This window comes from Thamnophis sirtalis, unplaced genomic scaffold (assembly GCF_051295495.1).
Source record: "Thamnophis sirtalis isolate CommonGarterSnake01/CBP01778 unplaced genomic scaffold, rThaSir2_p1.2 scaffold_4, whole genome shotgun sequence".
NCBI classification, from domain to species: domain Eukaryota; kingdom Metazoa; phylum Chordata; class Lepidosauria; order Squamata; family Natricidae; genus Thamnophis; species Thamnophis sirtalis.
In genome coordinates, this window is record NW_028261384.1 from 95,266,513 (window position 1) to 95,338,601 (window position 72,089).

The window sequence follows — 72,089 nt, forward strand, 5'->3', positions numbered from 1 at the left end:
AACTGGAGGATAGAATCAAGATCACATTAAGTGTTAACACTGCTTTATAATGCTTTAGTAAGAATACTGCATCCAATTTTTGGTCACAATATAAAATACATATTCAGGCTCTAGAAATAGTGCCTGAAGAGTGTCTAGAAGAAGAACAAGGACAATTAGGAGACTGGAGACTAAAACCTATGAAGAATGGTATACAGATGTCTAGTCCAGGAGTCAGCAACCCACGGTTTTAGAGCCACAGGTGCCTTTTTCATGTCTCTGCTGCGGCTCCCTAACACTAGTAAACTGGGTGGCAGATCATTAAATAGAGATCCCACATAGAACTAAGGAGAAATTTTCTGATAGGGAGAACAATTAATTATTGGAACGGTTTGCCTCCAGAAGGTATGGATGTTCCATTACTATAAGTTTTTAAAGAGAAGATTGGCAATCATTTGTATGAAATGGTGTCACCTACTTGAGCAGAGGGTTGGACTAGAAGACCTCCAAGATCCGTTTCAACTCTGTTATTCTGATATTGTGCTGAATCAAATTCTACTGAAATAGATAGATGCATGCTAACACCTACCAGTTCAGACCGTTTTGGCCGAACTAGTAGTGGTTTGGTGGCCGTGGTCGTTGGAACCAGCAGCGACCTAGGCCTGCCACACACACCCAAACTCATTCTCTGGGCAGTGCCTATGGCATTGTCATCTTATTTTTCACTTCTGCTTATGAGCAGAACAATTTTTATTGCACTGCAAATGCGCGCATGCATGCAGTGCCCCCATGAGCAAACTGACAGTAGTGCCTGCAGGAACCCAGCCCGGCCTATTTCCTTTTAGGATAAGCAGTTTTACAGTATGCTTCACATGCTGTAGGAAAGAAATAGAGAATAAAAATAGTAAACAAAAAAATTATAAATAACAATTCAGCTAAAGCCTCCTTGTTTAACCTTCTTTACCCACTTCTCAAAATTGATTTCCATAAAAAATATTCTGCATTCTCTCTGCTTACTTGAAACGTATATTTGCTTCCGTTAACTACATTTTTTCAACAGTCTTTTTTTCCTTACAATATATACATTTTATGCTACGTAATCATTCTATCTTAGCCCTAATTAGTGGCAGGCTCAGTGACTAGTTGACTAAGAAAAACCATTATTGCATCATATTTTGAGATCTTTGCTGTGTGAATTAAAGTTAATATCAACAGCATTTACACTTATATACCACTTCACAGGGCTTTACAGTCCTGTGATTTACAGAGTCAGAATATTGCCCCCAACAATCTCGGTTCTTATTTTACCGACCTCAGAAGGATAGAAGTATGAGTCAACCTTGAGCTGATGAGATTCAAACTGCCAAATTTTGGCAGCCGGCAGTCAGCAGAAATAGCCTGCAGTATTGCATTCTAACCACTGTGCCACCACAGCTCTCTAATTCAGTAAAAAAAGTGGACTCCTCTAAAAAATTCCCAATGCTAAAAACATCCTCATTTTTTATTATCTTTTTTTTCAGCAAACATTTTTTAATAGAGATTTTTCTAATTCATAAACTCTATTTCTGTATTTTCTTTTTACTGGAACTCCACAGAATTCTGTGGCAATCCAAAACAATTCACACTATTCCAAACAGCTCCTACATTCTCTTATCTCCACTCTACATTAATTCTGAAAGAAGATCAATCTATAGATCCGTTTTTTTCTTAGAACCCCTTTCGACTCTAACAATAACATGACCTGTTGCTTGCACACTCAGAATCTCTCATCAGCCTTGTATCTTTTTCATGAAGCAATCAATCATGCTTTTAGATTTGTATTGATTTCTTTGTTACGTATACTCTTACTTAAATAACATACTATATTTGAAACGAGTTATTTTTTTCACTCATTCTTGGTCTCTAAAATGACGGAATCTTGTTTCCCACCTTCCTAACAGAATTTTTTTTTTTCGTCTAGATTGCAGTGTTTTAGAAGGCTGTAGTTTATCAGAAAATTTATTCCTGGTTCTTCTAATCCCAACATTAATTGGAATATAGCACATAACTGTCACCAGCCAAGGATTCTTACATTCATCCATTTCTACAACTATCAAGAATCGTATACATAGTATATATTCTTTTTGATCATTTGTTAATTCATGCTAGTTATTTCTATTTTAAGATGCAGTCTCCTACATGCCTGCCTGTTACCAGAGGTGACTATCATTCTTGATCTCCCCTGCCAGCCTAGCTTTGGGCAACTGAGATTAGAACTACCTATTAGAAATGACAGATTATCATAATGAAACCTTTCAAAGTGGTCCTTCATGGAGAGCCCTGCGAAAGAGGTTGGTTCACTTGTGAAGTTACTATTGTACTCTTTCACCTTTTCCAATCCGGGACCTTTCCAAATATGGAAGTTCACAGCTGGAGAGCACAGATCCGGGAAGGTTGTGATGTTTCCTTGGAACTTTGAACCATCGAATTATGGACGTCGCTCAGAGCAGAGTCTCAAGGATAGTAAAGGATCAGTGAAAACATTGACTAGTGGAGCCCCAGCTGTTGAGCTGTGCCAATTGAAATTCGAAGTGCACTAACGTAAACGAAAAATACTTTTTTCCCGCATTCTCAAGGTGATCTCTCTGATTTTGGAGATAGGTATTTAATGGATATCTCATGCGTTATAGGAGGCTCTGTATCTGCATTATGCATATAATACATTATAATAAATTAGCATGGGCTAACAGAGGCGGGGGGCTCCTCAACCCAGCTCCCGCCGCTCTTGCGTTACTCCTCCCCGCCTTTATCTTCCCCTCCCCACCTAGTCAAAGTGTTGCCCCTCCCCCTCCAGGGTGCTTCTCTTCCCTTCCCTCAATGGCGGTTGGCGCATGCGTGGTGCCGGGAGGCGGCCCGGGCCATGGCGGCCGTTTAAAGGTAACCGATTCAACAGAACGGGAGCCCAGGATTTTGCCATCGAATTTCTCCCCTTCCCAACTCCGCCGTGTTGTCAGAGTGTGACAAATTTTCGGCTTAGCTCTTAGAAAAAAAGAAAAGGGAGAAGCGCATGAAAATTGTCGCGCCTTCCTTGGACACTTCAGGCCACCCATCTCCCACCTAGCCCCCTCAAAACAAGTATTTGAGGAGGGAAGATTTTCTTACGCCCCTTGCAAAAGACACCCACCTGTATTCCGCCCCCACCCCACCCTCGCTAAGACAGAGGGGTTCTCCGCTTGTAAAAGTAGCCCCTTAAGTTTGTCCGCCCTACTCATTTTATAAATAAACAGTAGGTGGAAGTAACTCCCTTAATTTCCACAGCGCCCTCTTTCTGAATTTGTGGCCACTTTATAAAGACTCTTTATAAAGGCTCGGGGAAAAGCTGGTAGGCGAGTGAGATATTATGCAGGGAGTCAGTTAGCTTCCCATTTCCAGTGGTACAAGGCACAACGCCGTGCGTTGTGTATACGATTCCTCTCGTAGACTCTGGCACTCCGGTAACCTTTCCCACGTTCTCGGGGGAAGGTTGCTTCCCAATGAGGAGGATCCGCTAGAAAGGGAGGATTTGGGAGCTGGGTTTGTCAGCCCACAAGCTCCTTCTCTTTTTATTAGTTTTGCTCGATGAGGGAAGACGTAATCCCCTTCCCCGGTCTGTACCCTTCCCAATACCCACTGGGCACCGCTGTGTCCGTTAGAAGGAAAGAAACTCAAAGCCACCCCCTTTCTCGTTCCTCCTTCCTTGGGGGGGGGAGGGAAGGGTGAAGCAAACGCACCCCTCCCCTCCCCCCCATTCCTTGCAGGAGAAACTAAGACTGATCTAAGCGGATCAGCAGCATTTATTAGGAAGCGGTCCCTCCATTCCGGAGAGCCAGTTAGCAGGGGGGGCTGCTTCGCTTTTCCCTTAACATCAGCAGGTCTGGCACTCCCGTAGTCTGGGGAAAGGACGAGAGTAATAAGGAAAGCAGAGAGATGGTTCTTGCACTAGCGGCAGGGAGCTGTGAAGGTTGGTGACTCGGGAGAAACGGCCGGGGGAAGGTGGTGTAGGAAGAAAGGGAGGCGATGGGTCTTGGTGGGGTGGGTGGCGACGACCGCGGTGCCCCAGGAGGGGTCCAGGTGGGGAATTTGGACCGGCAGCGGAGAGGAGAAGGGGGAGGCGGAGGAGACGTCGCAGCAGAATCTGGAGACTGAAGGTGTTGCATCGCCATGAGATCGACCGTCTACAAAGCCACCGCGACAACGACAACGACGGGGCCGGGCTTGCTGGAGCCTGGCCCGAAGGAAGAGGAGGAGCCGCCGCCGCCGCATCTCCGCCAGCCTCCGCCTCCCCCGCAGAACCAAATCCCCGTGCCGGCCCCCGTGGCGGCAGCGGGCCCCAAGGGCCGGGTAATCGTTCCGGCGGCTGCGGCTCCTGGACAACAGCAACAGGAAGGCAGCGGCGGCGGCGGCTGTTGGGGCGGCCTAGTGCCCTCGCCGTGCCCGGCAGGCAGTACTCGGCAAGCGGGCGTGGGCGATGCCGCCGGCAGCTCCCGCCCCTCCAAGTACCAGGCGGTGCTGCCCGGACACACCGCTGCTGCTACCGCCACCAAAGACGGCAAGCGCGGCGGTTCCCACGCCGGGCCTGGAGGACCTCCAGTGTCTCTCTCGCCGCCGCCTCCGTCGTTACTGTCGTCGGCTTCCGCTACGGCCGAACCTGGGCAGCCTCCTCCACCCCCAGCAGTGGCATCCGGGGGTTCTCCGGTTTCATCGGAACCAAGCGGCAAGTGGAAAAGTGCTAGTAGTAGCAGCAGCACCGGGAGCGGCGGCGGGAACAGCCTTCGGAAAAGCCCCATGGGGGCCGGCGGGGGCAACTCCAGCCAGGCGGCCTGCCTCAAGCAGATCCTGCTGCTCCAGTTGGACCTTATCGAGCAGCAGCAGCAACAGTTGCAGGCCAAGGAAAAGGAGATCGAAGAACTCAAAGCCGAGAGGGACACAGTGAGTTGTGTGTTGGGTAATGTGGGGTGGAGAGGGCTAATCTTCAAGTTGGAGTGAATTACTGTTCACTAATGTTCAGGTGTTCAGGAAAAATGTGGTAACTCAAGGGTTAATAAATGTTGGGTGTGCACTGATTTTTGAAGGGTTAGTTTGGGGGATCCTGGTGTTAAACAGTAGGAGGGGCTAATGTAAAGCATGGCGTCTAATGTAGGGGGTGCACATGCTTAGAGTGAATGTGTAGAAAGATGGGGTAGGCGAACTGGCACTGATAATAGGTAAAGGGATGAGAGAAAAATATATGATTTTGGCACATAGTTCTGGGAATGAGTTGCTGTAGATTCAGATTTAAGCAAGAAGAATGAAGAATGCTGCAGAGATATACCTTAACAATCGCACTTGATGCATTAGTACAAGAGTTGGTAAAGAGTTCAACGTAATTAGGGATTGATTCCTGAAATGGAAATGAAATATAGGAATAGTATGAAAGATTAACTATGGCTAGAGAATAAGTTTCTTAAAATTCAAAAATTTGGAGTTTCTTTTCTGCATAATCAGAACAACAAGCAGCAATAAAATGTGTAACTAGAGTGTAGCTTGGTAATTAATTGGATGTAATATTGATAAATGTCAGATTAAGCAACCTAGAAGGTTAATAACCTAGAAGTTAAGTCAAGACTGTTGGATGATTTGGCTACCTGATAGTGGGGTTAAGGACATTAGTACAGTCCAGATATGTAATATTTGGATATGGATTTTGGAAAGAGTTGCAGCTATTTAGAAGGAGGAAGGGTATATGGCCGGGGCAGGAAGTCTTAGGCAACACCAGGGTTAACTTAAAGCAACAGGCATGTTCTTTGGGGAAGTGTGTGGCAGAAAATGAGTTAATTTAAAGGGGGCAGCAAAAACAACCAGATGCAGCTTATGTCATGTGGACACCAAATGTGGAGAGGGAGGGCCTTTTAACTGGTACATTTAAAGGATTATTACAGATGTAGATTTGGTGCTATCTTCTACCTCAGTTCTTCTCTCTGGGATTTCCTTCCTCTCATTTTCCAGAAGCACAATCCACTTTTTAATTATGAATATTGCAGAAAAAGCAGTATGTGCCACTTTGATAAGGTATTCCTTTTTATCTTTGTCTAGACCTTATATACCCTATCTACATGTGTTCCCAGATGTAAAATGATATAAATAATTTAAAATTCTGTTGTTCAGAACCTATGAAGTTGCAGTATGAAGGCTGATGTTACTGGAGAATTATGCTTCTCCATACAAAAGAGATGTCTACTGCAAACATGGAGATACATAAGAAAGTGACCATTGCTTTCTTATCCTATTACTAATAGAGTAAATGGGTATTACTTGAAGCCTAGAGAGAGAATGTGGATCAGCTGCAAATGAAGATTGGTTTATTTTGTTGTTAAGAGAGTGCTATCTGAAGCAAGAAGTGCATAACGTACATTTATTAGCTATAGTCCTAGAATAGTTGTTTGATGGTTTATTATTCTAAATGTTCCCCCTCCAGCTCCTGTCCCTAAATTGCCAGAAAGGATTTTAATCCTGGCCTGTATGCATGACAAGTCTGCAGCCTAAAAATAGCCCCCTCTTCCCCGTTCCTGCAGCTGCTCCTCCTATTATTGCTAAGGAAAGAAATATTTTCCTCTGCTTTAATCATAATCTTCAGGGTCTGTGTTCAAAGTGCATGTGGGATAGGATAGTAGCATTAGCATCTGGTTTCAGGAAGTAGTAGCATAAATATTCAGTATTTTACTGTTTGTATCAGAAAACTGTATTATCAACATTACAGTGTAAAAAATCTTAGGCCTGTGCAAAGTTAACCAATATGAAGGAGTCAGCTGCCATTTTGCTGTCAAGGATGTTATGATAGGAGGCTGAGGAGTTAACATGCTCCTGCCCAGGCTTGCAAAAAAAAAAAAAAAAAAAGAGCAAGTGATAAATATTCACACCAGGAGGAGCTAGAATATGCACAGAAGAGTTAAAAGAAAGTTTGTGAATTAGGTGGATACTGGAACTGCTGGTTTGGTTGTTGTGTTAATTGTAGATTTATAAGGTATCTAGTGATTCTCTCTTTTTGTTTTTTTCCCCCCACCCTTTCTTCCTGTGAGGTGTCTCATTTCAGTTATACAAATCCTTTTTCATATCATCAGTCTCTTACATATTATTTACAATACTAATTTTTAAAATAGAAACTTTTTTGAAATTGGGTTTAAATTGTACGTTCTAAGAATTACCATCTGAATAATTTCATAAATAAGTAAAGGTCTGGGACCTTGACTGCACCTGCATGATTACCATCTGCAATTTTTTGATCTTCCTCCTCCAATCACTTTTCCTTTACCTCCACTCCCCATTGAAAAGAACTGTTGGTGCTCCTTACACCCCCTTAGCAATATTTCTTATACATATTGTTTGCATTGTCTGGTCATGGGTGGGGGGAATGAGTTTTTATAAGTTGTGCGAAGCTGTCAAACTATTACTCCACCTGAAAGCCATCAGAAACTTCAAATCAGTCTTATGTCCTACAGTCCTGTGGCTGAAATGGGAGACAGGATAAATAATTTGGAACAAAATGTATATTCTTTAAGTGACACCTATGGGTTAGGGCAGATTTTTTGTTCATCTGATTTTATTTTTACATTCTTTTAATTAAAAAAGCAAGCCAATATGGTAAAAATACTTTAAAAAATTACTTGTTTTTTGTAAACCTGAGGGGCTATAGACACAGCATAATTTCATGTTTATTCCTTTTTAGTTATTGGTATTCGGATGACAATTTTTTAAAAATTCTGTTCCAATATTCTAAATGCTTTGAGCCATCTCCTGTTTTTCCCCTCCACAGCTCTGTCAAGTGGGTTGGGCTGAGGGAAAGTAAGTGTCTGGGACAGTCACCTAGCCAGCTTTTGAGTTGGAAAGCATTTTAAAAATGTTATTTAGTTGCTTCACAAAGTTATTGAGGTAATGTGATTCTTGAAGAATCTATAATTTAATATTCTGGGAGTAAAAATATCCTACATTGAAATATTAAATGTACACTATTATGTGCATATAATTCAAAACAGAACATACAGATAGTCCTCAAGTTAAGATCATAAGGGAGCCTGCTCATCATGGTTATAGTTTGTGATGGTCATAAATTGGGGGTCACCCATTTTGTTAAGTAAAGTAATGGTTTTGCTGTGGCCTGGTTTTGCTGAAAATGAAAATAAATGTCAGTTTTGTCAAACCATCATAAACTGGACATATGACCATGGAACATTGCAAATAACCATAAATACTAGCCAATTGCTGAGTGCCTAGAATGCCGTCACATGACCATGGGATGGTGCAATAGAACTTCAAGTACTCCCCAGGGAAGACAATGGTAACTTTGGCTTCTAAGCAACCAATTGTAAGTCAAGGATTATCTATACATAGATCCGGTTCAACAAAAGAAGCAACCAAAGATAACAGTTGCTTCCCTAAATTCTTAATTATAGAAGTTTCACTTTTCTCTCATACAAACAATAGAATCCACTGATTTCGAAATTGAATCCCTACATTATTAGAGTTGTTTCAAATACAGCTTTGTAAAATGGGTCAAAACTTACTTAACTTCCTTGCTTAGCAAAGGAGATTTGGGGCTAAATTTTGGTCATAAATTGAGGATTTACCTGTGTACAATATACTGGTAAGCATTGCAGACTGCAATATTAAAATAGTGCAATTTTGCAGAACTTGCACTTCATTTCTATATAATGTGAAAGTTGAATGAATATTAGTAACTACAAAAATTGTATTTTGTTAATGGAATACTCTTTAATACCAAATTGCAATGTTGTGTTCTTAGCTTCTTGCTCGAATTGAGCGTATGGAAAGGAGGATGCAGTTGGTGAAGAAGGACAATGAGCGTGACAAACACAAGATATTTCAAGAGTATGAAACGGAAGAAAAAGTTGACTCTGATATACCAGAGAAGTTGCCTATAGAATGCCCACCACCAGAACTCCTGGAGACTTCCCAGCCGCTGCCTTTGAAACATTTCCCATGTGGAAGAAATGGGAAGGGTCACAAACGGTAAAACTAGAAAGCTGCAGTTATATGTATTTAAACCTATTCTGTTAAGGTTTTAATCAATGACCATGAAATTTTTTACTAACAAACAAATCCTAATATCCCGCAAAATCATTTTTTTAAAGAAAACATAAACAGGTAAATCTAATGTCAAAAATATTGACTAGGGATATACTGTGAATGAATCAAATTCAATTTATTGAGTATTGATGTGAAACTACATACCCAGACCACAAAGTAATTCAAATTGAACTGAATTTGATTAAAATATAAAGAAACCTAGCATCAAAACCTGGACACTTGCTTTTTAAAAAAAATTAGACAAGTTGCGCTAAAATGAATATAATGTCTGCATTTTGATTGAAAGTTGTTCACAAAAAAAGAGAGGCAATTAATTTGTATTTTTTTTAAACATTCCATATTTAAGTGGGGAAAGCCACCATTTGTACGTTAGATTGTTTTTACTTTGCCTGTAATTTTATTGTATATTGTTAATATATATTTTTAAAAGTTCTACCTATTTGTGCTTTTCCTTGACAGTGATTGGAGAACATGAATCTTTCTTCAGAGCCAAATCGTGCCAAATGGGACACTCTCCCATTTAGTTATCTTTTATGTAATATTACTTGCAGGAAATATTACTTTTAGTGATAATCTGCGTAACTATCATGATAGTTAAGTTGATACGTTAATATTTTCATATGTCTTTGTTCCTCCCTTTTGCCAAGGGAAAAAAGAGGACATAATGTGTCTTATACATCCATTCTGCTATGCTCTTTTAGGACTTTTTTAACTTTATGCAGAGCAAAGAAAGAAAATACTAAGTAGAAGACCAAAGAAATTAAAAATATAATGGGAAAAAGAAAAGGAAACATTTATTGTATTTTTATTTACCTTTCTAGTCTTACAGGCCATCTTTTTTACCACCAGGTCCATAACTATTTCTTACATTGCCTTTTTTTAAAAAATAGATCATATTTTAATGGTAAAAAAAATCTTCCATAGAAGAATTTTGAAGATAGGTCTGTGATTAAAACGTTAATTACTGCTCTGCCTTTTAGTAATGAAAGTGTTTTATGCACACGTTTACAATTTTACTTTGTGCACATCCCACAACTTTATTTAAAGAAATATTAATGCTGTTGCATCTCTCCCACATTTACAGATGGAGTGATAATGAGATTAAATTTCAGACAGAGAGCTCATGACTTGCAGTTATTAACGATAATCTACTGATTGCTGGTTTTGAGATAAGCACTTTATTCAAACTAGGGTTTTTACTAAATACTGTGATAAAAGTCTATCTCTAGATGATCAGAAGCTATATAAGAGTATTTTTGTTGATTTGGCATGGTTCTGAGTTCTGAGATCCTAATAGTTGTGCTCAACTAAATCTTATGACTTCTTCAAAAAAGCTTTTCTTAAATCCATATGTGACTTTCCTTTAAATCTTAATATTAAAATATTGTTGGACTTTTTCTAATTTTAATTATTTTGATAAGAGCTAAGGTCCTTTATAGCCTTTTTATTTGCTACTATTAGCCTTTCCCTGTACTTTTGCAGAAAATCTGCATTTGGAAGTGCCGAGAGGAAAACTCCAGTGAAGAAGCTGGTAACTGAATTCTCAAGAGTCAAATGTAAAGCTCCAAAGGTTTCTCCATTAAAGGAGGAACCCAGTAGTTCTTTAACTGAGTCAATAAGCAAACGTGAACTGCGAAGTCAGGAGACTCCAGAGAAAACACGATTATTGGTGGACACACAGTTGAAGTCTTCGACTCCATCGAAAGGACCTGGATGCCATTCAAAGGACAAAGGCTCCTGCAGTGAAATTGAAGATTTGCCGTACCTTTCCACCACTGAAATGTATTTGTGCCGGTGGCATCAACCACCTCCTTCTCCGTTGCGAGAACCTTCTCCCAAGAAGGAGGAGACTGTAGCAAGTAAGAGGCTTGCTTATCCCTTTTTGATGATTAGCCTGGTGTTGGGTTGGAGGGGGCATTGAACTCATTAATTGGGGGTCTCTTTAAGAGTCTTTTGAACACTTGAAGACAGCTAGAGAGCAACATTCCATTTCTGAGTGATATTGATGCAGGTGAGTAACTGGGTCTGAAATATCAAAGCCTTTGAAATCCTCCCTGTTCTAGGCTACGTGTGAGCAGTGTATGAAATCAACCAACCTATTTAATGACCTGTGGTGATATTTATGAATAACAATGACATTTATGTCTCGGTGTGCTCACAATATATGCAATAAACATCTCTTTCTGTTCCTGTCTGTTCCCTTTCATGATACTTCATGGGGGAGGGATTGGTTTGTGCACATGAAAAAAGTGTATCAGCTAACTAATTCTTGAAAATTAGCTTAACTGATCCAAGAGAAGTGGACTTGTTTGTATGATTTGAGAAATATTTCTGGAGTCTCTCTGCTTTCATTTCCTTCCTAAACAGCTCCTTAGTTATAACTTACTTTGACTGTACAATACTGCAAAGTTGCTCTTCACACGTTTTTAATTATTACTAAGGTTAAGCTTGTGTGGCAATTGTTTATCTTAAATATATGAGGGTGCTGCTATAACAATTGTCACCCTGTGTGACAAGATGAAATTAAGTTTTGAAAGCTATCTGTCTGAATCAATATCCAAACTGCAGTAGTAATGCATTCTGAACTGAGGAATACATTCTGTCAGCAGCTATTTTATTTAAATGAAGAAAGTGGAAGAAAGGAAGAAAAATAGAAATGGAGAGCAAAGCAAAAAATACTTAACTTCATGTTATAGATTAGCTATGAATGTTGGCTCTGCTTGGGATTAAGAGAGGGATTAGCATACAGAACCCTGTTTAAGTAGGTCTGATCAGACTATTTAAAAAAAAATATAAAGATAATGAATTGCCAAAGCTCTAATGTAATAAAATGCTAAGATGATGTAAAGTCAAGTATTTTCAAAATCTTGATTATACCTATTGCATAGCATTGTTAAGGAAAGCCACAGCAAAATTCCAGTTGTGCTTCATATTGAAATAAAGAATGTAAGATCAGGAAGGGTTCATACATCACAATGAGTCAAATATTCTAGAATTTTGTCTTATTGTCAATAATGTGCTGCCACACACTGTTTTATTGCTTCTATAAGTCAATGGATAAATGATAAAATTATTTAATCAGATTGTTCTGTAACCAAGATCCTTGTATTGCTTCTTACAAATAATTCAAGGATCTGAAATATGAACAAAGTATGACTTTTAGTACTAATTTGATGACAGCAACTATAGGTATGGTGCCATGGAAAGAGATTTGACATTATTTCTGTTCTTGAGAGTATATTGAACAGTGGTTATGTTTATATAGTCTGATTGACAGTAGTCAATATTTGAAGAAATTCAGGCCTACTGTGATCTGCAAACAAGATTAGGCTTACTTATGTAAGTTAATATGTATGTTATTTTTAATTCTGATTTCATAAGTTAAAAATAACTAAAATATTTCAAAAACATGGGGGGGGCATTTAAATGTGTGTATAAAAGCTGATAGTAATAGAAGACAACCTGATAAGCATTGAAATACAGTATATTTGTATTATTAATGAGACAGTGATAGATCATAAATAATATGTTTTGGCCTATCCAGAATCTATCTGTTCTGTTGCCTAGATTCTTGTAGGAATCAGCATTCCGAGCTGCTAACAGTTTTTCCTGATATACTGTACTCTTCAGTATTAAAACAGGTCTTCATCTAGCATTCCAAATTTGACATTCAAAATTGATAAAAATTAATGTTTACATAATTTATTGAATTGAGCCAAGATTATATAGCAAGGAAGGGATTGTAGCTGATAAGATAATGAGCTGAAATTTTGGGAAGATAAAGAATCAAAAGAAAAGGGTATTGTTCCTTGATCTTAGATTCCAATCTTCTCAAAATATAAAATCATTTTAAATCACTGCATTTTTATTGAATTGGTTTTCAGGTTTTTTAAAGAGAAGTATGCTAGTTTAATTTTTTTATCTTTATAGTGTAGACAATTGAAAGCATCTTCCAATATAACATTTGAGTCTTTAAACCATTGCAGGCATACAGCATACCTTTGTATCTTTTTCCATGAGAGCTGTATTTGAGATATGGAATGAAGCATTTACAGAAGAGCATCTTAATGTACACATCTTTATTTCATAGGAGCAGCATCATACAGTTTCAGTCAGCTAGAGGATAACCACTACATGAATTTATGTAGAAATGGCTTTTTTTAAAATTCTATCTTCACAGGCTTTTCAGGAAGTAATTCTTTCCATGAATAATAACTATATCTTGAGATTAAGAATTACTGAAATATGACCAACTGCAGGCTTTCTTCAATCAATTTTTAAGCATATAAGAGAAGCTATAATATAGTTAGTATATACCGTATTTTTCAGAGTATAAGACACACCAAGGTTTTGAAGAGGCAAATTGAAAAAAAGTAGGAAGGTAAAGGGATAGAGAGGGAGAAAAATAGAGAGAAATATAGTAGGTAGGTAGGAAGAGAGAGTAGGTAGGTAGGTAGGTAGGTAGATAGGTAGGTAAAAGGATATAGAGAATAGAGAGAGAGAAATACAGTAGGTAGGTAGGGAGAGAGGGTGTAGGTAGGTAGAGGGATAGAGCGAGAGAAATAGAAAGAGATAGAGAAATACAGTAGATAGGTAGGGGGAGAGAGAGAGAGTAGGTAGGTTAGTAGATAGAGGGATAGAGAGAAATAGAGAGAAAGAAATACAGTAGATAGGTAGGAAGAGAGAAAGAGAATAGGTGTAGGTAGGTAGATGTTTCCAGGTGTATTTGTCCATGTGCTGGAGAAGGAAATCGCTGACAATCTGCAGCACCTTTGTTTCTGCTGGCACAGCACTTGATCAATGTAATTCTCATCAATCAGTTAAAGAGCTTTCCAAAAGGAGAAAAAATGTTTTTGCACTCTGCAAACCTCCCAAAAATGTTTTAATTTTTCCAAAAAAAGGCATGAATAATCTTGAGGGGGCTTGCAGAGTGTTTTTTTTGGGGGGGGGAAATCAAGCAAAAAATGGCCCATTTTTCACGAAAATGGGCCCATTTTTTCTCAAAAAAATTGCACGCATAGCCTTATGGAGGCTTATAGAGTGCTGCTGGAGGGGGCAAAAAACGGGCCATTTTTTTGCTCATTTCTGCCCTCCCCACCCCCCAAGAGCACTCTGAAAGCTTCCATAGGGGTATGCATGGCCATTTTGGAGAAGGGGCGGGGCTTCGGGAGGCAAAAAAATGCTGTATTTGGTGTATAAGATGCACCTAGATTTTCAGCCTCTTTTTTGAGGAAAAGTGCATCTTATACAGGTGAAACTCAAAAAATCAGAATATCGTGCAAAAGTTCATTTATTTCAGTAATGCAACTTAAAAGATGAAACTAATATATGAGATAAGACTCATTACATGCATTATATTATCATAATTGTGATGATTATGGTGTACAACTCATGGAAACCCCAAAAGCATCATCTCAGAAAATTAGAATATTACATGCAATCAATAAAACAAGGATTGTACATAGAACAATATCGGACCTCTGAAAAGTATAAGCATGCATATGTACTCAGTACTTGGTTTGGGCCCCTTTGCAGCAATTACTGCCTCAATGCGGCATGGCATGGAAGCTATCAGCCTGGTACTGCTGAGGTGTTATGGAAGACCAGGATGCTTCAATCGCGGCTTTCAGCTCTTCTGCATTGTTTGGTCTCATGTCTCTCATCTTTCTCTTGGCAATGCCCCCATAGATTCTCTATGGGGTTCAGGTCAGGCGAGTTTGCTGGCCAATCAAGCACAGTAATCCCACAGTCATTGAACCAGATTTTGGTACTTTTGGCAGTGTGGGCAGCTGGAAAATGAAGTCAGCATCCCCATAAAGCTCGTCTATGGAAGGAAGCATGAAGTGCTCCAAAATCTCCTGGTAGACGGCTGCATTGACCCTGGTCTTAATGAAGCACAGAGGTCCAAAGTCCTGTTGCTCCTTGGTCCAAAGTCCTCTTTTCTGAAGAAAGCAAACTGTTTGGTTTTTTATAAGCTAACTTGTCTTTCATAGTATTCTTTTCTCTTTGGGTATTACTGTTAAAGCAATATTCTTCCAGTTAGTAGAAATAAATACCGTCCCACTGAATATCATTGTTCCTATTTTGAACAAGTTCCTTTCTATGTCTTTCCCAATTTCAATTGTAAAATTCGATCTTCCCCAATAAAATTGATTACTTAGAAGGTGTTGATGTTGTTCTATATTTTACAGTTTGAACCTAAACAGAATTGAGCTATTTGCTATTCTTTTTACAATGTCTCACAAAGTGACAACAAATACATTTGTTGGAGAAGCTGTGAAGTAATTTCCTTTTGAAGGTTGGGGAAGATTTTTTTCCCCCTTCTCACATCCGATTGTGGACACCGTTTTCTCTTTTAAGTTAGTTTTTTTTAAATGTTGGGTTGTAATTGTATAGTAGAATGACAACAACAAATTCAGAGCCTAATCTCTCTTTGTGTCTTTGGCTTTGCTCTTGTCTATTTGGCTCTTTTTGCTAACATAATAAGTACTTGTGTCTTAATAATTGCCTTGCTGTATTTGTTTAAAGATTCATTAAGCCCACCAATTTACTTCCATCTGCAGCCAGTTTGTTACTTTGGGATAGTTCAGATGTTATGAAATGAAAATAGCTACCTAGTCATATGTCTCAAACACACTGAAAATTTTCATTTGTAATTCATTTGCAAAAAAGATAATAAGTATTAATGAATTCTTCTCTTGGCATGGAGCCAATATCTCATGCAGGATCCTGTGTACTTGATCTGTTCCAGACCTGTAACTTTACAAATGTTGTGATAGAAAACATAGTGCTGTTTTAACAGCCAGCAGATTATTGTAAAGTAGGCAATTGGCTTATGAAAAATAAAGACCAATTCATAGTCTGAAAGTCATTTTACCTTGTAATTTTAGGACAGTGATTGATAACATGATTGATACAAGTATGTGTAGATAAATGAACTTTTATGGATTTCATTTATAAAGTTTGGCTAAAATTAAGCTTTCTTAGGTACTTTTAACCAGAATATCTACTTTAAACTATTTAAGATATATGTAATAAACATTAGTTGTAGTAACACATAATTATAAGCCATATGGTGATTTGATTAATTATTGGCTCATCTGATTCCCAGAATACATTATCACAAACTATGCTTTATAAACCACAATGGCAAGATTATATAATTTGTTAAGACAAAATCAGATAACCATATTATGGCTTAGTATTATGAATCGTCTCTTATTCTGTAGGAGAATTTTTGATTTATATCAAATTGTACAACTTAATAAAAGAGGAGATCCTTTCAGCTCCATTCTGAATTATTGACTCTAGAAGATAATAAATACATGATTGATTTTGCAAGGTTAAATACCAAAAATCATCCAACAAATTTTATAAAAAGTTGTTTCTTACCATTGAACAATTATGATTCCACAGCATTCATTTTGAATTGTAATATTTGAACATTGCTGAAATTAAAGTTTTGCTGAACTCCAAAAATGACTGAGAAACCTGAAGCAAATCTGCCTTTGTCAGTGAGTGTTGGGAATAAAATCAAAAGGCATTATGTGAACTTGGGTAGGGAGAAGTTTTTAAAAATAAGTTTAACAAGTTAATATTGAAATTTTTCATAATATTGAAAAATTGTTATGTTCTCTAAAAACAAAATACAAATATACTTGTAGAATGGTGAATAGAAAAATAAAGGATAGGAAGGTGTTAAGTAATTAATACTAGTGAAATGTCTAACCTAAATGAACCCTGAATGTTTGAATGGTTACTTTGTTAGCTTCCTTCACTGAAATATTTCTTTAAAATTAGTATTGTAACACTGTTTTCCCTTTCTTAGTTCCATCATGGAGGGACCACACAGTAGAGCCCCTGAAAGATATGAATCCTTCTGAACTTCTGGAGGTATGTAAGCAAATAGCTTTGTAGTAAGAATTGAGCAACATGACTAGGTATAATTGCTGATGTATGGAAGAACTATAGTTTCTATATTCTATAACTATGTAGATAGCCACTCTAATATATTTCAGTTTTTAAACCATACTGTCCAATCAGATTTTTTTGAAATTATTATGGAAACATACATTGAAATATCAGATAAAATGGGAAATCTCTGCTTTTATGCTCTGGTAAATTTTGTAATGCTTATTTCCTGAACTGCATTAGTGACTTAGCAGTTAAAGACACTGAGCTTGTCAGCTCAAAATATACTAATAATACAATCAGAGCATTTCAAACTGGAAAGCTAAATACCAAAGAAGAACCAATTTCAAAATCCATGTAATAATACAAGCATTTCAGTTTTGATGAAATGAATCCAATCCTGACACTCAGCTAATATTCATACATGAGGAACGTGATATGAGAGGCTTAACTATTGTCATTTAAATAAAATACAGACCGTTAAATAAAAGAGTTGATTTGCAGAATTGTTCATTTATATTTGTATTTAAAACTCTTACTATAATTAACTTATCCAATTTCACCACAACTAACCTAACTTTTGCTTAACTTTTTCAAATTTTGTTTTTTGAATGAACATCTTTAGACAGGTCATATTTTTGTAGTATTGTTTTTATAAACAGTGATGGGAAAAGTAATAAGTAATAATATCTTAATAAATAGATTTTTCCACTGGTATTGCAAAGATACAAAAAGCACATTTGGTCTCCCAGAAGGAAAGTTGGCAATCAGTTTTGAACATCTTCAGTCCTATTTCCTTTTATCCTTGGATGGTACTTTATCATAAAGAAAAATTTAAATCTGCTTCTTATGAACACACGGGCAAGGCAGATCTAAATACTTCCCATCAGAAAATGGAAACAGAGGAACTCTGATACTGTGAAAAGTACAGAATGTAATATTATCTGTGCTTTTTTTCTCCTTAAACTTTTCACAGAATTTAGATGACAATGTCTTTTCCAAACGACATGCAAAGTTGGAATTGGATGAGAAAAGGAGGAAAAGGTCAGTGATGAATTAAAGCTGTTTATATTCCAAAAAATTCAGTACCTGTTTTCACTTAAACATGTAACAATAAAGTTTGCATAGGTTGCAAGCAGTTAAGCATGTAATATGAAAGGTTTTATGCAGTTAGTATATCTTAAATCTGTTTTTTACCATTATGCCTTATACTATGTGCTGAATGACTCTGGATTGGGGATTTGTATTTAGTTGAAGAAAGCAGGGTAGCACTTTCATCTGGCAAGGAATTATTATGGTTAGGCTGTAATACAGGAACTTGGGATAACCTAGAGAAATTGAAAAGCATTTAATATAGAGATGCACTACTCTTGACATGCTGATTTTTTTATAGAACCTATAATACTCAAATTTGCCATAAATGAAAATTGGAAACTTTAATGTTGTTGTTTTGCTCACTCCATTCACAGGTGGGATATTCAGCGTATCCGGGAGCAAAGAATTTTGCAGCGACTGCAACTTAGAATGTATAAAAAGAAAGGAATTCAGGAATCGGAGCCTGAAGTTACCTCATTTTTCCCAGAGTCAGACGATGGTGAGTGGTTTTCAAAATTCTCATATCCCTATCTTATGTACAAAGAATCTTGGATTGGAATTAATCTACTGTAAAAGCAGATATTTTCAAATAAGTATGATAAAGTGAATAAACATTGTAGCTAAATATGTGAAATTACACTCTCTTTCATTTCCACTTCTAGTTGAAAGTTTGCTGATCACCCCATATTTGCCTGTTGTAGCATTCGGCCGACCATTACCAAAATTAACCCCACAGTAAGTATACCAAAGTAGTATATATCTGCATTAAGGAAGAATGTACTTTATAAAACTTGTAGCAGAGTACCTTTTTTCTGCTTATGCAGTGTTTTGTTTGCTTGATTATTTTGTGGACCGACTTGGGTTTCACTGTGATGAGAAATTGCCAAATCAAAAACTTATCAAATAGCATGTAGCCAATATTGTTACCTTTAAATCTTATGTGCATTTTAGTATTTTAAGCTACTGGAAAAATTAGGTACAATGCTGTGTCATAGGGAATTGACCCTCTTAGACTTTACAATGGTGAAATTAATTGAGAAATCATAGAGACTTAGTAAGAAATCCCTTGACTGGTCTACGAATAATAACAGCTACTTTTTTTAAAAGAATAGGAAATATGGAAAAGTTGGTTCAGTTGTAACTCTTGACTCATTTGTTCATGGATTAAGGAAAGAAATACTTGTCACTATCAATCCTGTATCACCTGTTGCTTATAAAATATATTTTATAAGGGACAAATAGAAATGTTCCCTTTTAAAAACTCACTTTGTAATTTTTTGATGGGATTATTACATCCTAATGGTGAATATCATACAAATCCCATTCCTTTAGCCTTTATTACTTGTGTTTTTGCAGTCCTGGTTTCCTTCCTTTCATATTGCAAAGGTAAAGAGATGAAAATGTATTGATAAAATACATGGGCAAAAATACTTGGTTTTTAGTTTTCGCTCCCATGAATTAAAACTCACATTTTTAATATATTTTCCTTTTTTTCTACAATTAATAGTAACTGGCTTTACACATTGGGTGAAGCCACAATGTGGTTGCTTAAGTTTCATCATAGCATGTTATGTGGATGGATTTGTTACAGTTTGCAATCTAATGCTTAAGGGAAAGCAGATGTTATAAACTAAGCCAACTATGGTTTATTCAGCAAACATTCTTATAGGCACCCAATATTGTAAAACAATGCTCCTGGTAAAACACTATTCAAGAGCTACAGTTCAATATCATCTGTATTCAAATGTTACATAAATCTAGAAATTGTGCTTAGGTGTTAGAAATTGTGTTTAATGTCTTTGCTACCAGAATGTAGGCTTGTAGCCAAGTTATGCAAATGTAGACAGAACTATTAGCCATTCTCCTCTTTTCAACATCACAAATAATCTATGGGGCATTTTCTGTCTGGTAGGAACTTTGAACTGCCATGGCTGGATGAACGAAGCCGTTGCCGGCTAGAAATGCAAAAGAAACAGACTCCTCATCGGACATGCAGGAAATAAAAGTATCAGACTAGGAGAAATCTGTCTTTGGCGATTGGCCTGTGTCATTTGCTGCAAATGGCAGAGAACAGGACATGTTTTGTTATGTCTTTTTCTTCTACCATCCTCCATGATGTATATTCTTGTTCATTATAAATATTTTTTATGCTTACACTTTTCCCCCTTGGGTTTTATGTTCACTTTTTTCATTTTTTTTCCTTTGCTTGGTAGAAAATATTGGAGGTTTGTGTTGAGAGAATAAGGTTAACAATTTATGGTATGCCACCTCTGCTGAGCTGTATTGGATAACTGCAACCAGTACAATCCACTTTGGGGGAAGGGGTTGTCCATCATAGAGCAACACAAGACACTTCATTTGACCTATTGCTTCTAACTGCTGTTCTATAAAGCATCCACATATTGTTTCATGTATTTTCTCCTGCCCCAGCTTTTTAATGAGTTCTTTTCATGCCTTCTGATTCAAATTACAATTACTAATCAGGTCTTGAATTTGTAATACTGAATGCAGGCAGTTCTAGTAGTGAAGAGCTGCATGTCTTCACATCTTTGTCACAGTTCTGATATGTAATTTGGCAAAATCCAGAAATAACCATGAAATGCGAGTTTGTCTCTAGATGTTTTTCTGTTTTGTTTAACCAAATATCTTGTCAAAACTGTGAAACAATTGTTACTGTTTTTTTTAAAAATTGACAGTTTGGGTTTCCCAGTGGAAATATTGAGAAGTAGCTTAAACTTCAATTTGTGATTGTTTTAAAGTTTGGCACTTTTTAAAGCCAATCATAGTCCTGTAACTTTTACAGTAAGTGGAAATCAATACTTTCATCTTTCCTGAGTGTAGGGAATTCGTTTGTAAAATCGCATGTCCTTCTGCCTGATCTACATCATTTTTGGAAGCTGCCTTTGTTTGTGTATTGCCTGCTTAATGGGAATACTGAAACTTTTTTTTCCAATGGCTAAAATTTCTAGATAAATGGAGGTTTCAGTTTCTTGAATTGTAAAAATAAACCCTAAATATAATTTTCTGCATCATTTATGGAGGACACAAAAATTGTTTCATTGTCCATTTTAATTTCCAGGTGTTTCAGGACAGTTGTAGTCACACTTCTGGGCAGTTTTCCCTGGGAATTTAAAGTACTATTTTTTCCACCAAAGGTAGCACACTTAGTATGAACATTGTTAAAAGTTATATTCTATGACTTGAAATTAAAATCACAAGAACAGATCCTCTTTTCTGCCATGTAGTCTATTGTAGTTGAAGTAGTGCAAAATGTTTGCCTGATTTTGTTTTAAATAAGGCTGTATTTGGATCTTTTGCTTTTTAGCATGCCAGCATGCATCCATAAGTGGTTATTTTTTGTCCCCTGCCAAGTACAAGCGTGGATGTTTCAAAGAAGCAGGTTTTTGGTAGAAGCTTCTTGAAGACAATGTTGATTTTAAAACTTGATCTTGCTTTTTCTAAAGTAATTAGAAATGTGTCACATGATCAATTCTTGAATCAATATTCCATTTTCAGAACACAGTGTTTTTGTTTAACCCACAATAAGACAGTTATCAGAAATAATTCAATTTGTATTCTGAATAAAACAGCATATTATCTCTTCCCTTCCCTCAATGAACAGAATGTTGACTCAGAAAGACTTACAATCAGTTATAATACATGCATCATAAAAAAGATGACTAGGCATATGGAAATAGGTAGGGTTTGTAGAAACAGTTTGCAGTGGATGTTAGCTGGGAATGGGCTGGAGAAAATAGTTTCCCACCCTGTAGAGAGTTCAACATTTGAAACTCTGTTAATGAAAAAAGCCAATGCAAATTATATCTGGTTTTTTAAAAACAAGCAAACATTTTAAAACCAACTTTATAGTAGTTCTAAAAACTGTCTATAATTCGCCTTCCCTTGTTTTTCCGCCCTTTCAAATGTGGTTGTCTGCAAATGCATTCTTTTTATACCATTTTCAATATGTAAAATCAGTTGTCTTGTAAATAACTTATAAAGAAAAAGTTTGTAAATACCAAATTTGTGGCTGTTAATGTTCTTTTTTTGTTTCTAAATTGTTTTGCTTTGTTCATTTAGTTTAAACAGTGTTAACAAGGAGTATTAAAAGAGAAATTCTGCTTGTATGTTTAAACAAAATTGAAATAATTTTTTTACAATAAAATGTAAAGAATATTAATGCTTTTGTCATGAATTGCCTCATTTGACATTGCCTTATCATTACAATCGGTACTCACTGTTAAAAGGTAAACCTGTTTGTTACCAGCAAAGTTAAACCTCAAAATCCTTCGATAACAATCTATTATTGTATTTAACTCATAGAAAGTCTACAACCACAAATTACCACAGCCCTTATCTCTGATCTGTCCAGAATCCAATATCTTCATTTTATTCTTAATAATAAAACTTTTCCTTAAGATTTCTATAGGGATCTTTCCTAACAATTACATCTCATTCCCCAGAGTCACAAGTCTCTTGTAAGTATCTCCACAGCATGTGTTGTTCAGAAAATCTCTGTAAATAAAAAACAGCATCTCTTGTCAATTGCTTTCTGATTAAACATAATAAATGCACTCTAAATTCCATCCATCTTAAGAAAATCCAGTCCATCACTCATCAGTTCTATCATCTGAATCTTTTATATTCGTGCCTCTTTTAATCTTATTCACCAAACCTGTAATTCTCAAGCCAGACTCCTTTTCCTTCATATCTGCCAGCAAGATTAGATTCCAATCAATTTGACTGTAAGTCTAGTCCAGCTGTTATTGTATCTGGCTATTATCTTGGGGTTGCTTTAACATTGTCGCTAATTTATCAAACTTTTTATCCAAGTTTTCAATTAGGGTTTGTAAGTTGAAAAGCATTTTAAAGACATCCCAAAGGGCTTTATCTCTTTTTGTAGACAATGTAAAGAATATATATTGTATTCAAATCCTTTACTGTTATTTATATTCATATTTACATTTTAATATAGTTCAAAACTCTTGTAGTTAGCATTCACGACAAAAGTGCAAGCAGTTTTAATCTCAGGGATTAGAGAAGTAAAGGTACGATAACTGAACAACCACAGAGAAAAATGAAGATAAAATTCCCCACAATAAAAAGTAGTTAGAAAAAAAATGAAATTTTCCATCAAAAGTTAAAATAAGACCAAAGCTTTCAAAAACTGGTAAAATATAGAATCCTTGTAGTAAAAATTGGCTGCTTTTTACTGCAAGGGATAAATGCTCTTGCCATGGACTTCTTTACAGCAAAAGTGAAAGTGATTTAAAACTCTCAAACAAACCGTAAAAAAAAGTGCCAAAAATTGGTTAAAATCCAACAAGGAATTGTAGGATAAGTCAGCATTCAACCAGTCGATTAACAGTTAAAAATATAAATCAGAAAGTAAAGAAAACTTTAAACTGCAGTTAAACCAAAGGATACTTAAAGATAAACAGCTGGAAGGAAAATAATGGAAAACCTAACCCTCTGATAGCTTCTACTGAAAATTGTGTTTGTCAAGATCCCTCTTCCCAGCAGGTACATAACCATCTGAGGGTCATTCCTTGTTTCTCCTGTTCAAATCTGGGGAAAGGACCACCAAATGGCCAGCTTTGATGGCATAATCAGCTGTCTGTACCAGGAGAGAAAAAAAAACACCCTGTCACTCAGCCCATCATGTTGTGGGAAGTCCTCAGTGGCCATATTCCCATGGACTGCCTGCCGGGTTTGGGGAGATGGTACTGCTCTGCTCTTTCTTCAGGCAGTTCTAGGCAGTATTAGGTCAAAATAGGCATTAGCCCAATGTCTATTTCTTTGTGGCAATCTTCCTTAAAGATTTAACAGTCAATAATTGTAATGAATATTGCTCAAATAAATATGAGAATCCCTAACCCACTCTCAACACAAATCTGGGGCAGATAATAGATGTTCTGAATATTTTTTTATAGTCAAAGAATGACAATTATTAGTTATTAATTATTAATGACTACTGTAATAAAGTTATTTGCCAATTACAAAAAAGCCAATGAAAATAAAAAAACAAGAAATTTCCTTTAAAAAGAAAGGCTGTATATTGGTGTTTTTAACAAGAAAAAGGGGAAATGATAAAGATGTATGAAAATGCAGTATGCAGAAAATGGATAGGAATATTTTGCTTCCATCTCCTCATATAAAATGGAGTCAACCCAATTAAGTTAATCAGTGGAATATTCAGGGCAAAGAAAAGGAAGTACTCCACATTATAAATTTCCTTAACATAAAATGAGGTAGCCTTTGAATTAAGATGGCTTCAAGAAATTAGAAAGATTCCTGAAGAGATCGCAGAGTGGAATGGAAGCAAGGAACAACACCTCAGAAACCTGTTTAGTCAGGGCTCCTCCCATCCTCAGGGGCTTTGCCATCAAATATAGCATGGGAAAGATCTGGCCAGAATATAGAGATGAGCCCACTCCTCGTGGCATTAGGTGGTGTAATAGGAGTTGCCAGAATGATGCACAAAGACAGCACTGTTGATATCCGCATTGCCTAATGTCTGGATCGCATTTTGCATTTGTCTCCCTAATAATCAAGTGGCTACTATCCTAGCCTTACATAAGCCGCTATTCTTTTAAACATTAATGGCTATCTTGTTTTCTCCAGAGAAAGCTGCTGCGCCTCAACTATTTTAGCACTGCAGGAAAACTGGGAATGATGTAATCCCTGCAATGGGAAAACGTCATGCTATCTTTGACTAGCTGCACTAGCAGGACACCTTCCGTCCCCACCTCTCATGCAGCAGTTTAGAAAATATAAAGCACGTGACACTGTCGCCAGGAGTCCCCCCCCTTTCCTCGCCTATTGAACCGCTTTCTCGTGATGTCATCGCCCTTGATTGGGCGCGAATTTTCTACTCCGCGCAACCTTCTCCCTCCTCGGGCCTCCAAGCACAGAATTCTGGGTGATCGGATAGAAGTTTTGAAATAAACCCGCGTTGATTGATGGGAATCGTAGTCTTTTCATGATGGGACGTCACCTTCGTTACCCGTCATCCTCTTTGGGCCTTGCTTCCTCTTCCTCCTCCTGCTAACCGTTTCGTTTTTCTGGTTTCCTTTTTTTGGTCCCGTCAAAATGGCGGATCGTAGGAGACAGCGCGCTTCGCAGGATAGCAGCGAAGACGATGAATCCGATTCCCCGCCTGGAAGCGCAGGTTGTTCCCCGCGCAGCAGCAGTCACCGCTTTGGCTTAGCCGCGGCGGCAAGCACCGCCGGTGCCACTGCTGGAACTGAAAATGTGGAGCCGCCAGTGACGGTTGGAGGTAGCCCGGCCGACTCGGAGTGTGTGAGTGGAAAGATCCGGAAGGGAAAGGGGGAACGGGAAAGCCCTTAACGATCGGCTCCCTGCCTTTCTTTACATATTATAGCGGGGAGGCTTTGACTGCGATCCTCTCCTCGGGTGGCTCCTGCAAAGTTGAGAAGAGCCGGGGAGGGGAAAGTGGTTCTGAGCATGTGCAGAGTTCTCCTTTAATTCGTCGCTAACTAATAGCCCACAGATTCCGCTTGGATGGGGGGAAAACAAGCTAGTATTTTCAATGTTTTCTCCATAGCCGTTCAATCGTCTCGGAAGTAGATAGCCACCACTTCCGTTTGCGTGCTGCATTAAATAAAATTGTATCTCTGAGTGTAATACAGTATGCAGAAGGTGCGTACCTGGTATTCTAAGACACAAGGATGGTGGTGGTAAAGCACATTTCAATAATGGTATCTATTATTGTGCGGGTGTTTAAATTGAACTTGGTTTGTTAAGTCTCTCTGGAATTACACATATTCTTTTGGTTTCTAGTAGGTAAATAATAATATGTTTGAATGCATATCACATGTTAATTTCTTACACTTTTTAAATAAGCATTGTGAGTTTTGTGTAATAAGTTATGAAAATGTGGTCCTGAATATTTTGTTGTGTTATTTTGAAACTGGAAATTTGTTAGGTTAACCATCCAAGTTGATACTGTAATTCTACTTTGAAAATAATTCTAGGTGAATTATAACAGACATTTTATTAAAAGTTCAAAGTCAGAAAAGAGGCTATTGTACAAATAAAGGATTTTGTTTGGTAGATAGAGGAATTAGTTATTATTTTACAATGTATCTGTTACACTTACATTTAGCAAACCTACATTTAGTTTAACAAGTAGCAGTGTTTTCTGTATGATGATATTTTTCCATTTTGAACCTGTTTTCCATAGTATTAAAAACTGTATAAGTACTTAGGAGTTAACATTCAGATCTTGCAGCTTTAATTTAGGCTTGGTATACCTTTTTTGTATTTATATTATATAGTAATATTATATTACCATTGTGAATACTTCTGTAAGAAAGTAACATCTGTAAAATAATACCTTGACACATTCTTGTTATCGGTTCTCTTGTGTTTTTATAGAAACATAGATAACATCTATGTTTTTTAGGCACATAGAGGCTTAGATGTCTCAGGAACATCTAAGTTGCTAACGTAGACAACTGAATATAGACCCAGTTTTCATTTATAAAAATACACCTGGACAATGCATGTATTGGGTCCTAGCATTTTCCAAGAATTACTAATTATATCCAAGGGACATTTTTTCCCTAAAGAAAATTATTCATGTTCTTGCTCTTATGAAGAAGATAAAATTATTCTAATGTTTCATTAGGCAGGATTTCCTGTAAGTGGAAGGAAAAGATGCCTTCTTTCTTTTGGAATATTCTGATGCTTTACTTACAATGTAGCAAAATAATTACTCCTAGCAACAATCAGACTTAGTTTTAAATAACAGTAAAAAAAACACACATAAACAAGTTTAAGAATAAGAAAAATGACCAGATATCAAGAAAGAATGGAAAAATCTATGCCCTGAAATTTTGGGGGAGGTGGGGTTGTGGTGATGGATTATTCTTTGAAATATTCAAGATGTGGCGATTTAAAGTAGTATTCCCCTATCATGTATCTATGAAAGATGCTATCTGGAAATCTATGTATTTAATGCTTTTAAAATAACTGAAAATGATAAAAGAACAATATACAAAGATAATTATGATGAAAATACATATGTACAGAAAAAAGCTCATAAGTATTTGAAAAGTTGAAAAAATACATAAAATGCAGCATTTCACAACAAGAAACTATTTCAATTTTTTATATACTTATACTAATATTCAACTACGTATCTCTTTATTTCTTATATACTTAAATGAGTCCATATCTTATTATATTAGGAATAAAATATTTTTAGCCTGTTCTCTGATAGATCGCAGTGTAATCAGGTTTTCAATCCATTTAGTGACTATAGCCATACCTTTATCTTAACCAATGCTGCAATATCAGTTTTTCAGCCGTAGTAAGAACTTGAACACTTACATTGTTAAATTGCTTGCCTAGATAGTCAAGTGATTATTATCTTCTGAACATTTTACCTTTTGTTGCACAATCATATCTACTTTCCTCCCAAAACCTAGTGAGTATAGGACATTATAAAAGCATGTGTTTTAAAGAAGCATTATCCTTTAACAAAAAGTTGTCAGTCCTTTTCTATAAAAATAATCCTGAATTCCATTAAATTTCAAATGATTTTTTGTTTTATAAATTATAGTCTAAGGTTCATTGACATTCTTGCTATAGAAGTCAAGACACTCTCCTATTGTGTAAGCAATATAGGACCCTCTAATTCTATTCCATTCAAACTTTGAATGGAAACTTTGATACAATTCCATCTCTTCCTAATATTTATATTAAGAACCTGATAATGCATCTCTGTTATAGTGGTATGATTATTTGTTGCATTGACATGTTAATCATTCTATAAGAAGTTCAATACTGTATACATAATAATTCCTTCAATGTTTTCCTCATAGTAGTTTGGCAGGTAGGCTACTAAGAAGTAACAACTGATACAAAATCATCTAATGAAGCACAAAGCCAAAAGAATTCATAATTTGGATCTCCTCAGACTTTGCCCAATCTTAAAGTAACTATTATACTCAGTTGTTTAGAAAATAACCATGCTAAATTCATTTGTCTATTTTTTCATAATAAAATACATTCCTAGAGCAGTGTAATGTGCCATATTTCCATCTGCCTATTTTCTTTCTTTGATAAATGTTTTCTTTCTCAAAACAGGAAAGTGAAGATGGCATAGAAGGACATGGTAAGTGATAGTAACTTTTAACAGTAGTGATTGATGCTAGAAATACTAAATAATTACGTAGCAATGTTTTTTAAATCATAAAATATTTGTTGCAAATTGGTATTTCTTCTTCTACTCCTTCATTTTTGGTAATAAGTCTTTTTGTATAGTCTAATATTTCTGTTGTTAGCAGTAGAAGCAATATATGATCAATTACCTGGACATAGGTTTATTATTTCACAATATTCCACATTGTTTTTTGGCTACCATAGCAAGCTGCAGTTCTTCAAGATGGTTAGGGTGCAATAATATAATTGTAAAGGACATGGATCACTAAGGCTACTGTTTCCCTGTTTGAACACCAGCTACAGGTTGGCATAATTGTTATTGTCTCTAAGGCCAGGAAAGGAAGGATGACGGTGAATGTTATCATTATACTAATGACACTCTATTCCAATTCTCTGGGTGTAGTGTTCCCACATGAACAGGGGGGGGGGAATGGAAATATATGAGAGTCCCATCACAAGTTTCTTGAAAACTTTCCATTGCTATTTTAGATAGTTCTGCAGGTAGGAATGAAATCATCACATTGTGGCTCCAGTTTCTAACTTGCTGAGCCACTCCAGTAGTATCCATGATCAGTATTGTCAAAGACCACTGAAAATTTCAGAAAAACTAATACAACACTGTTCCAACTGCCACATAATTTTAAAAAAAATTATCAGAGCAGCTAACAGCCTTTCTGTGATATCTTCACATCTAAAATCATATTGAAATGATTCGGCCACCCCAAACGTGGGGAATGAATGGCATTGTGATGTTCTTTGTGCTGGCCCATTCTTCCTTTGGGAAGCCTTGTTTTTTTCCCCTCAAGATCGGCAGGAGCCATCACTTTGCCCCTCCTCTTTTCTTATGGGTCCAGCGTTTCAGGTTCTTCCTCCTTTTTGGCACCACGGTGAGCTCTCGCTGCTCAGAGGGACCTTGGAACTGAAAGCTTGGAGTTGATCCCCATTTTGCAGACATCCCTGGAAGAGGCTTGCAAATGGCCTTCTCTCTGTGTGTGTTTAGAATAATTAGCTTATTCCAAGCTTACTGATACCAGTAGTTAGGTAACCACCACCTTTTTCTTTCTTGATAAAGAAAATTGCATAACTTTTTTCAAAATGATTGGCATTGGAAAAAGATTAGTTTGTACACCCATCCAGTTAGACTTCCTTATTCAATTTTAATAGGCATAATGAGCAGGAATCTAGAGAAAAAATTGCAGAAAACAAGAGTATTTCATAGATAAGATTATTTTTAAGAGAGGGAGAAACATAAGAGTTCTGGAGTCATACTGAACAGCAAGTTAGAAAAAAAGGATAAAAGAGCAGGGTATCAGTAAATGGTAGATATGGAGGAATTAAGATTGTAAAAGATCATGGTTGATGAAGACCAACATTTTGCACATACAGACCATGAGTTTAGAAAGGATTCAAAAACAAACATGAAACAAATATAAGGATTGGTGAAGAGATAGCCCCCATGGGAAGGATGAACAATTTAGTGCAGAGTTCTTAGAAGAGGATTTAATGTTAAAAGGAAAGATGTATTAGTCAACAAATTAGTGCTGTAGTTTTCTCTGAAATAGATGCAGAGGAGCAATATTTTGTATTTGTTATGCTTTGTGATAGATGGAATATTCAAAACAAACAATATTAGATGGATGAACCAAAGATAAAACAAGGTTTTATATGTGAGCAAAAGGAATGGGTAATACAAATGGATTTGGAGGGTATGAATGAAATGATTGGGAGAAAATATGGGAATTAAATCTTTAAAACATTGCATTTTGGAAGATGTTTTTCACTTCAAACAACTCTTTATTTTTAGCTGTTCTCTCTGATTATGAAAGTGCTGAGGATTCTGAGGTGAGTTGAGGTCATACACATCATTTTATAATGTGCATGAATATGTAACAGCAGTTGGATTTTTTAAAAACTTGCTAGGTAGATTTAGAGACTGGGTAAATCAGGGCATGAAATATTTACTTCCTTATCATGAAAGGCCATTCAGCTGTTTTCTTTAATATACTTTGTATGTATGGAGAGTGTCAGTCATTCAAGTCATGCATATTTCAGCAGTTCCAAGAAGATTCCATACCCATTTGTATTATTCAGGTGATCCTGAGAGCACAGATAAATCTCAAAATGGCCTCAATGACTCTCATAAAGAGTACTAATGACCAGATGACTGTAACAAATATAAGGAAGGATATAGAATATCCTTCCATCCTTCACCATTCAGTCGGAACTGAAGAAGCTTCATGGATGAGAAGTGAAACGTCTTCAAGGAAAAACAAAGTCCAGTTGCCTTTTGAAAAGATTTCTTTGGGATATACTCTCTGTAGTATATTTTTCTTTTACTTTGCAGCATTTAGGTTTTTGTGTTTTTGCACATAAATGGACTAGAAATGCATGTTTTGGGTGTATGTTTTGTTTCTGCATATATTAAAGAAGGTATTAAATTACACCCAGTATAACATACAGTCTTGCAAAGTGTAAGCATAGACAAAATATTTGTTATTCTCCAGTCCCTCTAAATTGAACCAAATTGGATGTTTGTTTTAGGCTGAGGAAGGAGAATACAGCGAAGAAGAAACAAATAAAATGGACTTAAAGCGGGACAGAAATGACACTGAATTGAGAACAAAAGCAGACAAAGGGGATGAGAAACCAGAATCAAAAGGCACAGTTGCAGGTGAAAGGCAGAGTGGGGATGGGCAGGTATGTTTTGCTGAATTTTGAGCTTGTATTAATTAACCTAGAAAATTAAAATATGTATTTGTATTGTTTAACAAAATATTGTGGTCATAGAATGAAAAAAACTGTATTTTTAAATCATCACATTTCAGTAGATTTTTTTTCTCTTCTGCTTGTGTTATTTTTGGAGTTGCATTCTAAGCAAGTAGTTTTGTAAGGATTTTATAAGCAATATTTTGTGTTTCCGATATTTGCAGCTAAAAAGAGAAGAGGTATCTTGGTTTAGTGTAGGAGCAATAAAACTCAGACGTAATAATGAGCAGTGTATTATAATCAAATTTATCCATTGTTTTTATCATTCATTATTTTTCATCATTATTTTTCATTTTAGTTCAATGCAACTTTTGACATTTTTTACCAACTTATATTATAATTCATATTTTATGTATAATGAAATGAGTAATGTAAAAGTATTGTTTGATTAGCAACCATTTTAGCAACTATTGGAAGTTAGAACCACACTGAATGAAAGGTACTGGTGCCTGGTTCCTAAAGTTATGGTTATTGCACTGCTCTTGTGATAACGTGTTCAAAATTTGTGCGATTGGCAGCCCACCCCAATTATGACCGTGGGGGTGCTTCAACTCTCCCACCCGCCTATCTTCCCCTATTCTCTGCTACACATATGGCCAACTGGGTGTGCCTCAGCAGGAGGAAGAGGAAGGCAGCAGATATTCACTGGGCATGGCAGAGCTGGTGGAATGCATGGTGGTGGCGGCAGTGGCGGCTGGGGCTTTGCATGGGGCTTGAGATGACATTTGGTGGCAGCGCTGATACTGCTGGGATAAAGGCTCGGGGATGGTGGTGGCTTACTGAGATTGCTGAAAGCTTTGGACCTCTGGTTTAGAGTTAGTGCTGGTCCTGCTACTGCCACCAAGGAGTGCCCACTCTGCAGGGGAGCCAAGAGGAAAGAGATGGGAGAAGATACGTTGGTGGGGAGAGTTACCTCGCTGAAGCTCAGAGCTGGGAGGGACCAGGACGGCTTTGATGGGCTGTATCCTCAGCTAACCACTGGGAAGTGGTTACCTGTGGCAATGGAAACTGCTAAGATTTTAATTGCTAAGCGATGCAGTCATGGGACATTATACTTTACAATCATTTAGTGATAGAAAACCCAATCTTAATTACATTATTGAGAATGATCTATATTACCTAAATACCATGCTAAAATAATTTTCATTAATATCTATAAAAGATGTAGAGATTTTTTAAAGAAGACTTATTTTAATTGACTACACATTATTCATCCTATTGTGACACATATTTCATCATTTATAATGCATATTATTTCCTAACATAATATTGAAATATGAACTCAATTATTGATTTAGCTTTATAAATCAGGTACTTATCTTTTACATGTTTTTCAAAGATTTCATATTAGTATTTCAAAGATATTTTATAATGTTATGGTGATTGATTTATATTTGGTACAGGTAGTCCTGTACCAATATAACCACATTTGAGCCTCAAATTTCTATTGCTAAAAAGACAGTTGTTAAGTGAGTTTTGCCTCATTTTACAATGTGAATTGCTGCAGTTAAATTAGGAACACGGCTGTTAAGTGAACCTGGCTATCCCATTGAGTTGTTTGTCATAATGTTGGAAAAGATGATCACGTGACTCTGGGACACTACAACTATCATACATACACACCAGTTAGCAAGCATCTGAATTTTGATCACATGACCATGGGATGCTGCAATGGTCATAAGTGAAAAATTGTTATAAATCACTTTTTTTAGTGCTACTGTAACTTTGGTCACTAAACAAATGAATGTAAGTCAAGGGCTACCTATAAGAATCCCCACTCACCTGTCCATCCAGTATTCATAATCATAACACCTGATCAATCACATTTTTAGTAAAGAAAACCATGGTTTTTGGGATATTAGTGTTGGGTTTTCAATAGGTCAGTTAGTGTTTGATTTCTCTCATTTTAGGAAAGCACTGAACAAGTTGAAAACAAAATTGGTAAAAAACTTCCTAAGCATCTAGATGATGATGAAGACCGGAAGAACCCAGCGTACATACCTCGTAAAGGTCTTTTCTTTGAGCATGACCTCCGTGGACAAACCCAGGAAGAGGAAGTACGGTAGGTGATAAGAACAGCAGGCAACAATTGTAGAAAGAATTCATAGGTAGGAACACTTTACTTGTGGGTACAACTGGCTACTAACAGAAAAAGATATACAAACCACTAAAGAGGATTACGTTTTAGCTTTTAAATTTTGTCTCATTCTGAGGGTTATATAATGAGACTGAAGGAAAGTATGGTACCCACTCTTAGTCTTTTAGTAGTTATTGGATAATTAATTGACTTTGGGCAGCCATTAATAGGAGAGTACAGCTCTAAGAAGGTGTTAATTTACAGTCACAACTATTTCCTTTGTCTCATGATAACATCTTCCCAGATGAGTTATCTTTTTTCTTGAGAAACATAATGGCCTTTCTGAAATCTATGAAGATTTTTTTAAAATAAAAAATGGCCAAGGATTTAGTTTCGTTCTAAATTTTCCCTTGTGGAACCATATTTTTAGTGGCTCTGGCTTTAATTCACTGTTATATCAATGGTATAGAGCAGCAGTCCCCAAACTTTTTCATACCCCAATACCCGAGTCTAATTGTTCTAATTCGAATTGTTTTTCTTTATCTTGGTACACAAGACCTAAGGGTCGGCAGCGTAAATTGTGGAAAGATGAGGGACGGTGGGAACATGACAAATTTCGAGAGGATGAGCAAGCACCAAAATCCAGACAAGAGCTAATTGCTCTTTATGGCTACGATATCCGCTCTTCACACAACCCTGATGACATCAAACCCAGGAGGGTGCGCAAACCAAGGTGAATTTGTAGAAGTGGGTCTGGGTACTTTTTATAGAATACTATTCTAGAGCTTGAATTTTTTTTTCTGACCATGAGAGAAGAACAATTGTGATGATGTATTGAACATAAAACATTCATTTCTGATCAATAGCATCTCCTCTTCCTTTAGATTTGGGAGTCCACCACAAAGAGAATCCAATTGGTCCAGTGAACGACCAAGTAAGCCACCACGACATCAGAGTCTAGACAATACTTCTGTGGCACCTCGGACATTCATTAATCGAAACTCAGCGGGAACAGGACGGATGGCCAGTCCAAGGGCATTTCCCAAACCTAGTGGCTATAAAGATACTCGCCCAAGTTATCGAGCTGTGGATGTAAGTAGTCAACATGCACCTCGCTTCAATGAACAATCAAAGCCTGAGAGCAGTTACCGAGCCAGACGATCAGATCCAATCCCTGCAAGAGAGCCTTCTCCCAAATCTGAGATACCACCTATTCAAAACAGCCCTGTTAAAAAAGAAGAAGTTGTTTTGGAAAATCAAACTCCACCTGCAGATATTTTACAGACACAGCCAGATAGGCCTGTGGAAAAAAAATCCTATTCTCGGGCAAGAAGGAGTCGGAACAAAGCAGGTGAGACAGGAAAACTGGCAGATGAAGTTCCACTTCCATCAGGGTTGATGCCGGAACCATTAAAAACTGCTGATATTATACCATCACCTCCTTCAGCAAAGACTGGTAATTGGGAGGTACCTGTTGAGGCAAATCTGGATGGTCTTGAACAAGACATGACTCAGTTGAATATGACAGAACAAAACTGGAATCAAGGGCAACCCCAGTTCATACCACCACAGGGTAAGTGATATACTAAAACAAGGAAAAAATAATTTTGTTTACAGAATATATAAACTAGAGAACTGCCCTCTCTTAAACATCATTTCAGAGATCTTTTCTTACCCAAACAGTGAAACATAATGACAATGGGTAGGCAAAACATCAGTGGGAGCAAGTATAACTTCTGACTTTCCACTGTATTTCCTTGTGGGAGGGAAACAAAGCTTTCCTCTCTCCCTCCCTCTCCCCTGTCTTCCTTCTCTCCCTTTCCCTCCTTACTCAACCTGCCTCCCTCCTTCCACAGAATTCCTGCTATTTATTTTGCTTGTGGTAAGCTTGCAGGAAAAATGTCAGTGGGAAAGCCAGAAGGAAGTTGCTATCCAACAGTCAGGTAGTAAGTGACTGCTGCTGGGTGGATGGGGAGCAAGGGAGTTCATGGGAGTGTAGGTCTTTTCGCCCTCCCCAAGCCCCAGAGGCTTTCTAGGAGCCTGGGGAGGGCAAAAATAGCCCCCCCCTCAGGAGCTTCCTGAAGCTCTGGAGCGTGAAAAACGGACCTATGGGGAACCTGAAAGTTGAGAATTGTGACTTCTGGTTTGTTCCAATTTTCGACCTCGAGCCTTCAAGAGGCTTTCCTGAAGACTGGGGGGCGAAAATAGACCTACGGACAAACCGGAAGTCACTTCCCGTCTGCTCGTAGGGCCAGTTTTTGCCCTCTGGAGCCTTCAGGGAAGGCTCTGGAAGGCAAAAAACTGACCTATGGGGAACCCAGAAGTTTGAAATTGTGACTTCCGGTTCGTCTGTAGGGTCAATTTTCGATTTCCGGAGCCTTCAGGGACCCTCAGGAGGTCTCCGGAGCCTTTAGGGGCCACAATGAAACTTAGAATTTCAATTATTACTTATTGTGGTCATACTTCTAGGCACTATGTGACCAGAGTCAATTTTAGGCCCATCACATAGTCATTAATCCAGTATATCCAATGGATATTTTTGCTATTTTCTGCTGAAAAACAGCACAAAACAAAACACCCTGCAATCATATGACCATAGGAGACAGCAACTGACTAAATATCTGCTAGTTGCCAAGTACCCAAAATGCAATCACATGACCATGCATGTGTGTGCAAAACTTTTATCTTTAAAGATAGGCCATAAGTACTATTTTGAAGTTTATCATAACTTTAAATGGTAGTTAAGCAACTTGTCTAAAGTTGAGGATTACCTGTATCTGAATTCACTTTCTTATTTCTAACATTCTTCAAATATCCAAAACAATGTCTCTAGGACAGACATCTGTCTGTTTCCCATCCATCTGTCCATCCCCTTATTATTTTTATAAATAACTCGGTAGCAAACATACATGATACCGTGTTTCCCCAAAATTACGACATGTCCTGATAATAAGACCATGACATATTTTTCCTGTGGGCAAAAATATACGCCCTTCCCCAATAATAAACCCCCTGGATAACTCCCCCTCCAGCCATGGAGAGCACCACTCACCAACCTAGCAATATCCGAAGGCGCAAATCCGTGGGGGGGAGGGGGGCAAAGGCGCTCACATTGCTTGGGATACCACTAGGTTGGTGGGTGGCACTGTGCCCAGCTGGAGTGGGGGTTGCCGGACAGCTGCTTTCATGAGCAGCCGCCCGGCAACGCCCCTTTCCAGCCGGGCAGAGCACCACTCACCAACCCAGTAATACCCCAAAGGCACTAAGCCGCATGGCGCTCTGCCCAGCTGGAAAGAGAGGTTGCGCGAGCACTTGTTCTGCCTCCAGCTCGTGTGCCTCCCAGCCTCATCATGCCCTGCTCTCCCTGCGGAAAATAAGACCCTATCTTAATATTCGGGGAAACATGGTACTTCTTCCTCCTATTTTCCCCACAACAACAACCCTATGAGATAGTTTGGGCTGAGAGGGAGTGATTGGCCCAAAGTCACACAGTTGGCTTTCATGTCTAAGGCAGCATTGGAACTCAGTCTTCTGATTTCGAGACCACCTCTTTAACCACTCAGTTCTTCCTCAATAGCCTATTGAGTGACATTTGATCTGAGCTATTAATCAACTGGAATTCTAATATTATTCCATTGTTCATTTGTGTGGCTTTCTTGTTGAGACACATGAGTGGTTTATCATTGCCTTCTGCACTGAATGGAATGATGCTATTATCACTTAAATGAATTTGCTGCTGTCACTTAAATAATCATCTGGCTCCAGCATCGTTTTATATTGCTGCTGCCCAATTTGGCTGGCTTTAACAGGGCAGCTGGGATGACTTGCATGCCTTGAATGACCCTGCTGGGAGTACCGTATTTTTCACTCCATAAGATGCACTCCTCTCCCCCCTCCCAAAAGTGGGTGGAAATATCTGTGTATCTTATGGAGTGAACATGGGCGAATGGCAGCAGCGGCGAATGGCAGCAGCGATCCCTGCCGCTTGGAACAGTTGATTGCCTGTATTCTGGTAGGCCAATCCAACTGCCAATCAGCAGCGAAGGCTCCAGCGTTCCCCAGTGGAAGCAGCAGAAACGAAGGAGGAAGCTGACCAGGCTGTTTGCTGGAAGGATGCTAGCCAGATGAATACTGAATGGATTCTGGGAAGCAGATTTTTTTCTTGTTTTCCTCCTCTAAACCTAGGTGTGTCTTATGGTCAGGAATGTCTTATGGAGTGAAAAATACAGTATATACTCTTGGCATACATTCCCAATCTCATTCCTCCTGGGACCATTCCCTGCCATGTGGCAGCATGGGAGAATTTGGGCAGAACCTCATCAAAGTCAACAGCATTTGCCTTTTTCATATTATCTAGGACAGTGATAGCTAACCTTTTGTGGACCGAGTGTCCAAAGCGTGTGCCCCAACCCCCAAAGCCCCACACATGCACAGCAGAAACCCTCCTATAGGTGCCCCGCCCCGCGCATTCACAATAGAGACCCAACAACCAGCTGGCCGGCAGGAAGCGTGCACGCATGGGCGGTGGACCTGAAGTAGAGCAATGACTCGCACGACCAGAGAGTGGCCACTGTATGCCACCTGTAGCACACATGCCATAGGTTTACCATCATGGATCTAGGACATCTCCAAACCTGCTTTCTGTTTTTAAATTTTTCTTAAGGGTAAAGCTGAAGAATAATTGATGTTTCCTTTCTCCTTTGTCTTTCCTAATAGGTTTGCCTAATCAGATGCACATTGGAGCAGCCCCACCTCCTCAGTTCAACAGGATAGAAGACATGGTAACATTCCATTTATTTTTCTTGCTTCTGAAATGATGGGTTCAATTGGAATGCAGACAATAGTAGTAGAATTTCCCATCAAAGGAATGAATATCAAGCAACAGGATCAGTCCAGCAATTTGAGCTTTGTGGAATGCTGGGTTTGCAATAGATTCATCTAGTTTTGATTTAATGTTTTGGGGAAACAAAATGATAGACAAGGTGGCATACCAATTGGACCCAATCCTCCTTATATACTGTTGGAAAGAAACATTAATGTATTGTTTAAAAAAAAAGAACAGTCAGTCATTTCTGGGCAAAGTTTGACACAGGCTTCATGTCTCTCCTGAAAACATTTTGCCACTCTGAGCCTCTAAGAATAGGAAAACTAGGAATTGAAAAAAGAAGTATGTGGGGTTCATCTCTCGGCATTATCCACTTTTAAGGATATACAACATTCAAGCAAACCTTAATAATTGGAAGATCTTTCTAATGCTAACAAAGCTCATCACAAAGGAAAAGATTTCACTCTGGCAATCTTTTAAGAAATTAGACATTGCTATGCTTTTTTCCAGGGGGTTCAAGCTGGGCGTGCAAAGCGCTACTCATCACAGCGTCAAAGGCCTGTCCCAGAACCTGCTCCACCAGTCCATATAAGTATAATGGAAGGGCATTACTATGATGCACGTGAGTGCAAAGTGTTCATTAAAAGGATTTTATTATTTGTTTTGGATTGGGTTTTGCAGTATTGTGGACTACATATCATTTTCTTAATCTTAAACTCTGAAGGAATTATTCAGGGAAGTACCATTATATTAGTACATATGAAAATGGGGAAAGTTAAGAAACTCTCAATTGGATACTGAATAAGTATTCTTTCTAAACCGCAAGAGCTTTTGCCTCTTGTAAGCTAGAAAAAGGATTTCTGGAAGCTTGCTCCTTGTTAGAAGAAACAGCTTATTTCTAAAACTTAGAATGTAATCATTTTTTTATGTATTTCATCTGCATCTTGCGTTTGATCTGACACATTTGATAGAATGCATGGTGCTGTCCTGTTTGAGTTACAGGTACTCCTTGAGTTATGACTACTTTTTCAGCAACTATTCAAAGTCAGGATAGTGTCAGACGGGATATACTCACAATCAGTCTTCAGGTTTGCAGTCACATGAATGCAATCTTGTTGCTTTGTAAACTGAGCTGCAATTAAAATTTGTAGTGTTCCACAATCACGCAGTAACCATTTGCAACCTTCCCTATTGGCTTTCCATAAGCATAGTGAATAGGGAAGACAGCAAGAGATCACAAGTCATTCCCGCAAGTCACTCTCACTTCTGCTGCTTTTTTTGTCCACCTGGGTTCTAAAGTGCCCATCCACAGCACCCACTTGCCTGCAATTCATAGCAACTGCCTGCAGCATCTATTTGCTTGCTTGTGCTTCATAGCATCATCCTCCTGCCTTCGCTCAGGAGAACTCGCCTGTGACACTCTTTCACTTGCCTGTATCCATAGCACTCACTCATGACACCCACCTGTGTACTCATACTGCATAGCTTTCACTTGCTGGCCTGTTTCCCTGCATTCCCATCTCTTCCCAGCTTAACAACTCACGTAATCCTCACTTAACAATAGCAACAAGGATGGATGGAGTTGCCAATGCTACATCGTGTGACTGCATTGCTTAGTGATGGAAACTTTGGTTCCAGTTGCCATCGTAACCCAAGGACTACCATATTTTTTGGTGTACAAGACGCACTTATCCCCTCCCCAAAGTTGGAGGAAATGTCTTTACAACTTATACAGCAAAGAGAATGTTGCCAAAGCCCCGCCCATTTACTGGCCTCCATTCTTCGGTCTTTGCCTCCTTGCAGCAAACAGCCTGGTCAGCTTCAGCATAGCCTGATTTAGCATGAGCCGCTGATTGGCAGTTGGATTTGCCTCCCAGAATACCGCCTATCAGCTGTTCCAGGCTGCGGGATTGACTTGAACCCAGTTTGCTGCTCTAGTTACTAATGTACTGAACTGTTTAAAAATTATGTTGTTATTGTTACTTTGCCTGATATCAACTGAGGTTTCTTTTTACTTTAATTTCAAAATAATAATTACTTCTATCAGTGTTAAAAAGATAATGTCTAATGATTTGTCCTTACAGTACAGTTCCAAGGTCCAATTTATACACATGGTGAAAATCCTACACCGCTTCCTCCTCAAGGGGTGATTGTTCAACCAGAAATGCATCTTTCACATCCAGGTAGGGACTGATTTTTCATAGCTCCTCTTCTCTCCTTCATTTTTCTCTAATATTTCCTTTGTACTTTAGTTTTACCAGCTTTTTAGAAATATCCCCAAATTCCTGCAGTGCAACACTTATATCTCTTAAGATACATTTCAACAATACATTATTTGCTGTTAACAACAATAAACTGAAATTGTTTTATCACTTCTAGCACATGGTTGCTCTTCTGCATTAAAGAAAATATTAATTCTGTAAGGAAATTGAGGAAGATGGAAAGTAGATGCACTTCCTTCCCTGTTTGGAGTGACAAAACTTTTTGGCACTGCTATAAAGCTTTACTTTTTTATACATTGCCGTAAGGAAGCTTTGGATTCTATTGTACCATTTTGCTATATTGCAAAAGCTTTTATAAGTATCTAAATGATAAAGCTCCAAAACTGAGTTTTGGCAATTCAGATACATCAGGCAAACAAAAATGGGGGGTGGGGTGTATTTTTTAATGTTCTCTCTAAGCAATAAAATCCAATATGAGTTTTGCAAGCTGGAATGATTTTAATTGAAGGAAAATAAAACTTGTAACTTGAGATTGGATTTATTGGAACTATAAAGTTGAAGGTAAAGGACTTTGTTTTTTGTAAAATATTTGATCTTTGGAAAAGGAGAACATTCAGAATAATTGATTTCTCACATATTTGATGCATAGTTTACGTTTTTACCTTTCAGTTTTGGAGAGAGGAGAACCTATATTTACTTCAGGTCCTACCACTGGCAAGGAAAGACACTGTCTTTTACTATGTCTATCTGATACTTTTAAAACTTTGTTTTTCTCTTTTCTTGGATGCCTTCTTAAAATTTAATGAACTGGCATGGGTGGCATGTATTAGATCCCTTTGATTAATTTTTTTAAAAAAAATTGGACCAGGAAATATGTCTTGCATCATGGAATGAAATCCCTCTGAGATCTCTGTGGCTCCCACCCTAACAATATTCCAGAAAACCTTCACAATCTGGCTGTTTTGGGTTAGGGTGGATGGAGTCTTCTTTTGGATGATTTTTTTTTGTACGTAATCTCTATTGATTCTTGATACTGTCTTCATTATTCTAATTTATTGTACTTTTATTTTCTTCCTTTCCCAGATATGTTTTGTAGTCAGGCGGTGTCTAAATGTAATGAAATAAATAACTGCACAAGAAGAAAGAATTTTAAAATGTATACAGAGTGAGGGGGAGAGATATTCTGATCCTTCTGTTAATCAAGTAGATTAACCTTTGAAAATCAATCTCTGCAAGCAAAGAACAGGGATACATGTGGCATATTGTAGACGTTTGTTCCAGTGACTTATTGTTCTTAGCAGCCAGATGGATCAATTATTCTTTTAAGTGAGCAGATATATTATAATGTTATCTATTCCATCTTTGCTTCCTGATAGCGTTTTGATTTCAGGATTGGTTGACTACATTATCTGTCTTTGCCAGGATTGCATCCACATCAGACACCTGCACCTCTGGCTAATGCTGGCTTATATCCTCCTCCTGTCTCCATGCCCCCTGGACAGCAGCCACCACCACCACCACCACCACAACAGCTGTTAGCACCAACCTACTTTCCCCCTCCTGGAGTAATGAATTTTGGCAATCCCAGTTACCCCTACCCTCCAGGACCCCTTCCACCTCCCCCGCCTCCCCACCTGTATCCTAACACTCAAGTAAGTCTACTTATGTTTTGTTTTTAAATCCAGGCCTTTTGGGGGACTTTTTTTCTGAAAGAAGAAAAACATGAATTGCTGATTTATGGATTTGAAGATTTAAAAAGATGCAGATTAAAGGAGGGGCTGAGAAGATTTGTAAAATATTCAAGAGGGACAATATGATTATAATTAATCTGTTAAAAAAATGGTTGAAAGTTGTTTATATATTTCTTAATTGTAGCTTTCTTTTTCTTTTCTTTGACTTGTTTTTTCCCCTTTCCATTTGTTTTTTATATGAAAATGTTTAATAAATCTAAATTAAAAATAGCTGAAATTTAATGAAAAATAGTAGTAGTACATACTTTAATAAGCAATTTCAAAATGAATGATTATTCATTTATTTATCAATTTAACCAAAGTTGTACAGTTACCCAAAAGGATTTTAGTGGTGCAGATTAATTTTGCTTTTTAGAGATATAATTTAATGATTATCACTCAGTCAGTAGATAAACAGAAACATATATGTTGCATATGGGGAACATGAAAGCAAGCAGAATATAGTCATTAAAGTCTGGATTACAACAGGAGACTGTGAACCCATCTGGATGACCTTGGCCCAATCGCTCCTTCTCAGCCCCACTCCCAAAATTCTTGTCACGGTAGGGATTGGTCTAGGCAGTCACCAGAAGTTAGCACTGACTCAAAGACAATCCTCTCTAGAAATTATGGTTATAATGAAGCAATGAAAACTTGATAGCTTTCTTAATTATAAACGATATTACTTGATGTAGAATTTATAATTCTGAAGTAATTATTAAATACACTGATTTTCCAAATGAGCTGAAAAGTAGACCATCTTACTATCTTAGTGAGATATCTAACTCATTTGTCTTTGGACATAACCAGAATAGTGGTGAAGAGATAAAATAAACATTCATTGTATAGAGACAAACAGCAATTAAATTTGATGAATTACAATAATGCAGGAAGGAAGTAATGCAATAACCTGATGGCTAAAGAATGAAGTGCATTGTTTCTTAGAATATACTGTATTCTTAAGAAAATCTTTCTGTGCAAGTTTTAATAAAATGCTTGTATTTCAGTAGGCATTCAAAAGTTTTTTAATATATAATGTTGATATTTTATAATTGTGAAATTATGCTGTCTTTTTAACTCAGTGAGTTTCTAAGTAAACTAACATGTCTGTGTTTTGAATTTCAGTGAATTAAATATACATATATATAATAACATTTTGGAACAAACCAATCCTTTTTCTTTCTTTCCTCTTGGATTTCCAGGCTCAGTCTCAGGTGTATGGAGGGGTCACCTACTACAACACAGTTCAGCAGCAAGTGCAGCCCAAACCTTCACCTCCCCGAAGAGCCTCCCAACCAGTTACTATCAAGCCACCCCCTGAGGTCTGTTATTTCCCCCCTGTCTCTTCCTAGTTTACTATTGTATCTGCTTCCACTGGAAGAATTGTCCTTAGTAATGAGAGTGCGGATCTCTCCATCTGATTGTTATGTTGCAAGCTCTAGTTTCTTAATGCAGATTGTAAATAGGTTTCATGTTAACATCTATGAAGATTTAAAAAAATAAACATAGAAGTTAAAATCAAGCTTGATGTCTAGATCCTGTTTGACTAAACTAAAAATGTATTTTAAAATTCATCTTTAATTGCAGTTTCACTGTTTGAGAGATTACCTAACAATAAATCTGAATGAACTTTTTTGTGCAATGTATAAATGAATGTACCACTATTTAATTGATCTGACAAAAGCTTCACTGTTTGTGTTTTATCTTTATTTGGTGTGTTATTTCTTTATCTGAAAATATGTGAGGCCCTATTGCTTATCAGTACAATATTAATATTGCTCCAAATTATGTGAAGGTAAAACATTTCCCTTTTTAATATGTAGAAAAGAATATATAATTCTACAGAAAACCCATTTCTTTATTTTGGGGGCACCATTTGAGAAAAATTTCTGAAACTTTTAATAGAAAATGGGAATAACTATTTTTGGTTTCTTGAGTTAATAGTTTTATGATTAGATATCCAGTTACTGTAAATTAAATTCAGATTTTTGTTAATTTGCTGATTTCATATTGAATTGTTGAATTGAGAGATAGCAAAAGTTAGTAACGTTAAGGACTTATGATAATATATTTGTATTAACAATTGTTAACCTCTGACTATTCTCTAGATAAATACCGACTAAACTCACAATTTGTGACTGGGCCGCACCGTTTCAGACTGAGGCTGGGCGTTTCCCAACAGAATGTTTCTTAAAACTCACTCCTTCCATGTAGGCAGGTAGAATGTTGCAAAGAATGCTAAGTTAAATTGTTCTGCAGGAATATTACTTGTAAGGAGTTCTGTGGTTGTACACAGTGATAAAAAAAAAGTTATGTACTTGTGTGTAGTGGCCAATAACAAGGATGCTGTTTCATAAAGGGGAAATGATGAAGAATTTGACTGAATCTTGGCAACAATAAGCTCTGTCTTACACTGATGATTGTTTAGACTAGCGAATAGGACATCTTTATGTATCTTCTACTGTAGGCTGGATGATATCGTGGGGCTGAGACTAACCTTCCTCCTTTCACAGGAATTAATTAATTCAAAAGCCATTTCAAAGCATATCAAATGCTTTGAAGCAGCTCCTATAGGGAGCAACTTAACTGTCTACTCTCAGCCAGCTTCATACAACCCACAACACTTGTTTGAAAGGGGAAATAGGCATGTGGCTGAAGTGGCAATGAGTCAATGCTTGCCTGTGCTCCTAACTCAGCACCTCTTTTGACAGACAGATTTGCAGTTTCTTCTTGGGAAAAGTGTCGGAGTAGGTAAGATATCACTTCAAGAAAGAGTTACTTCTCTGCAAACAAGTGCAGTGGGTAAGGGGCTTCATACTATTGGCTCCAAAGCCATATTAATGAAAGAGTTCTGCTCTTTTCCTCCCTCTCATTTTTATCTAGGATGGCAGAAATGAAAAGTCCAAAGAAAGAAGCAACATTTAGAGAATTCTGCATCTTGCTGATTTCAGTAGAGTTCCAGAGCTGGCCCTGTGGAAGACAGAAGACAGCTCCTTTGTGGAATCTCTCCTCTCTTTTCCCTTGATAATGAATGATGCACAGGGGTGTAGATACATCTGCTAGGCCATATCAGTATTATATCTGAGGCAAGATGTCTATCAGAAGGGTATCAGCAAAATTAGATATTTTTGCAGTTCCCCCTTTTTTCCTGGTGTATTGTTCTTTGCAAGATACATGTGATCAATGAAAGAGGAGCAATTCTACTTTATTCCTTACTAAATGTGACAATTTTTAAGTGTCAAGCTACATCTGTTCAGCACGTCCCTATGTCCATTTCTCATTCAATGTACCTGTCCCTGCTTTATTTCTGTTCTGTTTAACTGGTTTGCTAGCTTGAGTTGTAGGGATTTGTTTTCCTTGGCTATGTTTTTTCCCCAACAATACAGTTTTTAAATAAAATACCATTTTATGCAAGATTATGCATTTGGGTAGTTAATGCCCTACAATAACCTTAAAAGTTAGACATTTTATGCTCCAAACAGTCTCTGGTGCATTGTTAGAAGGCAGAAAATATATTTGTTCTTTGTATAGCACTACCTATTCTTTAGGATTCTAAGTCAGCATTTCTCAGCCTTGGCAACGAAATTGTGTGGATTTTAGCTCTGAGAATTCCCAGCCAGCAATCTAGCAGGTATAATTCTCGACACTGAAATTCACAATGTTTAAAGTTGCCAGAGTTGAGGAAACTGCTCTTAAATGATGCCTTGCAGACATCTTTTTCTTGCCTGCTTTTTGCAGCTTACATTTCCCTATCCAGGCTGCATGGCTTCACCTCTTATAATCCCCATAAACTTTGAATGTACTTGATTTCTTACAGAAGCATAGGAAAAAATGGTCATTTGGGCACAAGGAATTTGATTGGCATTGAACTAATCTTTGGTGAAGTTTTCAGAAAACATTCTGGATCTCTCTGCCTTTTTTTTTTTTTTTGGTGCATGTGTAAATTCCTACTTGGAATGTACCAGGATCTATTTAAAGAAAATATTTTAAAAAGCAGTTTAGCTAACATTTGAAGAAAAAAAACCTGTATGATGAAAATATATTTGGTTTTTTCCTGCCTTAATGTTTAAATGTTTAACATCAGTCTTGAATCTTAGACCTAAGGACACTGTGATAATTAATTCTTGTTAATAAATTTTTTTTGTTCCTGTTCGTTCCAGTGCTTTTTTGTGTTCTCAGTAGAAGCTTGTCTATTAATCATTTTCATATATCCTCAGCCAGCCTGCTTTCTTCCTGCTTATTTAGAACCAGTTCTCATGATGCTATTAGTTGTTTCCTCTATCAATAACTTAGCCTTGAATTAGCATAAAGGTGCATCTCTAAAAACTTCATAGTTGTATAGTATAAGATGTTTTATTCCACTTGAAATAGAGGTAGTTGACTTTTTCCAGTCAAAGGTCACATTTAATATTATTTTGCAGATTAAGAACTATAGTGTGGGGTGGGGAGTTCAGAAATTTTCTTTGCTTAAAAAAAAAACTATGATAGCCTGTTTCAAGGTTTATATTTCAGAGCTTAATGTTTTCCACTCCAAAATGGCAAGTAATTATGCAATCAGATTTAAGTTTGAGAGTGATTGGAGGACTCGGTGTATAAAAGACTGATAAGAGTCTTTCAAATTTTTGATTTTGATTTAGAATTATCAGTGGTGGCCATACTATTTGGAAATTCTGGGCGTTAAAGCCAAAACAGCTGGAGGATGTCTAAGTTAGTCTGACTAATGGTTGTTATTATTGGTTTTGGTTCCTGAAGCATTTGGTGAGGGAGAAGCAGCATGGGGTTTATCTTACTATGGAATTCAGGGGCATAGACAAATAGCAATAGCTCTTGGATTTAAATATCACTTTATAGTGCTTTACAGCCCTCTCTAAGCAGTTTACAGAGTCAGCCTATTGCCCCCAGCAATTTGGGTCCTCATTTTACCCATCTCGGAAGGATGGAAGGCTGACTTAACCTTGAGTTGAACTGCTAAATTACAGGCAGCTGGCAATCAGCAGAAGTAGGCACAGTGCCACAGTGCTCATGGGAAACAATTCCATATAATTGTGAAAAAAGGAAAAATATTAAGTATTTGGGAAAATATATTTAAGTGAAATATTTTGGTCTTAGCAATAAATAGTAAGTTTGTAAGTGAGTTGTGAGACAGTGTTTAACTTTTAAAAACTGAAAAGCAGGTTTTGTTAGGAGAGGAAGAAGAAAAACTACAATCTTCCTTAAATCTTTTTAACAGTTTAATAAGTGGAAGGAGACTGAAGTAAGATAATACAGGTTATGGAATGTACAGTGGACATCAATCAGCAGAGAACTTAGGAACCTGCCTGAGATGCTTCTAGAAAGATATTAGGTTTCCTGCACAAGTGTTGTGTTCTGAAGGAACACTTTAGGTCAGCTGCAGTGTTAATCACAAGAGACATATTTAATCCACTTCTATTTGATTTAAACAACATCCAACAATATTTGGATGTTCTAGTACAAGAAATACTATAAATTTTCATAGATATTAGCCTTCATATCTTAATTCCATTTAAGATTACAGCAATCACACCCTATATCAATTCCTTTCAACTGGGCTGGGAAGATGTTAATGTTACACTCTACATGCTGCTCCCCTTTCTGGACTGACAAATAACCAACCAGTAGAGGGCACCATAATTCACAAGTAATTGTTCTATGGACCAGAGTCGGCAAGTGTGAGCGAATATCTTAATACTGACATTTTAAGTTACTCTAATAATATCCCTAGTTAAAATGGTGGGTGATACCAGTTTTACTATTCTTTCTACATTGTAACAGAAGGTGAAGCTATTACAATAAAAATTAGTTTCAGAATTTTCATTAATTAGGTTCAAATTATATTAATACACATACATAGATACATTTATACACACATACACATACATGTATGCATGCACATACATGTATACATATATACACAGACGTATATACACACATATACACATACACGTATATACACACACATATATACACACACACGTATATACACACACACACCCCACACACACCAGTGGTGGGTTCTAAAAATGTTTACTACCTATTCGGTGGGTGTGGCTAGGTGGGAGGGCATGTGACTGAGGGGGAATGGCAAACTGGACATTACTCACGCACACTCAGTTACATGACCCACCACCACCAAGTCATGGCCAAGAAATGGTGAAAACTTTGACAAGCGGGGTGTGTGTGTGCCAGCCCGGGGCCCTTTGCTGTCTCCTGGATGGTGCTAGGAGCGAGTTGAGCATGGCCACCCCACCAAGAGGAGAGCTTGCCTCCAAAGGAGTCCCGGGCTGGTCTCTGGTGGTTCGGCGTAACCATCTGAGTGGCAGTTTCCTTCCCTCCAACCTCCTGCAGCCATCTTATGGCGTGCAAGTGGCACCCTGCCTGGTTCGCTTCTCAGCTCCTGTGGACCCCCTGGTAAGTGAACAACCCCCGGAAGCGTGATAGTGCTGGGTGGGGGCAGAAAGCTGCCGCCATCTTTGCTCATGAGCGTGCCTTGGACTTGCAAATAGAAGGCATGCACATGTGCAAAGATGGTGGTGATAGAGGCTCTTCTTGCTGGCAGACTGGAGCCAAAAAGTGCTTTGTTCTCACATTGTTGCTGAACTCCTGGAGAGCCACGCTCATGCTGGTGATCTGGAGGGCATAGGACCAGCCACTGCCTCCTAGCTCAGGAACCAGCCGGGCGTGAACTGGGCAGGGGTGATGGCAATGGCGGAGTCCGGTGCTTGGGGAAGACAAGGTTAGCACAATCCCAGCCACAGCCTGCGGTGCCTCTGCCAGCTCAGGGCAGTGGCCTCAGCTGCAGCCCAGACGAACCGAGACTGCAGGGAGCCCCCTACGTGTTGTATCCCCCTTCCAGCCTTTGCTTGTGTTTCTGTGCTGTTTTCAGACATCTGGCTTGCCGGGCTGCCCCTGTGCCTGTCGTGGCTGCAGCTGCAGCAGTTTCGGGAGACACTGGGCAGCGCAGAGGCAGAGATGAAGGCTGCCCCCCCCCCCTCTGCAACATGCGGGAGGCTCCTCATAGTTCCTTGCCTCGTCCGGGCTGCAGTTGAGCCCACTGCCCTGAGTCAACGGATGGAGGCACTTGCCCTCCCTGCCACCACTGCCCTCTCCTCCCATCACCACTGCCCTCTCCTCCCGCTGCCCTCCTGCCACTGGGGGGGGCTAGGCTAGTACAAATGCTACTTACCTGTGTGTAGGGAAGAGGAGGCAGTTGTGTGAATGCACATGGTGAAGGTGAGGCAGGGCGAGAGTATGAGAGGGCCAGTTCAGGGGCGTTGCCACCCAGCCGTTACTAACAGTTTGGCGACCCAGGCCCAATTATCACTACCGGTTCTCCCGAACCAGTCTGAACTGGGAGCAACCCACTTCATATATATATGTACACATATATACATACATACATACATACATACATACATACATATATACACACATATAAAGAGAGAGGATGTTTGTGTATGTGTGTAAGATGGTTTGTTTTATTTTACAGTATACATTGTATGAATGCAGCTATTTTACTAAGCAAGCCATGATAAAGATTTGGCAGGATATGTGAACTAAGTCACAGAAAGCACTTTCTCCAGTCTGTATGAGAAGCAACCAGAGAGGGTTTCCCCCCCCCTGAAATTAGGCAAAGATCTTGTTCAAGAAGTGCCACATAGCTAATCAGTATGGGCGTGGCTCGTAGCATTTTTACCATAAGAGCAAAGTCTGAATCTTGCCTTCAGATAATTAATGAGCAATGTTTGCAGGATCTTTAAGAGTGGACTGGAAAATAAGACTACCTTATATTGATTCCCCACCCCTTTTTTAATTTTACATGGTTGTCACAATTTTGAAGATGCCATCCCTCTTTGTGATTTTGAGTATTAGGAGCTACAGTGGTAGGAGCAATAATGTGAAATGGTAAGCCTGGAATTTTACTTTTCTTGGCGGGGGGGCAGATAAAATCCTTTTTGTTGTGGCCTTCAAATCAGTGTTGATTTCTAGACTAGTCCAATCTTCTTGGTAATATTTTGCGAGTACTTTACGCAACTGGTTTCATGCATAAGATAGGACTAGCATTCACCACCATCTTCTGTTTTCTAGCCTGATATACTTTAACTACAATTCTAAACTGGCTGTCTAAAATACACAAGACTTTAAATTATAACAATTATAGTGTTTCTATCCCAAAATAAAAGTATGTCTGAAGCATAAATCCCACTTGTAGTACTGAGAAATTCCAGGTGTTTTTAACTCAAGAAAAAATGAAGCTCTGAATGTATTCAGTTCTAATCTGAAAATGGAGCTTTGCTTCCAATAGGTAATTCAGAATATATACATGTTTGTGTATAACTGATACTTTTGAATACAGGAATCAATAAATGCATCCTTCACTCTGAATGATCTAAATTGCAGTCATACCACAATCCAATGTTGAGAGAGTGATAAGGATGTAGGGAAGGATGTATAGCTGAAACTCGAAAAATTAGAATAGTGTGCAAAAGTTCATTTATTCCAGTAATGCAATTTAAAAGATGAAACTAATATATGAGATAGATTCATTACATGCAAAGCAAGATAGTTCAAGCCGTGATTTATCATAATTGTGATGATTATGGTTTACAGCTCAGGAAAACCCCAAATCCACAATCTCAGAAAATTAGAATATTGTGAAAAGGTGCAATATTCTAGGCTCAAAGTGTCCCACTTTAATCAGCTAATTAAGCCATAACACCTGCAAAGGGTTCCTGAACCTTTAAATGGTCTCTCAGTCTGGTTCAGTAGGAATCACAATCATGGGAAAGACTGCTGACTGACAGTTATGCAGAAAACCATCATTGACACCCTCCATAAGGAGGGAAAACCTCAAAAGGTAATTGCAAAAGAAGTTGGATGTTCCCAAAGTGCTGTATCAAAGCACATTAATAGAAAGTTATGTGGAAGGGAAAAAGGTGGAAGAAAAAGGTGCACAAGCAGCAGGGATGACCGCAGCCTGGAGAGGATTGTCAGGAAAAGGCCATTCAAAAGTGTTGGGGACTTTCACAAGGAGTGGACTGAGGCTGGAGTCAGTGCATCAAGAGCCACCACACACAGATGGATCCTGGACATGGGCTTCAAATGTCATATTCCTCTTGTCAAGCCGCTCCTGAACAACAAACAACCTCAGAAGTGTCCTACCTGGGCTAAAGAAAAACAGACTTGGGCTGTTGCTCTGTGGTCTAAAGTCCTCTTTTCTGATGAGAGCAATTTTGCATCTCATTTGGAAACCAAGCACCCAGAGTATGGAGGAAGAATGGAGAGGGACACACTGCAAGATGCTTGAAGTCCAGTGTGAAGTTTCCACAGTCTGTTGATTTGGGGAGCCATGTCATCCACTGGTGTTGGTCCACTATGCTTCATTAAGACCTGGGTCAATGCAGCCGTCTACCAGGAGATTTTGGAGCACTTCATATTTCCTTCCACAGATGAGCTTTATGGGGATGCTGACTTCATTTTCCAGCAGGACTTGGCACTTGCCTACACTGCCAAAAGCACCAAAACCTGGTTCAATGACCATGGGATTACTGTGCTTGATTGGCCAGCAAACTCACCTGACCTGAACCCCATAGAGAATCTATGGGGCATTGCCAAGAGAAAGATGAGAGACATGAGACTGAATAATGCAGAAGAACTGAAGGCCACTATTAAATCATCCTGTCTTCCATAACACGTCAGCAATGCCACAGGCTGATAGCTTCCATGCCACGCCGCATTGAGGCAGTAATTGCTGCAAAAGAGGCCCAAACCAAGTACTGAGTACATATGCATGCTTATATATTCCAGAGGTCCAATATTGTTCTATGTACAATCCTTGTTTTATTGATTGCATGTAATATTCTAATTTTCTGAGATGATGGATTTGGAGTTTTCATGAGTTGTAAGCCATAATCATCATAATTATGACAAATCACAGCTTGAACTATCTTGCTTTGCATGTAATGAGTCTATCTCATATATTAGTTTCACCTTTTAAGTTGCATTACTGAAATAAATGAACTTTTGCATGATATTTCGAGTTTTACCTGTATATATTTGGTGTCATACTATCTCATTCTACCAGATTCTCCATATAAGCAACTAACAACAATTTTTGCAAATTTTTTATTCATCCACTTTCTCATTCTTGTTTGATCTTCCAGTTATCTAGTTTATCCGTTTTTCTCCATCCCATCCTTTTATCATTGCACACATTCATTTATTTTGATTAAAGACAATAATTTCAATTGTATTAATTTAATTATCTTTCATGCATACATAATTCCTTATAAGTTTATAATAAGCTTTCTTTTTAACTATGCAAAATAAATACATTAATTTCCATCATTTATATGCCATTAATCTACATGTGTTCTAGCAGAGTACATCAATAAAACAATAATAAAATTAAAGGAATAATAATAATACATTATAATAACAACATACACTCTTCATGTTTGTCTGCTTCACAAAGTTCAGAAAGAAGACCATTGAAGTAAGTTCTGAGTTTGCATACAAATGAGGATGTGTTTTCCTGTCTTTTGTCCTTATAAGAACAAGTGCTTATAAATCCTTATAAGCATTCCTATTTTATTTTGACCTGGTTGGCAACTATATATTTTAATCATATTGAGTAGTGTCACCTGAGACTATGTCACATGTACCAATTTTTATAGAATTGGGCAAACTTTACCTTCCTAATAATCTAGGTTCTCCTGTGTGCTGCTTGGGGAATCCAAACATGGGTTAACTTTGTCCATTAGCCTAGAGACTGAGTTATGTAAATTGCTGACCACGCCTCCTCTGACCGGATGGGTCCAGTTTCTTAACTCAGTCCAGCCATAAGAGATGTATATCAATTTTTCTCCTGACTATTGAGACAAATTTATACCTTATTTTGGATTTTTTCGCTTGAATGTATTTCTTGGATTGGAGGAAACTTGTGTATGGACAGGGGAGAGGCAGCAGTTCGCTGCCTGCCCAGTTCCCTCGTGCCTCGTTAACTCGCTCAGGTATTTGAACTGCTAGCTAATGGGGTTCTGATTGCAGGCTATTGGAGGCTCACAGGGCATTGGCAATTGACTTTCGTTGTGTTTTGGGCTTCGGATCAGGTCGCTGGTGTATGCCGGCTTGCATCGTCCCTAACCGTCAAACAGCTGTTTTCGGAGCCAGCAAACGCCCACCGTTCGCGGAGCGGCTCTTGCTGTACACGATGGGGTCAGCTCACCATGCGCGGCATGGCTTTTTCCCCACCGCTACCCTGTGGGCCGTTCTGAGGGTGCGATTCGCCGCGCTGGCCGTTTTATGGCTGAGAAAGCCAAGGCAGCACTTTTTCGTTCCCCGCTGATTTGAAATTTGGTGCCGGATTTGCGGCCGCCATTTTGGGGCCATTTGGAGCGCAGGCGCCAAGGGGGTTGGGCGTTGCTCTCCCTGCGCTTTAAAAGGAGATCGCTGACTCATCGGCCCTCCCTTTCTCATTCGCTTCGGCTTTGCTTACTCTGGGAAAGTTCCTGGCATTGTTGCTGGCCATGAGGTTCTTTGTTTTGCAAGTGAACGCTGTGCTTTGAGCCCTTTGAGTCTTTTTGCATCTAATCATTGCAATGGCTGATCATTCTTCTCTGGGAGGTACAGTTGAGCCCTCCTTTGATAACCAGGGTACTGCCCAGGCGGGGGTTAGTTCGAGGCCTGGCAGGGCCGCATCTAGAATAACCAGCCAGAGGCCCAGGGAGGCCTCCGGGGCCCCTGATAAAAGCCACAAAAAGAAAGATAAGTCTAAATCAACTTCCAAAGCTTCAGGGGAGGGCAGGATTTCATCCCCCGCGCCTTTACCTCAGCATATTTCGCGTGTTCCCCAGTCAGCAGGGCATCAGACCTGGTCCCCGGATCGATCCCTCCCCGCTATTTCTGAAACTGGACTAGGGGGGGTGGGGCTCCAACCCCCCTCTGTATTGCCTTCTGTATTGCCTGAGGCCCAGGCTGCTTCGGCCTTCTTGTTGCCTCGTGCTGGGCCTTCAGCTACATTTACTCCAATTGCTGCAGGCTTAAGGCCTATGGAAGGCTATGATCAGGGCCTATCCCCGGATATTTACCAGATGATCTCTGCAGCCATTTCCAGGGGGGTGGATGCCGAGCTGCTTCGAAGGCACCAGACTCGTGCCCCTGGCCTCAGCTGTTAGGGAAGATGATTTCTTGCATTGACAGTGGACATCATCCACTGCATTGACGCACGACCACTCCAATGGTTCCTGTTCCCTTATCAAAGGTCTCACACCAGTCATTCTCAACTCAAGGTCCGTCTTTCACCCAAAGCCCTCAGATCCCTTCGATGGTGGGCGTCCTCCAAGATCCTCAAAGGATGCCCGTTCAAGGAACCGGAATGAATCCAGGTTACGACAGATACCAGCATGTTTGGATGGGGCGGCCATGCCCTGGATCAGGTGGCACAAGGGCGTTGGTCGGACCGGGAATTATCCAAAAGCATCAATTGGCTAGAGCTGCGGGCCATCAGACTGGCCCTGCGGGAATTTCGGGACATTGTGACACACAAACACGTACTGATTCTGACAGACAATGTGGCCTCCAAGGCGCATGTCAACCACCAGGGGGGGCACGCATTCCAGAGCCCTCATGATGGAGGTGGAGAAATTGCATCATTGGGCGGAGTCCAGACTGTTGTCCCTTCGAGCGGAACACATTTCGGGCGTATATATATATATATATATATATATATATATATATATATATATATATATATATATATATATATATATATATATATATATATATATATATATATATATATATATATATATATATATATATATATATATATATATATATATATATATATATATATATATATATATATATATATATATATATATATATATTAAAGGTGGAATAATCATTCTCAGCAGATACCAACTTGGAAGGATGGAGAAGAGGCTTTTTTGTTCATTTGTGTCTTCTGTTTGATTATGGTTTCTTTTTATAGGGACAGTTTGGTTATCTGTAAGCTGCCACAGTTTTTAAGGAATTGAGATAAGGCAGAAATAAATAAGCTTGCCATGAAATAGCACCAAGTTTGTCTTTTAATCGAGATCAATTTTCCCAATCTTAACATTACGCTATGTGGCCTTTAACTACCAGAAGTCCACAATCAGCATGACCAGACTGGTTGAATATTGCAACCTTCACAAACGATGATGATTTGTTTCTTTTATATTATAAAAAATAATAGGTGGTGGCTTTATTCAAATTTGAATCAGTACAACAGAAACTAAAATTATAATGACTTTGGAATACATGCAGCTCTAGGTCTAGGCGACTCAGCGGTCAAAATACATGGCTTTTACATAGCTTTGAACTCCAATAAATATATTTACACCAGTTTCTAGTATCATGTTATATAATAACATCTATGGTTTCTTTGATTCAGGGCTGCCTTCTTATTTTGTCATTCTTGTCAGTCTTAAAAATCAGTGGCAACATCTTATTCTCACACCCAAGGATCACTGCCTGAGAGAATATGCACGCACATACATGTAGATATTATATAATCTCCATCACTACAATTAGATATTGCTGCAGGCTTTTCTCCATCTGTGTGTGCAGTGTACTTTGCAGTCATCTGTACTATGTCTCTTTGAAAACATGGAAAATGTTCTTTTAGCTGAAGGATGCTTAGAAACAACAAAAAAGATTACTTCATTTTCAATTAGTACCTTATTAGTTGCTAGGTGCAGAATGGCAAGCTAATGGTAATATAGTAATGTATTTTAATTTATGTTTAAATGCACACGTGTGAGAGATAAGATACTAAAAAAAATTATGTAGCTTCTGCAGAGCTGATAAGGATGGATTAGACCTAAGTGGCAACTAGCAGTTACCTGAACTGTATTCTTAAATGGCATTCTATAAAATCTGAAAGGGCAACATGGGTGCAAATAATTATTCATGCTGGAAATGGAGATCGGCTGAATATAGGCTGTTCTGGAATAGATGTGTTCATGCTGTGTAATCACTCAAAAGTATTTTTCTCTCTCTATCCTTGATCATGACTTCTATATTTTTTACCTTAACCTCAGAGTTTGGAGTAATGTCAAAGTTCTTTTGGTTAAATTTTTGAGCTCTTAATGCTGTTCATGGTGGAGGATGCAACTGCTACTGTTGTACGTTTCTACTACTACTCTTTCCATCACTCTCTAGCCTTCCTGGATATTCACACTGTCCCACAAATAGATGAAGACATGCCCTTTGGGAATTTAACAAAAATGTGTATAAAAATCAAGGGCAGCTGCTGGAAATAGGATCGCACAGAAAATGAAGGATATCCACAGATGCCCCTTAATTAACTTTTTCATCTAAATTAATCAAGTAAGTGAAAGAATAGCACTATTCTACCTAAGACAATTTCACTGAAAATCTATTCTTCAAGTATTAAAAGCAAATTCTCTTTTTAGTGAGCTGGATAAAAATATGGCAGCAAAAAGAGAAGATTTTTTTTTCCTGCACGGAACAAGTTAATATTCTCACAAGCTTACTTACAAATATTCTCTCTCTCTATCTCTCTCTTCCCTAATTGTTCTCCCCCACAAATGCCATGTAATTTGTCACTCCCACACATAGTCTGTTTGGCAACGATGTCAGCAAGGTTTTACATGTGTCGCCAGGCTACTGGGACTGCCAGAAAGAAAACTGAAAATTCCTTTCCAGTAAAATGCAAATGAAAGAAATTGAAGGGGAAGACAGAAGGGAAATGCCCAGATATCTTCACAAACGTAGATTTTAAAAGGCATTATTATGGCCAGACAGAGGTTTAAATTAGATTTGGCATTTTTGTTCACTTATCAAGTTTTTAAGGACTTGGGGTAGTTTAGCAATACTAAAAGTATCATCACAGAATATAAATTGTTCCAGCGCTTTTTATAACTTACTGATGTTAATTTTGTTTGTCTTATTGGCTGCCCATGTTGCCACTCATGTCAATGCTGGTAGCGTCTGACTGGTGCTTTAGGTATTTTGGGATTGTACCCAAGGTACTATTGGTATTGTTTCTGCTATTTCCTCCAGTTGTTTCTATTCTGCTGTCTCCAGACACACCTTTTTTCCTCAGAAAAGAGGCTGAAAATCTGGGTGCGTCTTACGTGGAATGCAACATTTTTTTAACCTCCCGAAGCCCCGCCCCTTCACAAAATGGCCGTGCATACCCTTATGGAGGCTTTCAGAGAGCTCCGGGGGCTGGGGAGGGCAGAAATGAGCAAAAAATGGGCCCCAGCCTCCAGCAGCACTCTAAGCCTCCATAAGGCTATGCATGCAATTTTTTTTGACAAAAAACAGGCCTGGTTTTGGGCCATATTTTGTTCATTTATAGGGCCCCCACCTCCCCAGGAGCACTCTGCAAGCCCCCTAAGGCTATTTATGCCTTTTATTTGAAAAGAAAACAGGCCTGTTTTTGGGAGGTTTGCAGAGTGCAAAATCTTTTTTTTTCCTTTCGGAAAGCTCTTTAGTTAGAATGATTGATGAGAATTACATTGATCAAGTGCTGTCCCAGCAGAAACAAGTCTTAGGTGCTGCAGGTTGTCAGCAATTTCCTTCTCAAGCACATGGATAAATAAACCTGGAAACATCTACCTATTTACCTATCTACTCTCTCTCTCTCCCTACTTACCTACTGTATTTCTTTCTCACTCTATCTACCTACCTACTCTCTCTCTCTCCCTCCCTACCTACTGTATTTCTCTCTCTCCCTCTATCTACCTACCTACTCTCTCTCCCTCCCTACCTACTATATTTCTCTCACTCTCTCTATCCCTCTCTCTACTGTATTTCTCTCTATCTCTTTCACTCTCTCTCTCTTTTTCTCTCTCTCTCCCTCCCTTTATCTACCTATCTACCTACCTACCTAACTACTCTCTCTCCCTACCTACCTACTATATTTTTCTCTCTTTCTCTCCCTCTCTATCCCTCTAGCTACCTACCTACTTTTTTTTTAATTTGCCTCTTCAAAACCTTGGTGTGTCTTCTACTCTGGTGCGTCTTATACTCCGAAAAATATGGTAGTCCCTATATAATATTTTTGCCCTGCCATGTCTCTTTTCTATTCCTTTGACTTTACTTATAGGGCAGTTTGATCTCTTTGGTATTGAGTAAGTCTTTATGATGTAGTTGCTTCCGTGCAATGTCTTCTCTGACCTTCAGATATTCTTCTAATGCCTTTTTTTCCTCTTCAGTTGTCCGGTAAACTCACAACATTCCATGCCCATTGATGCTCCTTAGTAATTAGAGTCTCTCAACTTTGCTGTATGGATGAAGGAAATGTTTCATTGTCTTCCTATCCAGAGCTCTTAACCCTTAACTACAGATGTACTATTTTGGCCATGCTATTACAGACATGAAGTCATAATGACCACTCATGCAATTTTCTTAATCTATGAAAATAATAGGTGGGATATGTTAAATTTACTTTGTATAGTTTCAATTTTCATTTATTGATCAAATTCACACATTTTATAAATTATATTCACAATCGGAATTGTCTATTTCTAAAAATAAGGGATTTCTGAACATTTTGGAAAACTGTTGCGGTCACTATGATCTCAGGCTATGGATAAGGGTCAATTCAGCTTGCATCTTCCATTATTCCAGCTATATATTTAATGATTGAAATTGCCCAGATATTAATAGCTTTGATGGTATTTCAGCCACTGAGTTTATTCTTCTTCTCTGGAAATCTTCATTCTCATTCACTACTAATTCACTGATTTCAGTGTGCATGATATAATTAGTGTGAAGGATGCCCAGATATTTGTAGCAATCTTTTTCATCCAAATTCTTGATGATATTTCTGTAGGGCATCTTGACTCCTTCTGTGTTTGTTATTTTTCTCTTGCTGATGGTAAGATTGGCACATTTTTTTCAGTCCAAATTCTACCGCAGTAGCATGACTGTATATTTGGAGAGAATTGAGCAACAATTCCATTTCAGATGATGTTTTTCCATACATTTTCAGATCATCCATGTAAAATAGAGGGATAGTCTGGCAGATTTTTTTTCCCTAAACATTCTTTATTAAATTTCAAAGAATGATAAAATACAAATTAACACTAAGAGAAGAGCTCTCTTTGTGCTCTTTTGGCAAGGTGATCGTCATAAATACCTTTCTGAAAAAGAATCAACCAACATACCATGTAGCCTTCTTATAAAGAAGACACTTTGTGCCATCCCAGAAGCAGGTTCCATTTTGAGAGCATCTACAATTCTCAGATCGTTGCCACCTTCAAAATAGTACTCACTTCTGGGATGGCATGTGTTGGTTCCTGTATAAGAAGACTGCATAGTGCATCAGCTGATTCTGTTTTGGAAAGACAATCTTTGAAAGAAATAAGTGGTGCAAGGCATGATAGGGCAGGAAGAGGCTCAAGGATATGAAATCTAGCAGGATTGGAAATAGGCTTTGAGGACCCAGCCAGGTAGGAAAAAGGACCAGGAGGCCTAACAGAGTAGGATGTGGGGAATATTAGGTGAGTGGAGGGTGTGTGTGTTACAATGTTCCTGCAATCACTTGTAAAAGCAGGAGGTGTAGGAGATGACCAGGTATGTGTCATCAGTTTAATGTCTCTTTCTTCCCATAAGAGACCTAAGTCCAGCCCACCTTGAACTCCATTGATTCTTATCTACAGCCAATTTGCTTTGACCGTTAGTAGTTCAGATTCTTGTGGAGATTCTTAGTATGTAATAAACTATCTACTCATTTGAACTGTCTTTTCAGGCAGATTTCCACTCGTCTGAATTTTTATCATGTGGCTATAGATGTGCTGGTAGAACAAGTAGTTCTGTAAGATGTTTGTCATTAATATATAAATTTGTTTCAGAATCTGATTTTTCATCTACAAAAATATAATTCCTTTTATCCAGTTGTGTATAAGCAAAAACCATTGACAAATGCAATCTTTCTTTTCCAGCTCTTCTCTTGTTTTTTATTTAATCAATAAAAGTCAGTAAATCAGCAAAAGTCAGACAGGTTTGTATAGCCATAGTAGCTCTTCCTTAAAAAAAGTTTCCTGGGATGACAACCATAAGGGATTTTAGGAGACAGTCTTGCTTTTTATTGATTCTAAACTCTTGAGTATGGCAGATCTAACAAAATGTTTTTTAATTAACTTTAGATTTGTTAAATGCTAAATAGCTGCACCAATCAAATATCAAATCATGTTCCTCTAGCTCCAATCTTCTATTCTTTTAAGTCCTTCATTCATACCAAACAATATGCCTCAAAATGCAATTTTAAATGGGGCAAACCTATCTTAACTGTTTTGTTCACATCTTTCAATAGTTTATATTTAATTCCTGGTTTCCTACTTTGCCATACAAATCTGGAAAGGTCTGCTGTTGTTTAAAAAGTAAATCATTTGTCAATATAGATATGGCTTGAAATAACAGAAGTAACAGAATAACAGAGTTAGAAGTTACCTTGGAGGCCCTCTAGTCCAACTCCCTATCCAGGCAGAATATCCTACACCTCTTTAGACAAATGATTGTCCAATCTCTTCTTTAAAATTTCCAGTATTGGAGTATTCACAACTTCTGGAGGCAAGTTGTTCCACTGATTTAATTGTTCTGTCAGGAAATTTCTCCTTCGTTCTAGGTTGCTTCTTTTCTTGATCAACTTCCATCCATTGCTTCTTGTCCTGCCTTCAGGTCTGTTGGAGAATAAGTTGACTCCGTCTTCTTTGTGGCAGTCCCTTAGATATTGGAACACTGCTATCACGTCACCCCTAGTCCTTTTTTTTTCATTGAACTAGACATATCCAGTTCCAGTAACTGTTCTTTATATGTTTTAACCACCAGTCCCCTAATCATCTTTTTTGCTCTTCTCTGCACTCTTTCTAGAGTCTTAACATCTTTTTAACATTGTGGCACTATTCCAAGTGTGGTCTTACCAAGGCATTATAAAGTAATATTAACACTTCATGTGATCTTGATTCTATCCCTCTGTTAATGCAACCTAGAATTGTGTTGGCTTTTTTGGCAGCTGCAGCATTCTGTTGGCTCATATTTAAGTGATTATCCACTAGGACTCCGATATCCCTCTCACAGTTACTACTATTGAGTCAGGTATCACCTATATTATACCTGTGCATTTGGTTTTTCTTGCCTAAATGTAGAACCTTACTATTTTCACCACTGAATTTCATTTTGTTGGATAGCACCAGTGGTAGGTTCTGGGCCATACGCTCCGGTATGGGCATACTAGTGCCAGCTGGGAGCAGTGGCCACTGTACCAAAACGGAGTTTCCATTGGGCCCACCTGCCCTCCCTCGTTTCTTACCTCTTTTTAAGCTACCGGGCCATTTGCGCACACACGTGCAGCATACACGTGCAGCATACAGCGCTTGTGCAATGCTCCGCCAGGCAGCTGGAGTGTCGCAGGGTGGTGGGTGTGCATGCGTACACAGCATGCGTGCCCGTGGATGCCCACCACTGGATAGCACCCAATGTTCAAGTCTGTCAAGATCCTTCTGTATCTTAAGCCTGTCTTCCGGAGTGTTGACTATTCCTACCAGCTTGGTGTCATCTGCAAATCTGATGAATTCCCCATCTAACTCCTCATCTAAATCATTGATATAGACGTTGAAGAGTACTGGGCCTAAAACAGAACCTTGGGGTACCCCACTGCGTATTTCCCACCTTAAGTTTAGTCATGCTATCGTTTGTTTACATCCTTTCTTAGAATAAATACATTTAATTTAATAACATTATCTCTGAAAAAACATAACACTGTATAGCCATAGTTTGATTTGGGTGAAATTTCTCTCCCCTCTGATTTGTTCATCTTAAAATAGAAACAGAAATGTTACAGGCATTCACAGACGTGTTGTGAGGAAATACTTGTGTTCTTTAAAAATTGCACAAGTATGCATAAATTAAATGTCATAGTAACTGGTTGCATTAATAGTTAATGCCCTTTAATGATTTCCCCATATAATTGATTGTTGATATTTGGGGGAAGTTGTTCTGCATTAAGCAACTTAAAAACTCATTAAAATAAAAGGGGGGCAGTTTTAGGATAAGCCAGACCTCCCCTGTATCCAATTTCTAGGTTGTTTAGTTATTTATTTATCTACCATATAGCTACTCATCTTTGTAAAGGTTGTGGGTGGCTCAGAAATAACAAATACAACAACAAAAATGGAATAAGAGCAGCAAGCAAATATAATAAGATGAGTTAAAGAGACAATATAAAATCGCAAAACAAAACTTGCAGCCAATGTAAGCATCTCCATAGATAACATGGCTATTGCACACCTATATTGACTGTTTCAGAAAGCATTGTAATTTATCTTCATATACACAAATATTCATATGCAGGCATCATATCTCTTGGGCATCAAATAGTGAAGGGTCTCTCAGTGATTTAATTCCTGCTAGACTTGAGCCATTCTGGGAACTCTTCCATTGTTCCACCTCCCCACCAAGCTGTTACTTGGGACCCAACTGCTTGCAATCTGTAGGCATTAGTACAGAATTTTTGGCAAGCCATACTCTCTTCCCTAGTACCACGATCAAGGATAGATTACTGCCTTTTTTGTCAATGGCTGTCTTTCTTCTGGGAATCAAGAAAAATCACAAAACTTTTTAAATGCTTGCTGTTTTCTGAAACTTCTAAAATCCAGAAGTATGCACAGATTTTGTTCTACACAATCCACCAAATCTATAGATTCTACGTGGAGGTGCTAAGCATATCTGAAATAGAATCCTTAGGTTTTAAATAATCAGACTGAATGGCTGCAGCTTTAAGCTATGCAAAAACTGATGTGGAAAGATAAATTGCTGTCCCTTCTGCTTGCCATGTGCTTATTGATTTTCATTTTTTTTTAAATGATATAACCTTAATTTTTGGTAGGATGGTTTTCCTCCATTTCATCTCTTTTTTCTCCTCTTAACACTCCATCTGGAATAATAAAGATACTAAGACATAGTTTAGAATTTGGAGAAACAAAATGGTTCAGAATAGAAAAAGGAGTGAATTTGAAACAGATTGTACTCATATCTGCCTAACTACTGTAGTGAATATATTATCAGAATAGCAGCACTGGAAGTGGAATAATTGAAGTGAAAATTGAAACACTCACAATTTAAGATATGTAAATACCACTACTATGTTAACTGAACAGAAAGAAGAGCTCAACAGGAAAGTAAATATGCATAGTGAAAACTCCAAGTTAATGTTGAATATTAGGACAATAAAATTAATGTTATTCTTCCTATTTAACTTGCAGTTGCAGGTAGATAGTTTTGTGTCTTGAGTTTAAGAATAAAGCATGATAACAGTAGAGTGGAGATGGGAAAATTAATTATTTTATATGAAGGAAAGCAATAGGAAACTTAAATAAGATAGTGAAAGATAGTATTATTTCAGTAACAGCAAAGATCAGCATAGTTATTACTTTAGCTATGCAAATCTTTGTTACTAAAATATATCTTTTTTTCCAGTGGGAGTGTATGGTTGTGAAAACTGCACATTGAGAAATAGCAAGAGAAAGAAAATAAATACTTCAAATTACACATTTATAAATGATTATTTAGAAGTATCATGAACTTCATAAAAAACTATCAATTGGTTTGGTATGAAACAGAATGACTGGTCCCTTGAACCAATGATCAGCAATTTAAAAAACATCATGTGTTATCAGGGGATGAGGGCTAGAAAACAACAATTATGCTTCACAATGTTTGGGAAGTAAAAGGAGAAGGACATGAATACATTGGATGGATGGATTCAAAGATATTATTAGAATATCCCTAGAGGTGACTTCCTGGGAGGAGCTTGCTGGTGGGGGCAGCAAAAAATCAGCTGCCTCCGAATTCCTGGCTACGTACCTGTTTAGAGGATCTTCCATCTGACGTCTTATCAGGTTTTCTTATCCTTCAGGCAAGAAGGAAAGAAGAAACTGTTTTGCTGGCAAATGCTCTTCGATTTTTGCAGCTTTTGTGCTTGCAAGGAAAGGGGGGCTAGCCCAAGGCAGAACGGCTGTCCATGCTGGGAACTTCAAACTGCCTTGTGCAGGACAAAGTAAGTCTCCCCCACTCTGCTCAAAGTTTTGTTTGATTTAATCTTATCACGAGCTGAATCCGTTTACTGCGTGGACAATAATTGTTTATCAACATTTTAGCTTCTTTTCTTTTTCTCCTCTGAAAAATTATTTACTTAAGAGGCTTTTAAAATGGCGCCGAGCAGGCTGGTTTCTCCGGTAATAACGAACACTTTTTGCTAATCCTCACAAGAATTCAAAACAAAAGAGATTGCTTATCATATGTTTTGGTTTCACAATATAAGAATTTTACTCCTTCATTAACCTTGCTTATCTGGAAGCTAAATGGTGATGAATCTGCTGAACGGTCTTGTTACAATGTTTACTCACTGAAAGTTTTGCCAAGCCTTAAACTTCAAAATAAAAGCCTCTTTACTTAAAGCTGCATATTCAGGCAATAGAGTTTTATTAACTGCAGGCAGATAAATTTTGAAATGGCCTCAAAACCAAATGTTAACTTGAAGTCGTCACCCTCTACTTCCAGGGGCACATCCTCAGTGCCTGGCACAAAGCTGCAGCCTCCACTTCCTACGCCCCCTGCTGGGGATGTGTTAACGAAAGAATTTTTCCTGAGTAATCTAAGCGAGGCTCTTAATGCACAGACAATTAAAATGGAAGATAAGTTTAGAGATAATAGAGAGGAGAGAAAAGAGGAAATAAAAGAAATGAAAGAAGAAATTAAAAGTGAAATAAAAGGACTTAAACAGGAGCTGTATGAGAAATTTGACGCTAAGGTTGATAAAATTAGAGACGACATGCTGAGTCTTGTAACTGTATTAACAGAACATATTTCTGGAATGGAAGATACTCTAGAGGTTCTTAATGATGCCAATGCTAACTTGACATTGAAAACAGAGGTGGTGGAACAAAAAGTGGAAAATGCTGAAAAAGAAATTATTATGATACAGTACCGACAAATGGAGTTCGCATTAAGAGTAAGGGGGCTGCGTGAGGAGAAACAGGAGAACCTGAAACAGATTCTATCGGAAGCTTTTGACCGCCTGATGGGAAGACCAGGGACCAACCAAGATTGGCAAATTGACAAAGCTTATCGCGTTAACTCCTGGCTGGCAAAGCAGAAGCAGCTTCCTCGAGACATCGTTATATATTTTACTACAAGAGAGCTTAGAAATATGGTACTGCAAGCGTCTTATAACACTAAGCTTCAAATTGGCGGTCAAGACCTGGCTGTTTTGAAAGAGATACCACCTCAAATGTTAAGAGCCAGGAGAGACTACGCTTTTTTGGTCGAAGAACTCAGAAATCATCAGATACAGTATAGATGGGATGCACCATTTGGCATCATATTTACATTTGATAAGCAAAGGTACCGCCTCAACTCTGTATGGAAAGCCCGAGATTTTTATTATAATATATTGAAGGCCGGACACCCTGCACCATCTGGACCTAGAGAAAGACCACAAGAAGGACAGGATAGACAGCAAACTACACAACCACCAGACATGATGGAGCATCTCTCTTCTCTAGAAGTGCAAGGTGCTATGGAACCAAGACCTAGCCGCATGACTACTAGACGTATGGAGAAACAAGCTAAAAAGCAACAGCATCAACAATCATCAGCCATCGATCAAGGAACTACAATAACAAATCTGCAAGCAGTGGGAGGAGCTAGACCTAAGGTTAAACAGGCCGTGCAGGAAGCTCTAAAAATGCTTCAACCAACCAAAGATGACAACTAAGATTTTAACATGGAATGTCAATGGACTGAACTCTCCACAGAAGAGGAAGAAAATATTTCATTATCTCAAACAGTTTAAGAACAATGTAATTTGTTTGCAAGAAACTCATATCAAGTCAACTGATCAAAAATATTTGATCAACTCAAAACTTGGTCAACATTTTGCAGCTTCTGCTATGGAAAAGAAGAATGGTATAGTTGTATACTTAAGAAAAGATATGAAAGCTGAATTAATAGAAGCAGATCCCTTCGGAAGATATATTGCTTTAGACTTAATCTTAGAAGGGAAAAAGACATTACTTTTGGGAATTTATGCTCCCAATCAACAGCAAGATAGATTCTATAGAAATCTTCATGCTAAATTAGTACAGTGGGACTATAGTTCCTGTATACTATTGGGTGACTGGAATGGAGTGATAGACACTAAGAGAGATAAGAAGATTTCCCGCCTAAATACCAAGATGCGAGCAAAGTTACCCAAATCTTTCTTTGACATTATGGATGATTTTGAATTGAGAGATATTTGGCGAGAAAGAAATGCAGAGGAATATGACTTCACTTTCTTCTCGGACAGGCATCAATCCCTTTCAAGGATTGATTTTATTCTAACCACTAATGATTTGCTTTCTAGGGTCAAGAAAACAAAGATTGCAGCTAGGGTCCTTTCGGACCATAACCCAGTTTGGATGGAGTTGGGAAGGGTAGTGCAGGCAAGAAGGTCTTGGAGATTGAATGAAAACTTATTTAGATATGAAAAGTATATTAATGATTGTAAAAAATTACTATCTGAATATTTTGTTTTGAATATGAATAAGGGTACATCTATGGAATTTGTATGGGACGCAAGCAAAGCGTATATGAGAGGAGTTTTGATGAATATAAATAAAACACATAGAAATAAGCAAGGGTTAAAACGAACAGAACTGGAAGAGGAAATTAAGAGAAAAGAGCTGGAGTTAACAATGAACCCAGACGATACAAAGGTTAAGGAAGCTATTAACATATTAAAATCTCAATTTGACATGTTGATCTCTGACCAGGTAGCTACTAATTTATTATATGCAAAACACAATACTTTTTGTAATGCAAACAAACCTGGCAGATGGTTAGCTTATCAGATTAGGAAAAAAAGGAAAACTCGAAATATATCTAAACTGATTTACAGAGGGAAGGAGGTGTTTCAACAGGAAGAGATTCAAAAGGCTTTCTGGGAATTTTTTACAGAACTGTATAAAGGGGATAAAATTAATGGTTTAGACATAGACAAATATTTAGACAAAGAGAAAATACCTTCAGTTAGAGAAGAACACAGGCAAAAATTGAATCAACCAATAACCTCGGGGGAAATCCTGCAGGTAATTAAGCAATTAAAGTCAGGGAAAGCACCAGGTACAGATGGCTTGACAGCGGTTTACTATAAAAACTTACAGTTAGAAATGGTAGAACCTCTTAGAGAATTATTTAATATGATTCAAACGGAAGGTAAAGTCCCTCCATCTTGGAAGACAGTGTTTATATCTTTGATACCCAAAGAAGATCAAGATACTACTCAACCCAAAAATTATAGACCTATTTCATTACTGAATGTAGATTATAAAATTTTTACTAAAATATTAGCAAATAGGTTAATGTTGGTCATTCAACAATTGATACATACGGACCAAACAGGTTTTATACAAGGGAGACAGATGAAAAGTAATGTTAGATTAATTATTAATGCATTAGAATATTTGGGAAAGAACAACCAGATCCCTGCTGCGTTTATATTTTTGGACGCTGAGAAGGCCTTTGATCGAGTTAACTGGCAATTTCTGCTGAAGATACTGCAAAAAATGCAGATAGGAGATTTTTTTTTACAGTCAATTAAAGCAATATACCAACAGCAAACAGCACAAATCATAGTCAATGGAAGTTTAACAGACTCTTTTCAAATTGGAAAAGGTACAAGACAGGGCTGTCCTTTGTCCCCATTATTGTTTATTATAACTTTGGAAGTATTGTTGAATAAAATACGGGGCTTGGATGGTTTAAAAGGGATCAAGATTAGGCAGCAAGAATATAGAGTCCGCGCTTTTGCGGATGATTTGGTCATAATATTAGAACAACCGCAGGAATCCAGTATGGTTTTAATGAATACGATTAATCAATATGGTCAAGTGTCGGGCTTTAAAATAAACTTAGGAAAAACCAAAATATTAGCTATAAATATGAATATTAAACAAAAGGAAGAATTAGGAGTGATGCTAGGATGTGAGGTAGTTAAAAAAGTCAAATATCTTGGAGTTAACATTTTAACTTCAAATGGGAAATTATATAAGCATAATTATGAACCACTTTGGCATAGCATACAGACAGAGATGAAAAAATGGGAGAAATTGCACTTATCTTTGCTGGGTAGGATAGCAGCAGTGAAAATGAACATTTTACCAAAATTTTTATTTCTTTTCCAAATGTTACCTATACTTAAAAAAGATGCGAACCTTTTAGAATGGCAGAAGGGTATCAACAAATTTGTGTGGGCAGGAAAGAAGCCGAGGGTAAAGATGAAAATAATGCAAGATGTACGTGAGAGAGGAGGATTGAAACTACCTAATTTAAAACTATATTATGATGCAGTGGCATTATCTGTAATTAGTGATTGGACTCATTTAACCAATGATAGAATATTGAATATTGAGGGATACGATCTGGTATTTGGTTGGCATGCTTACCTGTTATTCAACAAAAAATTGGATAAGAATTTTAAAAGTCATATTTTAAGAAATGCTTTATTGCGGGTTTGGAAGAAATACCAATATAAATTAAATGACAAGATACCCATGTGGGCAATTCCTAGACACGCAATTGAAAATATGAATACAGCACAAAAACAGGACAGAATTACTTACAGACAGCTTCTTACCTCGGAAAGGGGGGTATTACAATTAAAATCTTTAGGGGTATTAAAAGAGGAGAAGGTAGTTCAAACATGGTTCCAGTATGGGCAATTACAGGCTAGGTGGAAAATAGATCAAAAAATTGGTTTTATCCAAGTTGAGGATAATCTGTTTAAACAAATAAGAGATCAAAGCTTAATGCATATAAAGAGGATATATAATGTATTAATACAGATGGATTCGGAAACAGAATTAGTTAAAGATTGTATGATAAAATGGGCTCAAAATATTGAGGAACCAATAATGTTGGATACATGGGAAAGAATCTGGGTAAGAAATGTGAAATTTACACAAGCTCAAAATCTCAGAGAAAATTTTTACAAGATGTTCTATAGATGGCATTTAGATTCTAAAAAGTTGGCTTCTATGTATCCGAATGTACAACCTAAATGTTGGAGGTGTGGTTCTCTCGATGCTACATATTATCATATATGGTGGACCTGCCAAAAGGTTAAGGCATTTTGGATAAAAATATGGTGGGTCATGCAAAATGTTTTTAAAAGAAGGATAAAGTTTATTCCTCAGTTATTTTTACTAGGTATATGTACTGACTTTACAGTGGTAGAGACCAATTTGATTCTGCACCTGATAACTGCAGCAAGACTGTTGGTGGCGCAATATTGGAAGAAGGAAGACTTGCCTACAATCCAAGAATGGACATTGAAAGTAACAAACTTAGCCGAGATGGCTAAAATATCGGCATATCTCAAAGATCATTCAAATGAGATATATAAACGAGACTGGAATAAATGGATTGACTATATACAAAATAAATACGGGACTAAGAAATTCCAGTTAGCCTATGCTTAAGATCAGAAATGATTTAAACTGTTAAAAGTCAGTTCAGTAAGAAGAAGCTAAGGTCAATCTAGAATGTCATTAATTTCTTTATTTCTTTTTTCTCAATAGATTTTAGACTGTGTTAGTTAAAAATCCATACCGTGTACGGGTTCTGGGAAGTCGGGGGGGGGGAAGGAGGAGGGGGGGTGGGGGTGGAGGGAGGGAGGGGCACACACAACAAAAAAAAATTGTACTTCAATGTCTTAATGATTGACAAATGATGACATATTTGTGTTTTTTTTTTAAAGAAAAATAAAAAAGTTCTGTTTAGAATATCCCTAGAAAAGCTGTGGATGACCAGAGAGAAGAAATAAAAGTTAAGGGCATTTCTTCATATAATTATCAGAAGTTGGCCTCATTTGACATCACATAATTAATTCACTTATTTATGCTCCTTTCAGAAGTTGATTCACGAGCCAAAATGTACTAGAATAGATTTTTGTGATATTTAATTAGGGCAACACAGTGGTGGGATTTGAAAAAAATTTCCACTGGTTTTGTGGGCATGGCTTGGTGGGCGTGGCAGGGGAAGGATACTGTAAAATCTCCATTACCTACCCCACTCCAGAGGAAGGTTATTGCAACATCCCCATTTCCGCCCAATTAGCTGGGACTCAGGAGGCAGAGAATAGATGGGGGCAGGGCCAGTCAGAGGTAGTATTTACCGGTTCTCTGAACTAATCAAAATTTCTGCTGCCGGTTCTCCAGAACTGATTAGAACCTACTGAATACCACCTCTGGGGCAGCAGTACATATTTGGGTTTTGGGGCCCATGGTGGCTTATTTTCCAAACTGGCCACAACTTCATAGCGAGCAATATACACTGTGGAGTCTGTTTTGTTCCTACATAACATGTTATAATGCAAAAATGTTGAAATATCTCAGAGAAGTTCTACTCTTCCTGAAATAGTCATCAAATTTTCTGGGCAATTTCTATATAAGAAACTGTAAAGATTACCCTATTCTATTCTTCTGCTTCACACGGTTGCAAAGCTTTTTGATATGAATATATATAAAACCTGAAATACATTATCTGCATGCACTGTTTCTTATTTTGTATTACAACTGCTGGTCTTTTAAACTAAGTTTCTTCTAATACAACCACAGAAAAAGACAAGATGGCCCACATTAACTGAAGCTGAATCCAATCCAACCTTACATACCGCAGTGTGTTAATAAACTCGGATCTGTTCAACCAATCCTCCCAGCCCTGATCCATCTGGCTTTCCAAAGGCCAAGAGAATTTGGCTGTGAAGGCACACTCTGAGAACAAAAGATGGATTGTCTTAAACAAGATGCGGGATCCTCCAGGCGCCCCTCCAGGGTGTTTTCAGCTTCTGTCTAACCATGTGATTTCAAGTTGTCTTATGCCATACCATCTGGACAAGAGAAGATGGTTGATGTCTGTAAAATACCTTCCAACAATCCCTTACATCTCAGAAAGTCCTAAAAGTAGAACAGATCTAGTAACCTAATTTGCCATTACAAATTAGTAACGGCATAATCCGAGTCAGCGTTTACCCCAAAATTTGTTTACACTGCCCAAGCATATAAAGAAATCTGTAATTCTACTCAGGATGAAATGTGCAGTCCTAAAAATTAAAATATTAGGACCTAGTACCTACACAAGCATATTAAAAGTACAAATTAAAGACAGAACCTTAACTAAAAAAACACAAGCGATAGAAGAATATGATGAGCATAAATCATTCTATCATTATGCAACTTGAATGTCTCTTCTTCCAATTAAAATAACTTTGCTGACTGACCAAAAGAAATTGCAGAAGAATTGAAAGTCAGGCAGATTAGAAGACAATAATACTGTATCAATATGCTGGATTAATGGTAATCCTAATTTAATGGATATCTCAATATCTATATCCCCCTGCCTAACTTGAAAGATGAGTGAATTAAGCAATTTCAACCACTCTAATTTTCTAAGATTGTTCATTACTCGTTTTGACTTTTTAGCACTGCCTATTATTATAAGCTTTGTCTATGCCTATGAAGGTTCTTTAGCAACAGTCCTAGAATTAGCTTGTTATTGCCTTTTCTGGGAGCCCTTCCAGTCTGGCTTGTAGCCATGATAGTCTCTCATGAAATACCAATGAAGTCTCATATTGCTTAGCTTTTTCAAGATCAACCAAAATGAGCAAGCTATTATCATCATCAGAATCACCCACCTCTTACTCTGCACACACAAATTTTCAGGACTGACCTACCAGATAATGTGGTATCCTTTATGGTCTTTGAGCTTGTTTTATTTGCTTGCAGACATTTGCTTGCAAATAACCAAGCTTGTAGATGTTTCATTACCTGACATGGTAACATCACCAATGCTAGTCAATTGACTTTTCTGCCTATTTATATACAATAGTTTCCCCGCCAAGGATATTGTTCATGGATGCACTCTGCTAGTCTTCTATTTGTTTGTCATATTCAGTGGTTATTACAGTCCTTAAGCTATATGTTATAGATGACTCCTATTTTCTTTCTTCCTTGAGCATCTTTTTGTTTACTTAAGATGTTTTAGAGAAATTTAGTTGAGAGGGGGGTAAACATGTATATCTGGAAAATGGTGAGAAGATCCAACAAGTCAACAACAAA

General features: G+C 38.0%; 2 protein-coding genes across 5 annotated transcripts; both read left to right on the forward strand.

Annotated features, from left to right (window-relative positions):
* The first annotated feature begins 2,851 nt into the window (after nt 1-2,851).
* Nucleotides 2,852-22,264, forward strand: MSL1 (MSL complex subunit 1). The gene is made up of 8 exons (XM_087713478.1): nt 2,852-4,926; nt 8,774-9,000; nt 10,561-10,937; nt 16,907-16,971; nt 17,966-18,033; nt 18,459-18,583; nt 18,747-18,819; nt 19,997-22,264. The coding sequence occupies exons 1-8, from the start codon at nt 4,159-4,161 to the stop codon at nt 20,085-20,087; spliced, it is 1,794 nt and encodes a 597-aa protein (XP_087569604.1). The 5' UTR covers nt 2,852-4,158; the 3' UTR covers nt 20,088-22,264.
* Nucleotides 22,265-25,125: 2,861 nt separating this feature from the next.
* CASC3 (CASC3 exon junction complex subunit) lies at nt 25,126-46,047 on the forward strand. Of its 4 annotated transcripts, none has more exons than XM_014074127.2 (14): nt 25,127-25,386; nt 28,201-28,228; nt 30,080-30,117; nt 30,817-30,972; nt 32,952-33,103; nt 33,675-33,851; nt 34,003-34,691; nt 37,835-37,899; nt 38,454-38,565; nt 40,028-40,126; nt 41,588-41,817; nt 43,098-43,217; nt 44,607-44,646; nt 44,779-46,047. In XM_014074127.2, the coding sequence occupies exons 1-14, from the start codon at nt 25,177-25,179 to the stop codon at nt 44,790-44,792; spliced, it is 2,130 nt and encodes a 709-aa protein (XP_013929602.1). In that variant the 5' UTR covers nt 25,127-25,176; the 3' UTR covers nt 44,793-46,047. The 4 variants fall into 4 exon arrangements, with proteins under 4 accessions (XP_087569605.1, XP_013929602.1, XP_087569606.1 ...); XM_087713480.1 differs by having other exon boundaries at nt 44,611-44,646; XM_014074119.2 differs by having other exon boundaries at nt 44,607-46,047.
* Nucleotides 46,048-72,089: the final 26,042 nt, after the last annotated feature.

Excerpts from the sequence above, each read along its gene's own strand:
- MSL1 (XM_087713478.1), top strand. The coding sequence starts at position 4,159 with ATGAGATCGACCGTCTACAAAGCCACCGCGACAACGACAACGACGGGG. Across the intron at positions 18,034-18,458 it reads GATGAGAAAAGGAGGAAAAG|GTGGGATATTCAGCGTATCC; the intron begins GTCAGTGATGAA and ends CTCCATTCACAG. Across the intron at positions 18,584-18,746 it reads TTTCCCAGAGTCAGACGATG|TTGAAAGTTTGCTGATCACC; the intron begins GTGAGTGGTTTT and ends TTCCACTTCTAG.
- CASC3 (XM_014074119.2), top strand. The coding sequence starts at position 25,177 with ATGGCGGATCGTAGGAGACAGCGCGCTTCGCAGGATAGCAGCGAAGAC. Across the intron at positions 30,973-32,951 it reads GGCAGAGTGGGGATGGGCAG|GAAAGCACTGAACAAGTTGA; the intron begins GTATGTTTTGCT and ends CTCTCATTTTAG. Across the intron at positions 41,818-43,097 it reads ACCTGTATCCTAACACTCAA|GCTCAGTCTCAGGTGTATGG; the intron begins GTAAGTCTACTT and ends TTGGATTTCCAG.